The 70,836-nt window shown below is 36.6% G+C and overlaps 8 protein-coding genes and 1 pseudogene across 9 annotated transcripts; 6 read left to right on the plus strand and 3 right to left on the minus strand.

The window, feature by feature from the left end:
* Positions 1-7,040: 7,040 nt before the first annotated feature.
* On the plus strand, positions 7,041-10,269 carry LOC121998609 (annotated as a pseudogene).
* A 916-nt stretch (positions 10,270-11,185) lies between these two features.
* On the plus strand, positions 11,186-12,886 carry LOC121998610 (RHOMBOID-like protein 3). Its single transcript, XM_042553595.1, has 5 exons — positions 11,186-11,670; positions 11,743-11,906; positions 11,992-12,155; positions 12,242-12,492; positions 12,565-12,886. The coding sequence occupies exons 1-5, from the start codon at positions 11,375-11,377 to the stop codon at positions 12,674-12,676; spliced, it is 987 nt and encodes a 328-aa protein (XP_042409529.1). The 5' UTR covers positions 11,186-11,374; the 3' UTR covers positions 12,677-12,886.
* Positions 12,887-13,055: 169 nt separating this feature from the next.
* Positions 13,056-15,662, minus strand: LOC121998612 (60S ribosomal protein L24). The gene is made up of 5 exons (XM_042553597.1): positions 15,526-15,662; positions 14,675-14,750; positions 14,295-14,396; positions 14,067-14,215; positions 13,056-13,382 (listed from the first exon to the last, which is right to left on the minus strand). Exons 1-5 carry the CDS (start codon positions 15,534-15,536, stop codon positions 13,229-13,231), a joined length of 492 nt encoding a protein of 163 aa, XP_042409531.1. The 5' UTR covers positions 15,537-15,662; the 3' UTR covers positions 13,056-13,228.
* A 2,169-nt stretch (positions 15,663-17,831) lies between these two features.
* On the minus strand, positions 17,832-20,312 carry LOC121998611 (protein LEAD-SENSITIVE 1-like). The gene is made up of 2 exons (XM_042553596.1): positions 20,165-20,312; positions 17,832-18,785 (listed from the first exon to the last, which is right to left on the minus strand). Exons 1-2 carry the CDS (start codon positions 20,256-20,258, stop codon positions 18,067-18,069), a joined length of 813 nt encoding a protein of 270 aa, XP_042409530.1. The 5' UTR covers positions 20,259-20,312; the 3' UTR covers positions 17,832-18,066.
* Positions 20,313-30,220: 9,908 nt separating this feature from the next.
* On the plus strand, positions 30,221-31,880 carry LOC121998614 (protein CANDIDATE G-PROTEIN COUPLED RECEPTOR 7-like). Its single transcript, XM_042553598.1, has one exon. It carries the CDS (start codon positions 30,367-30,369, stop codon positions 31,720-31,722), a length of 1,356 nt encoding a protein of 451 aa, XP_042409532.1. The 5' UTR covers positions 30,221-30,366; the 3' UTR covers positions 31,723-31,880.
* A 4,242-nt stretch (positions 31,881-36,122) lies between these two features.
* On the plus strand, positions 36,123-36,839 carry LOC121995456. Its single transcript, XM_042549191.1, has one exon. The coding sequence runs from the start codon at positions 36,123-36,125 to the stop codon at positions 36,837-36,839; it is 717 nt and encodes a 238-aa protein (XP_042405125.1).
* Positions 36,840-37,217: 378 nt separating this feature from the next.
* LOC121998615 (molybdate-anion transporter-like) lies at positions 37,218-41,381 on the minus strand. 2 transcript variants are annotated; one of them, XM_042553600.1, is made up of 8 exons: positions 41,104-41,381; positions 40,810-40,954; positions 40,549-40,717; positions 39,130-39,400; positions 38,774-39,039; positions 38,463-38,678; positions 38,096-38,204; positions 37,218-37,570 (listed from the first exon to the last, which is right to left on the minus strand). In XM_042553600.1, the coding sequence occupies exons 1-8, from the start codon at positions 41,252-41,254 to the stop codon at positions 37,509-37,511; spliced, it is 1,389 nt and encodes a 462-aa protein (XP_042409534.1). In that variant the 5' UTR covers positions 41,255-41,381; the 3' UTR covers positions 37,218-37,508. The 2 variants fall into 2 exon arrangements, with proteins under 2 accessions (XP_042409534.1, XP_042409533.1); XM_042553599.1 differs by having other exon boundaries at positions 37,218-37,582.
* A 308-nt stretch (positions 41,382-41,689) lies between these two features.
* LOC121998616 (probable 6-phosphogluconolactonase 4, chloroplastic) lies at positions 41,690-43,471 on the plus strand. Its single transcript, XM_042553602.1, has 3 exons — positions 41,690-42,114; positions 42,196-42,331; positions 42,873-43,471. The coding sequence occupies exons 1-3, from the start codon at positions 41,738-41,740 to the stop codon at positions 43,353-43,355; spliced, it is 996 nt and encodes a 331-aa protein (XP_042409536.1). The 5' UTR covers positions 41,690-41,737; the 3' UTR covers positions 43,356-43,471.
* A 6,577-nt stretch (positions 43,472-50,048) lies between these two features.
* On the plus strand, positions 50,049-51,599 carry LOC121998617 (B-box zinc finger protein 20-like). Its single transcript, XM_042553603.1, has 3 exons — positions 50,049-50,348; positions 50,451-50,903; positions 50,988-51,599. Exons 1-3 carry the CDS (start codon positions 50,163-50,165, stop codon positions 51,282-51,284), a joined length of 936 nt encoding a protein of 311 aa, XP_042409537.1. The 5' UTR covers positions 50,049-50,162; the 3' UTR covers positions 51,285-51,599.
* The last annotated feature ends 19,237 nt before the right edge of the window (positions 51,600-70,836 follow it).

Raw genomic sequence — 70,836 nt, forward strand, 5'->3', positions numbered from 1 at the left:
TTGCCAATAAACAAAAGAAAAATTTAATTAAAAATTTTCTTTTATACTTTCTATACTTGGCCACCTCATTGAGCTCCAAATAAGGAAAGTTTTAAACATAATTAAAACTTCGTTATATTTCTTGCCAATAAACAAAAGAAAAATTTAATTAAAAATTTTCTTTTATACTTTCTATACTTGGCCACCTCATTGAGCTCCAAATAAGGAAAGTTTTAAACACAAAATTAAAACTTCATTATGTGTTTCTAGAAATTTTTAAAATAAAAATTTCTCTTTTAAAAATCCCTTCATGGTTGATTATAAAAGAAAACTTTTATAAATTAAAATCTCTTTTTTAAAACATGTAGATAGTTATAAAAAATGAAAGTTTTCTCCAAAATTAAAATATTCCTTTTCAACTGCAAATAAGGAAAAGTATCAAATATTTTTTCTTAATCTTTTGTAGAAAGCTATAAAAGGAAAGATTTAAATTTTAAACTTTCTTTTAAAACCATAACTTCCACATAAGGAAAGATTTTAAAATTAAACTCCTTTTAATTCATTGTGGCCTGTCACCTAAGCTTGGGCTTCAAGCTAGGGCCGACCACCACTTGAACCCATCTATCCTTGGTTTGGTCGGCCCTAGCTTAGGCTCCACGCTTAGCTTGGCCGGCCACCTTAAGGTGGGTAAGAAGTTGGGTTTGGTTGTATATAAGACTTTATAAATAAGAGACTACGACAGAGACCGAGAGGAGGAATTAGTTTTGGTCTCCCGATGAACTTGAGTTTCCCGTGTTCGCCCCGAACACCCAACTCGAGTTCATTAATAATATTTCGTTCCACTAAAGAGTTATTATTGCACTACCGCACAAATCTCATATTACTATATGGGCTTCTTCTTATCATGAATGTGTTAGTCTCTCTGTGTTTAAGATATTGAATGTCCACTAATTAAATGAGTTGCTGACAACTCATTTAATTAATATCTAGCTCCAAGAGTAGTACCACTCAACCTTATCGTCATGTCGACTAAGTCTACCTGCAGGGTTTACATGACAATCCTTATGAGCTCTTCAAAGGGATATCATCAACCTAGATTATTAGGACACAGTTTCATTCTATAATTAACAATACACCATATAAATAATATCATTTCCCAACTTATTGGGTCTATTGATTTAACAAGCTAAATCACATCCTTTGATAAATTAAAGAAATAAGTATTAAGTATATGTATTTTTATTATATCTTGATTAAGAGTACACACTTCCATAATAACAGAGGTATTGTTCTTTTATATAGTCAGTATAAAAAGAAACTACCTCAAATGGTCATGCTTAATACACTCAGAGTGTACTAGTGTAATTTTATAGTCAAGATAAACTAATACCAAATTACACTACGACTATTCCAATGGTTCGTTCCTATCCATCTTAGTCGTGAGCTATTATTTATAATTTATAAGAACTGATAACATGATCTTCTGTGTGTGACACCACACACCATGTTATTTACAATATAAATTAATTGTGCAACTACACTTAGCATATACACGTAGATATTTGACCAATGTAATTCTTTATTTTAAAATAAATTTTTACAAAAAGTTAGGCTTTTATTATACACTTTAAAATCTAGTTTGGTTTGTTTTACATAGAGAAGCGAGATCTTCATTCAGTCAGCAGAGTCGTCACATCTCCGACTTTCCAGTTTCATGGTTTTAGACAGGATCAACAAAAAATTTATGATTTAAAATTTTAATTCCCAAATTTTGGAATTCAAATCCTAAAACCCCTAATTTAAATCGAAATAAAAAAAATAATACTGTATTTCTAATAACCATGTATCTTAAATATTCAACTAACTAAATTGATTTTACGCACTGTGCGACGGTTGTTGGAGGCGCTTGGGCAGCAGATTGGTGGTGACAAAGGAAAGAGAGAGTCGAGAGGTGGAGAGGGAGAGGCGGAGAGCACTGAAGAATAGTTGGCGGTTCTGAAATTCGATTTTGGAATATGATAAATCGGTCCAATTTTGGAAGGAGAGTGAATTGTTGGCCTATTGGGCTGGACTGCAACTGATTGCAAAGTTAATAAGATGTTTTTTTTAAAAAAAAAGAAAATATATAAGGAGTTAATGGAAATGATCCACTAATTTCTTTATAATATAAAATAAAAAGGGATGAAGATAAATAGAAATTACTTGCTTTCTTCTTCCCCATTTAACCATTTCCTTGGATGCTCATAGCTCATCACTTGTTGGCTCATGGCTGAGACTCTGTCGTTCGGTGTGGGCTGAGTGCATCAGAACAGTTAGTCCCACCGCAACCTTCATAGCTTCTTCTTTTTCGACGGATCGTAGCGAGGGCTTTAACCCACTCCTGCCCTAGCCTAGATCCGCCCTTGGATAGTTGCCTATTTTTGTTGATTGTTCTTTTGTTTTGTTCTCTTGAGCTTATGTATCTTTTAGCTGCAATTGACATTTGAATTGTAGTTTTCTTTAGGTGCAAAAGTTGATTTTGATATATTATCATTAAACTTGAATGTGTTTTCTTGTACTGGTTCAATTGGCCGACAAGAACGTGGGAGTATTCTAAATGTTCGTCAATTAAGCTAAGTAATATTAAATAATTGGATAGGGCATTTGTTGTAGCCAACAAATGCCTTATCCATTTATATGCTTTATCAGCACTCTATTTGTCTCTATATCTTTATTACTACAAGAAATTAAATTAATAAATTTGTGTTCGGTTAACTCTCGTTACTTTTTAGTTCTTAAAATTATATTTTATATTATTTATAACACATGAGAAAGGTGAGTAAAATATACTTAATTTATTAATTTATATAACATGTAATGTTGGCTGTGCATTATATATGTTAATATAACAAATTGTATTGATAGATATGGATTCCATTTGTTAGTTAATTTTTCTCAAAATTATTTAGAAGCCCATTAAAATGTTAAAATATATAACACTCTTGGTCCACTAGAAATTAAGAAATGGGCTTTCATCATTGCATTAGTTATAATCCAAATTAATGTGCCATTTTCCCTACTAGAAATCAATCCTAGTTTTTATTTATCAATTAAGATTCATTTTTCCAAATATTCTAAAGATATATTTTTTTCATCTTTGGACACTTGTTGAGGCATCTATTGAATCATTGAAAAATAATAATAATTTTTCATACAAAATGCCTCTTCAATTAGCTTAACAATTATTTTATATAAGCTCCCATTTGATCGGGTTTATAATTCATTATTTTAGCATTTAATGACATTAATTACTGGTTATCATAAAGATTTATCAACTTATCACACTAATTTTTCTTTTTAATAAATGGTGCCTACAATCAAAGAATGTTGGATTGTTGGATCATTCGTCATTAATATTTTTTAATTTATTTTAATGGTGTTTGGAAAATATTTATGGAGTCAGATTAGTCGGGATGATTGTTTTAGGTTTGATCTAGTTAATTTTTTTAATAAAAAGAAAGGTAATGTTTTTTTTAAATTATAATGAGACTTGAGGGACGCAAATCATGGCCGACCCATGTGGCAGTGTCTCGGTCACCAAATAAATAATGGATGATTTTAGGAAAAGACATTTCCTACAAATTTTATTAAAAAACAAAAGAATGAAACGCGAATTTAAAATGTTTAGCATAATATTTAAGAATTTAGAAAAAATTAATGCTTTATCTTCTAAGAAATTCCAAATTTAACGACTCGTCATAATCTTTTCTTTATTCTTTCAAAGTACACGCACAGGTGCCAAACATTAAAAAAAGTCAATGGGAAGTTTAAGTTTGACTAACGCCATTGGACCAACCCCGAGTCTGATGATAACCATAATTTGCTTTCTTCTAGGGATTAACCAAAAAGAGTCTACTTACCGTTGTGAAATTTTTTCAAAGAGTTATTTAATTTTTAGTTTTAAAAGGATGTGTTTGTTTTTTATCTTACTCCTCCAGTTAATCATTATAATATTGTATTTAAAGAACATCATCATTTGTAGTGTTGTATTTTAAAAATTAGTATCACTATGATAATGATTTTCAAAATTCGATATTACAGTAGTGTTGCATTTTAAAAATCATTACCACTTGATACTACATAAACATTTTCAATGTATCTCGGAGTAATGGTGTAATAGTAGAGTACTTTCATAATTTTTAGGTATCTAAAAGTAATCTCAACTTTGATGAGTTAACATATGAGGGGGCGTTTGGTTTGGGGGAATACAAGTAGGGAATGGGAATAACAATCAATGTTAGTGTTTGGTTTACAAGAATGAGAATACAAATGGGGGAATGATTCCTTATTAGTGGGTAATGGTTCATTCCTGTGTCTCACCCCTTCAATCATCTATTCCTGTATTTGCAGTAATCAAAATATCCCCCTAATACCAAAAATACCCTTAACCTAATATTTCCCATCGCATCTCCTCTCCTCTCTTTGCAGCTGCTCTCGAAACGTCGCCGCCACCTCGATCAAATGGAAGAAATGTAGTACCTGTTCGATCAGAGGAAGAAATCCACCGACATTAGGGAAAATAATGGAGCCGTCGTCTGATATGCCACCGTCTCCTCCAACTCCCACAGCAATATCGTCTTTGTTCATCATGTATAGCAAATCGTATACGTGGTTCACTGTCCCCCATGCAGTTCTTCCGGCCGAGGAAGAAGCTCATCGCCATCACCAACGCTACCAAAAGCAGTGCACTCCCTTTCTCTGAATTCATTCCCATCTTCTCTGAATTACTGATCCCCCTCTCCCTCCCTCCCTCCCTCTTCGATCCTATCACGTACGGAACTCGCTGCATACCGGCAAATCGAAGCGATCCATGTCGAAGGGAAGGAGATGACTTAGGAAGAGAAGTAAGGATTGACGAGAGGAAGAAGAAACAGGGGTGGCCTGGAAAAATGGAGAAGCAGATGACCACTAATATATTTCTATTTCAAATTAAAATGAATCAAATTAAAATATATAAATAATTAAAATGAAAAAATTAAAATATCTTTTATAATAATTTTAACATATATGTTATTTTAAAAATAGAGATATTATTTTTTAAATAATTTTTAATGCATTAACTAATAAGGTTAAAATTGGAAATTTATTTGATTCCCATTACTAATGTTGATTGAAACAAACATTATCAATTATAATCATATCCATTTCGGATTTTGAACCAAACACTAATAATGCAATCGTGATTCCCATTCCTATTGACCCTATAATCAAACTCATTCCTATTCCAATTGATAAATTTGAACCAAACGCCCCCTGAATTTTTTATAATGAACAGTTGATTTAAAAATATAGAATTGATTTATGAAGTCGAACGAGCTTGGTACTTGATACAACATCACAGTAATGGATGGGAATGGTAAAATAAAAACAAGTGTTTTTTTTTTTTTTGAGAATTAAGTACGTCCTTTTAGAGGTGTAAATGAATCAAGTCGTTCGTGAGCTATTCGAAGCTCGATTCGATAAAAGTTTATTTAATGAGACTCATTAAGATAAACAAATCAAGCTCAAGCTTTGCAATACTTGACTAGTTCGTGAACACATTCGTTAAGTTCATGAATCATTTTTTAAATTAAAAAAATAGTTTTGATATTAAATTTATAGATTTTACACTCTATTTATGAAAAATATAAACAAATATATTAAATTTATTTATTAGAATAAAATTATAAATTTTAATAAGAATATTATATATTTTTTAAAATATATAATTTAATTTTTTTAATGAATATTTAAATTTATAACTTATATCGTTTAGGCTCGATAAAAGCTCGAATAAATTCGTGAGCCATGAATATATTCGTTAAATAAAATTTGAGTTCGGCTCGATTATAAATGAGTCAAACTCAAATATTCAAGAGTTCAGCTCGGCTCGATTACACTCTTACATCCTTTAATTGATTGTTGTTTTTTTACTTGATCACTTGATTATATGTTAAAGTCAATTTCCTTTCATTTTCAAATCTAAATCTTTATCCCATTTATTTTATTTTATAACTATTGATTCATCTCATTGTTTTTTTTTAAAATAATAATTAATAATATTGAGAAACAATATTTTGAATGGATGCAAATCAAACTTGATCCATAATTACATTTCAAATGCATAATTTGTATTTTACTAATCCCGAAAGAGACCACTAGGAAACAAACAAGAAGAGTGTAGTTTTGGAGAAATATTTAAGAACATCCTTTTCCTTGTGATTCAATCGCCCAGACAACAAACCTTAATAAAAATAATCTAATTGCTATTCTCTTTTTTAAACATTTTTTCTGAGTTTTCAAATCTATAATGTCAAATTTTGACAGTTAGATTGATATACTTTATATATTAAATTAATATATAATCATACTTATATATAAGGATGACAATTTGGATATATATTTTTTGAATCTGATTAATTAATTAAATAGTCAGATATGAGTATTTGGATAATTAATCAAGTATAAAGACTGGTTTAGTAGAATCTTATACATATTTTATTGGAAAATTTAATTAAATTATATATATATATATAACATTTCAAAAAAATTATTAACTATTTTTCATGTGTTTAATCTATTTTATTGAATATGATTAAATTAGAAGTTTAATTTATTTTTTTCACCTAATTCTAATATTTTGAATCATAATAGTTGAATGGGTATTGATAAAAGTTAAAAACTTGATAGATATGAAGTTTTCTAAATGAATATAATAAATAGGGATATGGACGAAGAATATAAAATCTGATCTAAATTCGACTAGTTATCCTCCCTATTTATATACTTATTCACTATCAATCATTTTAAAAAATTACTTATTAATTTAGGTAATTAATAATAAAAAAATTAAGTATTTAACTTAATGTCATATTATGGATAAATGTTATCCATAAATTTCAAAGAAACATCCAACGTTCGCATGTATAATTTTAAATTATTATTATTGTTGTTGTTTTTGACGAACAATATTTGTAAATTTTATGAAGAAATTATAATTTATTTATTTATTTAATTAATTAATATTAAGGTGAAGTGGAAGAACCGAACAAGGGAGTTCAAAAGACTTTTGCCCCCGGAAAAGAAGTGGCGTCTGCAGCCTCCCGTTCCTGGAGGCGACGGGGCGCGCTCCGTTTGGGCTCTTTCTGATCGCTTCTTCTCTCTGCTTTCTTCCTGCTCCCCGCGTGAGGTGACTGATTCTCCTCTCTTGTTTTTCCCTCCTTTGGCTTTTTTTTTTGTCCGGCGTCTCTCTCGTTGGCTTATTCGATGTCATCCGAAACTTTCTCGTGCCGGTGCTGTGAATCTGCAGCTGTCCCTTTCTTTTCCTTTGTGGTAGGCGTCGGTGGTTTCGCTGCAGTGCTTGTTGGTCTGGTTGATTTAGTTTTTCCATATCGATTTGGACTTTTTGCAAAGTTCTTGGTCTTCTAGGGTTTCCACGTTTTGTACGATTTGGAAATTTTGGTGCGATTAGTAGGTTCCCTTTGGTTTATAAAGCTGAAATTTGAGAGAAAAAACTGTGTTTTTGTTGTTTAAATCGGTAAAGACTGTATATTTCTCCGGTTCCCTGTTGGATTATGAACCTCAATTTTATATTCGTAGTTGCTGGAGTTGACCTTGAGCTTTACGATCTAGGTGGTTTTGGCGATACTCTTGAGAAAGTTGTATTTTTTTTCTCCTTTCTCAAAAGTTGGCAGTTTGTTTTGCACTTGTTCTTTCAGTTTTAAAACACTAAAGTCTTCTACTCCGCTACTAGTGAGTTTACGAGCATAATTGTGTCTTGTATATCAATTGGTATGTTGATAGCTTTATGAAGCTGACCCTTTTGCTCCTTGAATCTTCAGATCTCTCACACAGTGTTGGTGGTGGGGATAATAGGATTCTGATGCTAGATCAGCTATGGTAAACAATTAAGATGTTGTCGTTAATTGTAAGAGAAATTGAGCTTTAATAAATCAATCAAGGGAGCTTTGTGCTCCTTGTTATGGCTGTTGCCCAAGGCAACAGCAAAGATCTACTGTATTGTTGCTACAAGGTCCCTGGCCTTAGGAATCCCATCCTGGAAACCCCCCACATATCTTACCTAGAAGATAGATATGTGCTACAGGAAGAGTTGGGCTGGGGTCAATTTGGAGTTATCAGGGCATGCGCTGACATGCTTACTGGAGAGTCAGTCGCCTGTAAGTCAATCGCCAAGGATCGCCTTGTTACCACGGAGGATATTAAGAGCATCAAGCTTGAGATTGAGGTCATGGCACGTCTCTCAGGTCATCCCAACATTGTTGACCTCAAAGCTGTCTACGAGGATGATGACTATGTGCACCTTGTGATGGAGCTTTGTGCTGGTGGGGAGCTTTTTCACCGTCTTGAGAAGCATGGCTACTTCTCTGAAAATGAAGCTGCTGTTCTCTTCCGGCCTCTCATGGAAGTTGTTATGTACTGCCATGACAAGGGAGTTGTCCACAGGGATCTCAAACCAGAGAACATTCTGTTGGCTACCAAATCTTTATCTTCGCCAATTAAACTGGCTGACTTTGGCCTAGCGACTTACATACAACCAGGTAGTTTTTGTTGCTATTCATGGCCATCAAAATTTTGCCAGATCATTCTATCTCTTTCGTTGCTTATCAAGTTGGATCTTGCTTAACAGGGCAGACCTTGTCTGGGACTGTTGGAAGTCCGTTTTACATAGCACCCGAGGTATTGGCAGGGGGATACAATGAGGCAGCTGATGTATGGAGTGCCGGAGTGATTCTTTATATTCTTCTTAGCGGGATGCCACCATTTTGGGGAAAGACTAAATCAAGGATATTTGAATCAGTAAGGTCTGCTGAGCTACGATTTCCTTCTGATTCATGGCAAAGTGTCTCCAACACTGCAAAGGACTTAATTAGAAGAATGTTATGCAGAGATCCTTCTCAGAGACTCACATCTAAACAAGTTTTAGGTATGGTTTAAGCATTTCAGTAATTTACTAAGAATTGTCAATATGCAATAAGTAATTTGAAAAGTTCATATTTAGAGCAGTGCCTTTTTCAATCGCATATGAATATGCAAGTATTTGGTGAAATGTGAACAAAAAGACTAACAGGTGAGACTAATTCATGGAACATCAACTGTTTTTAATCTGTAATTACAATTCTAAGAACGATATGGATGCCATTAGAGCTGTTTGAAACTTGTTTATTATTATTCACGCTAGTTGCGAAAGTGGATTATCTGAATGGCATCCAACATTTGTTTTCTGTTACCAACTCTCAAGCTGCCTCCTTTGTAGATCATTCTTGGATAAAAGAGCATACGCAGCAACCGCAAGTGCTGAGCGGGCAGGGCCATGAAATTGGTTTCAGGCAAGATGATGTGGGAAGCTGTTCATTTCTACACCGCTCGTATCTGCAAGTCGGGATGTCAGCTTTAGCACTAGTTCCCTTATTGCCTACCATGAAGTCGACGATCATTCGTCCCCCGTATTCTCATGCAGATCATCATTTTCTTCTGTTGCTGTTGAAACACCTTTGTCTTGTACAATCAATTTTTCTTTTCAGAACAGCTTTGAGTCTGAGAGTCTGAGATTCTCCACACCGATAGAAGTGATGCCAAGCTTTGCATTCTTCACGACGGAGCAACAAAAACCATTCAGTTTTACTAATGACGAGCCGGAAAATAACACATTTCATATCAGTAGGTTTCTGCACTCAGTTCAATGTCGGTCTGTTCTTTTTATAATCTTTGTAGCTTGATTTGCATCTTTCTGGTGTGCTCAGATTCAAAATCCAGGAAGCACTCTGGTTTACCTGACTCAGTTGCATGTGCCGGTCGAGACTTCAGAGAACTGGAGCACAAAGGGGTTGAAGCCCGAAGAGGCATTTCGAGCAACTCCAAATCTAGCATCCACAGCAGAAGGAACCACACGATTGGTCTCGGAGAGCTCGATCAGCTCGACCTTGTGGTCTCGGAGTCAGTCATACGTTGGGCATCATGTGCACACCTCTCAAATGCCCCATCACTTAGGTCTTCTATGGTTTGTTGACATCCTCTTGCGTATTCAAGGAACATGGTTGAATCTATACTCGTTGAATCTATACTCGATATCGTGCTTACCCACTCGATTCGCTATGATGATGATGAACTTAATGCTTGTGGATAATTGAGAGAAGCTCTACATGCAAGTATGGAATGTGTTCTAGATGCATTTGTACTAGCCAACCAAAATTGTTATCGTTGGATTATGAATATCAACTAGCATAGAGCAATTTATTTCGAGTTGTTCTTCAAGATCCACTCACTAATTGTTGCTTAGTTTTATCTACTTCGATTTCTATTGTAGCACAATTAATAGATTTGATTCTAAATTATGTCACTCGTTAGTAAATGATGATTTCTCAGAGTCATAAATGTAATTAAGCCACGTGGCTCTGGAGCGTGTCGGAGCGCCGTCAGTCTGTCCGGAAAGTAAACTGCAGAATTTCCCTGTTCACCGTCAAGAGCCGCAGGAACATTTGACGGCGACGGTAAATTCTTGATCTCTGATTGAGGATTTGGGAGGTCAAATCGTGGAAGTCTTTTTCTGATTAAAATTTCAGGGCGAAAATGTTAGGACGGAGAGTGAGGAGGATGGCGACGAGCAGTTTAATTAGGACGGTAAATAAGTGGGGTCGAGTTTTAAGATATTTAAATTTATTTGATAAGATAATCAAGTCGTTCTTAAAATGAATTAAGCTTTTCAAATGAGTGTTCAAGTTTGGTTTAGTATTTTTTTTTTTTTGTCCTTGTTTGAACTTTAGCTTGAGCTTGATTCGTTTAGATGTTATCAAGCTCTCAATTTAAATTTATTTAATTATTTAGAATTTTTAATTATTTGATTGATTATTAAGATTAATAATTTAAATTTATTTATTTTATTTTATTATTTATTTAACATATTGAAAAGAGTTTTATTAATAAATATGATTCTTGAACATTGTTCACAAATGTTGTTCACAAACGTTAACGAGCTGAATATATATATGTTTAAATTTGTTTATTTAGCTTAACGAGCTGTTCAAGTTTATTTATTTAATTAATTTTATGTATATTGAACAAATATAAATAAACTTTTATCAAATTTGTTCACGCTTGATTCATTTAAGACTTTAAGTTTAACCATTTTTTTAATCCATTCCCCTTCTTCCCCACCACCTCCTCCACACTCCACCACCTCTCGACACGACCCAACCGCCGCCATCATCCTTCCTTGCCCCACGGCCCCACTCCTCCACCACCTCCACCAAACCCTCCTTCCACTCGCCGTCTCTTCCAAGCCAAGCAAGCAAGCAAGCAAACAAGCGACCTCCTTGATAAAGCTCGCTCCTTGAGATTGGTAGTAGGTAGCACAAGCGAGATGGAGGACGTGGAGCCTGGCACCGCTGCGAAGCGGCAAGCCGCCGGCGAAGCGTATTACTACCAGACGGCGGCGGCGGCAATGGAGGAGGAGGAGGAGGAGGAGGAGCGGACGTGGGCGCCGTGGCTGGTCCCGGTCTTCGTGCTCGCGTGCGTGGGCGTCTTCGTGGCGGAGATGTACGTCAACAACTGCCCCGCCCATTCTCATCCCCTCGGCTCCTGCGTCGCCGGCTTCCTCCATCGCTTCTCCTTCCAGCCCGTCCGGCAGAACCCTCTCCTCGGCCCCTCCTCCTCCACGTAATTTCTCCCACCCCCGTTCTCGCAATCTGCTCGAGAAGATTAAACATTTCTGTGTACTGGTTCTCTCAGCTTGGAGAAGATGGGAGCTCTCGAATGGAACAGAGTAGTCCGCCGGAATCAAGGTTGGAGGCTACTATCTTGTATCTGGTTGCACGCCGGCCTCGTCCATTTGATCGTAAACATGCTGAGTTTGATCTTCATCGGCATTCGTCTCGAACAGCAATTCGGATTCGGTGAGATTTCTTCCTATCTACTCTACATTCATCCAATCAAAACATGTGCAATTATTTCCAGCTTGACAAATCCTTTACCTTGCAGTCCGCATTGGAGCAATATACATACTGTCAGGCTTTGGTGGTGCTGTTCTTTCAGCTCTTCTATTAAGGAATAGCATTTCTGTGGGTGCTTCAGGAGCTTTGTTTGGGCTTCTTGGATCAATGCTTTCAGAGCTCATTATAAATTGGACTATCTACTCGAATAGGGTGAACTTATTGTTTTTCATCTTCGAATCGCGAAAAATTTTAGCTCAGCATGTTTGTTCTGATAAAATGTATCTCCTCTTTTACAGATTGCAGCTCTGTTAACTCTCATGATTGTTATCATAATCAACTTGGCCATTGGTTTATTTCCTAGTGTGGATAGCTTTGCCCATGTTGGAGGATTCTTATCGGGTTTCCTCCTCGGTTTTGTTCTGCTAATCCGGCCTCAGTTTGGATGGTTCGAACGCGATGAGCTTCCCCCTTCGGCTCAAGTTACATCCAAGTATAAAGCCTACCAATATGTCTTGTTGGTATTTGGACTCATTTTATTTGTAGCTGGGTAAGCATTCTTGATCACAAATTTCCATTCTCCAGTGTAATAGCCTTCAATGATCTTTTGTTCCCTTCGCAGATTTGTCGTTGGATTAGTTATGCTTTTTAGGGGAGTGAACGGGAACGACCACTGTCATTGGTGCCACTACCTAAATTGTGTACCGACATCGAGTTGGAGCTGCAATAACTGAGGAAGATAAAAAGTTGCTGCAACACCGCAAGAACACATTTTTCTTTCTTCTTTCTTGGGTTATTGTGTCCCAGATAAGAGTTTGTACAGCTTAAGAACTTGATTGTTATTTGATCCTGATCCTTTGAGTGAATTACCTACAGATTTTCATCAGAATTGTTCTACTGTAGTATTTGCCATTCTTAGATATGAATCTCATAATTTGATTGAAGTGTTCTAGTACTAAATGCTTGTTGTCGATGTCTCATCTGAATTATTCTAAAGATGGTATGTGTGATTGTTTGCCATGGATACCATAATTTGATTCAAGTGCAATATAAGAAACCAAACCCAATAGCAGTTAAATCTCAGCGATTCAATCTCAATTAATTTGCTGAGCCTTGGAAGCAAACACACATTCAAATTGAAAATTCAAAGCCTTTGTTATAACATCAATCCAAAACAGAAGCTGAATCCAAACCCATATTAAAAGTCAACTATCATGCCAGAATGTCTTCAAAGCAACACATGATCTATTAGCTTTGCATCGACAAAATAAGAAGTTGCTGCGATTTTAACGCTTTCCTCCGCCACCACCCAGCTTAGGGCCTTTGGGTCCAGCACCCTTTGGAGCACCTTTTGTCTGAGTTTTCTGAGACTTTGCAACCACTTCAGCCTTTTTTGCCTTCTTCTCATCTTTTGTTTTCTTGATTCTCTCTTTGATTTCACTGCAAAAGATTGAAGAAAACAGTTGCTCATTAATCATTAGCCAACAAAATTATAACAAAACTGTCTACTGATCGCACTGATACTATTGTGTGTGTGCGTGTGCAAATTCACAAGAATGGTAAAGGAGCCTGGCTACCTCACAGAGGTATAGCTTTTATTGAAAATTCTGGCACAAATATAAACTTTAGTTATCAATCGAGTTGCTAGATATCAATTTCATTGTTCATTCTGAAGGTAAAAGTGCTGATAATTTAGACCATGGTTGCACAAATGATATGCCAAATTGCCAACAATTAAACTTGCTTGGGAATGATTCTAGTGAGGCTATCACATTTCCCCTTAAGTTGTCCAAGAGTGATCACATCAATTTCTTAACAAGAACTTCCGATGACAGCCATATCAAGATAAGCCAAATCAATAGTGGCATAGTCAAAGGACAAACATGTCAACATTCCAGAACTATATGATAGCTACTGCAAGTGAAGCAAGAAAATTTTAAAATTACAGTCCGGCCACAGCTTCGGTGGATCAAAAGACAGTTGAATACATAACTAGTGGAACATTGACATGAACACAAACAGTTTGAGCAGGATGTCAAAAAGCAAGAAACATGGACATGAATTCAAACAGTTTAATTAGGATGTATAACAATGAAAAATAGAAAAGTGATAAGGTTGACATACCGAAGAGCAGCTTCCCTAGCAGCATCACGGACTTCTGGCTTTTCATTTCTCTTCTTCTGGATCACTTCTAATGTAGCACCAACAATTGACCGAGAATACGGCTTTTTAGTAGCCCGACGCTTCTTCTTTACAGCTTCAGCATGAATATCCTTATATGTAGGGGACAAAAAAAAACAGTCAACAAACGATCATCACCGATAGAGTGCGGTATTAAGAAAAATAAGTCACCTTCTTATGTTGTTTTCGGTACATTGCTGTCCAGGTAAGCTTTGCAGGCTTCAGCCGGTTGTGAAAGTACCTCTTGCATTTCGAATTGAAAAATAGGAAGACCTAAAAATAATTTGTAGGTGTTAATTAGTAAATAGCAATTCAACTTTCACATAACTATTTGGAAACCATAATTATCACAAAGTAAACTTCAAACAAAATAAATGAGGTAGTACTTAAACTAAGAATATCCAAAGAGGAAGAAAGATTTTCTTCCTATGGGAATTTATCCACCTAGAATACTGAACATGCCAAATTTAACATCTGAACAAGAGAATACTGAGAACGTGGATGATGATAGATGGCTCAACTGTGGAAGAATAGCACTAAAATTTCAGTACCTGAGAATCTGAACGCACAAATCGAATACCCCTTCCAGGATATATCTTGGTACCGCTGAAACGGCAGAGTTCAGTCCTGTGGATAAATCAGACAGAAAAATCTGAGGAACCCAGCAAATTTCACTTAATAGATCAACAAAGGTGCTACATCTTTCCAAGGAACATACAAGTAACACGGTAAAACAAAGTACCCAATCATATATATTATAAGGTATAGCTAGACCCTAGAAACAGCGAGTGCCATATTTTCTTGTACACTTGCAAATCCAAAGATTTCCCATAAAAAAGAGTAAGGTTTTGCAATTCGTGAATACAAAGTTGATCTTTCAACAACTATTATACGTGTCATAACTCATAATGTAGGTAGATCAAAGCGACAATAGTAAATCCTTCAATGCTAAAAAAAAAATGGTTCCTAAAACAAAAACTCATAAATAAATAAATACGAATAAGATCAAAGGGTAAAATAAAAAAAAGTCAGTAGACGAGCTCCTTGCTCTCTCAGCCAAAGGACGCTTACTTTTCTTGAGACTGATGATTTCAATTGGTTCCCAAACTTCCATACAAAACTGAATTATCATGAAACTCAATCCCAGAATCTCAGCAAGCACACGAAACACGACGCTACTCTATAGAAAAGCTGCGCGGTTTAATGCTTCCCTTGATCATCTAATCAAAACCAACTACCAATGCCACAAAGAAACCGAAAAAAGTGCCCTATTTCGATGTCTGAGAAAAACTCCTAAGAAATCACCGAAGAAAAAGTGAAGGAAAAAATAAAACCTTTTTTATGTCATCAAATGCGAAGGATTGGAAAATGAAGAATCAAAATTACTGGAAAGGAAACGTACTTGAGAACCATGGTCGCAGCCGCTGCGCCCGCACTCCTGAGGCGGAAACCCTAGCGAAGAGAATATGAACACCAGAATGGGGGATCAACTTTTAGGACCTCCGCTTCTCAGTAAATTACAAAGATACCATTCAACTCAGCTTCTGTCTCCCAACTTAAGAAAATTCAAAAGAAGCAATTTCTCGTGGAACTTTGGGCCTTAAATTGTATACGTCGGCCCGTTAACGACAATCCAAAAGTCGAATGCAATTAAATAAATATTATCTAATATCTTCAGAAAGCTGAACAAAATTTATCATTCATAAATTAATTTTGAAACGTAAAATTTATATTAATAATCAACGAGGAGAAATCGCAAGATCATTATTTTTTCATTCATATTTTAAATTTATTTAAAAATCATAAATCAGTTTAGAGTAGTTGGTGGAATTAAATTATTTTAATGAAAAATTAAACATGGAATTAAAATATTTAATTAAAAACTGATCATGATTTAATAAAGGTTATTAATTAAGCAAAAATTTCATTCATTTTGTGGGTGTAATTTTAGTGGGAGTTAGGGCCGGCTCTTACTTTCAGAGGCCCTTTGCACAAAGAGAAAAGGAATGTCTATGCCAATATTTTATATTAACATACAATTTGAATATAGTTTAATAGAAAATTTAAAAATTAATATATTTTATTTAAAATATGATAAATTTCATATAAAATATATTTCTCAAGATTCGAACACCATTTACACTTTTCTCAAGATTCTAACACCATATAAAATACGTTACCAAGTTTCTCCAAAAAGTACAATACTTACAAATATATATAAAAAAAACAAGTATAAAATAATCATTGGAAAAATATAGATCATTAGCATTTTGAGAAGTAAAATCAATAATAAGATTTCAAAATCAAGTTTTTCTAATACATAATTTTCGATGCATAAAATTGTCAAGTTATTTGCATTCAAATTATTATCATCATTTTCTCTCAATTCTTCGTGCTCATTCGTTGCATGATTATGATCATCGTTTTCTCTCAATTCTTTTGGCTCATTAATTGTATGATCATTTAGTTCTTCTTGATTACTCAAGTTACTCATTTGTTGTATGATCATTTAGTTCTTCTTGTTTTTTCTTCTTGTAATTTATCAACTAAATCTTCAATTAAAGAGCTACCTTTAAAAAACTTATGATGAACACCTTTGCGAGTTTTAATAATCTGTTCCACTCTTTTTTTTCTAACTCCCAAATTAATATTTCTTTGGAAACATATTTGTACTACAAATCTCAAATGTAAAAATAAAATACACAAAACTAGTAACAAAACTAACAATGAAACAAATACAAACAGTGAAAATAATAATGAACGAGCAATAAAGCTTGGTAGGTTCTTGAAGCAATCGATATAATCTATTTTATAATAATTGAAATTGGGATGCTTTATTTTAACTCTTTCAAATATGCAAGAAAAATCATAAAATATTGGACTCCAATACAATATTAAAAATTAATATTGAATATTGACAACAATACATAACTTATGTTGTACGCTTTATATATTGATGAAATTAAAATTTCAATTGGAGAATAGACTTTTTTATTTAATTAGAAAAAATTTAAAAGAAAAAAAGGGAGGAAATTAATGTTTATAATTCAAACTTTACTCTAAATTGTTTACATTCCCTTTTTTTTCATATTTTTGAATGAAAAATAATTTTTTAACCTTTATTAAAACAATCTAACAATATATATATTTTTCTGAATCTTTAATAAAATAGTTTTTAAAAGCTTTATTAAAACAATTCAACAAAATATATATATATATATATTTTGGATCTTTATTAAAATAATCTAATAAAATATATTTTTTTAAATTTTTATTAAAATAATCAAATTATATATAATATATATTGTATATGCATGTCAAATTTAGGGACACCTAAAAATCGAGAGCTCTAGGTCATCACCCCCGATGACATACCTCAAGGTTGGCCCTGGAGGGAGCCTTGCTGTAATAATAAAATCAGTATTATATAATTTAAAAGTCACGAATTTGAGTTTTGAAAATAACTTCTTACAAAAATAAAATAAAGAAATAAAAAATGATAATCTCTATTAGCCTTATTGATTATCCCTGGAGTGATCGGCCCGACTCCACGGAAGTTTCCCACTGACCACCAGAGTAAATCAGGAAGCGCATGCTGCGGTCAGCCCTGAAGCCTAATATCCTTTGGTTATGCTTCCTATTTGAAGAAAAAATTCCTGTAAATACGTTATAGCTAGAGTTGGTCCGAATTTATCTGATAATTTCAAATAGGTGGAGCATCGTGCACTTTGCAGATGTAATTTCTAACTCATCATAAAAAATTATACAGAATCATTAATCGCACTGGAAATTTAAAGACTTCAATTTATTGACATCGCATTTTCCTAATCCATGACTCCAATCTACATAAGTTGGTCCGAATTTATCCGATAATGTCAAATCTCTAATAAGCAAACAATATAACTTGAACTATGCCAGGAGGGATGCTAATTGTAGTCTATCCTCACCTTGCTTCTTCTTGGATAGATGCTACATTCATGGTGGCATTAGAAGACTGATCTGTAATTGTTCCCTCCGAACGCCAGAAACCGATGATTGAAGCCAAGTCTTCAACCGAAACCTTGACGACATCCTTTCTGACCCCAATGTCAGTGATGTATCTGTTTGCACAATACATGCCGGCAGTGACGGTGGCCATCCCCACAGGCCCAGCTGCCAACAGCTTGAACGGGGTAGAGAGCAAGGCTGCCAAAGGAACACCGAATAAGGATGATGCTTGTCCACTTGCCCCAATGCCAAGCTCTTCAACGGATAGAAGGCCAGTCTTGCAGTAGAGAGCAAAATCTTCGCAGTTGTGATCGAAGACATCATAATTGCCGAAACCATTCTGAAGCAGGTACATGGCTCGGTTGATCACGGTGTCCGGAGAATCAGATGCTGCGGTGGTGCATGTGCCACCGCGGACTTTGGCAAGAAAAACCGAGGCCGGGACTCCATATTCGAAGGAATAGAGGGAGCCGTTGCCAAGGAAGCAATCCAAGCAAGAGAGGATGACCTCGCTATTGGGTTGGTGGAATCCACAATCTGGAAAAGTCGGGCATACCTCAGGAACTCTTGAACTTGAACTAGAAGAAATGATTGAGGGGCCGGATGAATCAACAGCTTTCGAAGTGTCCTTTTTGCGGGTAAAATGAACCACTTTGTTTCCTCCAACATAAATACCTGCAGATATTGCACTCAACTAGTTTATTGACCCATCTATGATTAGTAGTAGGTGTCCTGATGAATGTTCTACATGAAAAATTCAAACAATCAGCAAACATGTGTAATGTGTTTACATACAAACCAAGATTTATACTGGTGCCACTGATAGATGAACAATCAGGAATTAAACATGTAATTCAATTAGATTTGTTTCCATCGATATGGTGAAAAAAAAAACACTATCATAAGCAGCAAAAGAAGCTGTTTACCATGAAGGAATCTTAGTAAAAGGAGTAATCATAGAAGCAGAAACCAGGACAGCTCAAAAAGAACATCACATGTGAAAAGCAAAAAATGCTTCCCCCAACAAAGAAGGCCCCAAAAGAAAACCATTTGTCCTGTGATTATGACTAGACTAGCCTCCTTGATTACTTCTATTAACAGCTCTATACATTGCTCGATATCGACTAATCTATGAAGTGTATGCACACTAACATACTTGAAGTGTAAGACTGAAGGAATAAAAAGTAAAAGATTATGCTAATGCAAATTAAAAAAGACAGGATCTGGAAGAAGAGTTACAGAAAATTAGTTTTCCAAAGGAAAATGGATTGACAGAAAAAGAATCTTAGTAAATACCATAGAGGAAATCATGTATAACCAAAGACAGTAGCCAATAACAAAAGGTAGATGTTCTGACAAATAATGCACAAGTACGACTTTAAGGTAGACTGTATATGACGCAACCAGAGAAGGTACTTTTTATCTACGCACTGATTTGCATATAGAATCTGAACTAAATGTGGAAGAGTCCAAACTTGCATACGGTACTTGGGTAGTTAACCAAATAGCAAGGCTGTAAGAACAAAGAAACATCATGATGTTCCAATTAAAATCTTCTAAGACACAACTATCTAATAAATTTAAAAGTCGAAGCATCAGCAAGACAGTTGGAAGCAGGTAATCTACTTCACATATATTGTCAGAAAATTAAAAGATTGATTACTGGAACAGGAATTTTGCTTATTCCAAGTGAACGATTCCAATGCATGGCCTGATAAATTAAATTTAATAAAACAAAGACGATGAAGAGACCACAGTACTAAGAAATTCAATTGGGGCTAGTTTGTGGGATTCCATCACAATTCTCTAGTTTTCCCCAGAAAATGCTGATAAAATATGGGTCGGCATTGAATTTCTAATCCAAAAAGATCGCTGAAAATCAAGCATGGATTGGGAGATCCCAAGCAAACCATGACGGATCAAAATTCCAGATGAAAAAAAAAACCCAAATTGAGCCACAGACAAACGGAAATGAAAGAATCGTCGACGGCGATTAACGGAGAGCACAACCCAGGTGTAAATTGCGAAGAACGGGAAGGAGATTGGAGGAGTACCGTGATGGGCGTAAGCGTAGACTGCTCTCCAGGTGTAAATGTGATCGCCTGCCTTAATCTCCGCCCTCTCCACCTTGTTCGACAGCAGACCCATCTTCGCTTCGCCTTCTTCTTCTACCCACTCTCTCTCAGGTCTTCCCCGGTCTTCAACTCTTCATTTTTTAATACCCGACACAAAGCATCGGATCACGAGCCGTTGAAGATCGATCAGACGTCACAAAGCGCTTCGTCGCGTAGCGGAGTCCTCGAGGCTTTTTCACTGGGCAAAAACGCAATTGCATTAAAAAAAATTAGAATTAAATAATGATTAAAGATAAAATCGCAAAATTTTAATTATTTTTTTAAAAATAATAATTTGTAACCGTTGATTGAGAATAAGGTTAAATCTGTAAACAGTTGAAGAAGGTTAATTATTAATTTTGACGTTGAGAGTAGGTGCAGGGCAAATGTCCTTCCGGATCTGCCGTCATTGTCTCCTGCTTACCGTCATTTTTTTCTTCCGACTCATGGAGCAGGTTCTGCTCCAGCTTTATGGAGCGCAGGCATATCATTTTCACACTTTTTTTTTTGTTTTTTTTTAAAGAAAATTCACCTAAAAAAGACTAGGCAAATAGAGTTGAATTGAAATTCATTGGTTCGAGCATCTCATTTTTGTTTGGGGCAAACAACAAATATGTTTGATACTGATGTGGCAGAACACTGAAGTCCTATGCATTTTGTATAGCTGTTAAGTAAAATTAAGGTGGATCAAACTTTACTTAACTCAACTCAGATGAGATCAAACCTACTCAGCATATTCATTCCAAAGAATATAATTTATCCGGAGATAATACAACTACTAAGACTTGGCATTAGTCGTCAACATCATTCCTGTCTCGATTTTAAAAATCCGACATCCTCTTTGTCTCGGTCTCGGATCTTGATATCCTTTATGTCTCAATCTTAATCGTCAACATACTATCTCAGATCCAAACATCCTTCCTCGGCTTCGGTTGTCAACATCCCTCGTGTCTCGACCTCAGATCCCAACATGATCCCTCAGTCTCAGTCGCTAACATCCTTCATGTCTCAATCTCAAATGCCAACATCGTGCCTCAAATCTTGACATATCTCTTGATCTCATTCATCGACATCCTCTACACCTCAATATCAGATATCGACATCGCATCTAGCTCGGTCCCCGTCGCCGACATCTTCTTGCAACCTTAGTCGTCGACACTATCTTGAATTTGGCCTCGAATGCCGACACCATCCCGAACTTGGTCCTAGCCATCGACTCCGTCTAGAACTCAGCCTCAATCCCGACATCCTTCTTGTCTCAACCTCAGTTGACGACTTGACGACTTCGTCTATCTTCAAGGCCACTCAACATCAACCTCATTTTTGTTGGTGCAGTTGGGGCCAATGATCAAACCTAAGTTTTGATGAGTGACAAATGGATTAAAGTTAGGTCTATTGTGATCTAACATTCCCACCAAATGTGTAGGACATGACAGATCTGACACTAAACTGAAATTCATCTAGATATGAAGGACTTGATAGCAGGTATAGAAGTCTAGATAGGCCAAGGAGTAACTCGATATCTGACGGAAAGTCCGATTGGGTCCGCGGGACCTAATAGCTGGCCGAAATCTAGTTGGGTCTGCGGACTTGATAACTGACAGGAAGATCTGGTGGACTATAAGGGAGTCAAGCGATTCTGCGTGATAAGTAAGGAAGTCACTGAAAGAGAATGTTTCAATGAGGACGAGTCCTAATTAGGGACTTTACATGTAAGTCCAATTTAGATCCATTTTAGAAACCTAGACCGAGACTTTGACTAGATTGTGGTCTTGGAGAGACATGATCTAACAAATAAACACTTATTTTATTATTGTCCTAACCTCGTTTTGCATGGTATACATTATTTTTAGACTAACACATTTTATAGGATGAAAGGAGAAAAAATATCCTTGGATGAACAGTGTCCAAAGAGCCTCTAAGGTGCTCTGAGGCACCTCGGATCGTAACTTGGAGGCACCTTGGACTAGCCGGAGGTGCCCTCAAGAAGATAAGTCTGCGGATAAGGCTTCGTGGCATGGAGGTGCCCTGGAGACGCCTTCGAATGCTTGGAAGCGCGCTTGTGCAGATAGAAGCCGCAGTTAGTGGAGTTTATCATCACCGAAGTCTTCAAGATCAGAATTGCTATTGGAGGTGTCCTCAATGGTCAATAAAAGAGCAGTTCCGGCAATAACTCATACACAACTCCTATAAGTGAACTTTTGAGCTTCCGGCTGCTTTGACTTCACCCCTTGCTGTGTTGCGACGTTGCTACGCTCGATTACTGCTGAGAAGCTGTCCAACATCGAGCTCGATCCAATTTCCTTCAAAATGTTGGGTAACGAAAGTTTTAATTAAAGTGCTTAATTACTACATAAAGGAAAGTATAGATTGTTACACTTGTTCTTATTTTACTATTGTAGTCGATTCCCTCTTCTAGCAGTTCCGGAAGAAGATTTTTAGTGGATTGTCCATCGATACGACCAGAGGGATTATGGGCCTTGGAGTAAGAGTCGCCGAAGGATCCGAACCAAGTAACTACTCGTATACTTATGCTTTTTTGATTTCTGCTTTATCATATTACACTGCATACTCATTTTAAAAAACCAAAAAAGATAAGTATTTTAAAACCGCGTGATTCACCCTCCTCTCACTTGCATAACGATCCTATAAGTGGTATCAAAGCCAGATCGCTTTGAATTGGTGAAACCACTAATCAAGCAGAGGCTTTTTCTTATTCGTTCTCCATTTTGTGATTTTTTATTATATCTGAATTGGTACGATTCCTTTTCTAGATAAATTTTCTTTTACTTAGGTTTTTGCTTGAAATTGGTGTAACATCACTTGAGCTTTATTTTCTTTCTTTCTCCCACACTATTAATCAAGACCATGTCTTGATACTTCTTTCTATTTTTTTGTTTATGCAAGAATCTTTTTTAATGGCACAAAACAAGGGCTACAACACTTCTCATCCACCGCTATACAACAAAGACGACTTCTCCTACCGGAAGAAGAGGATGGAGGTCTATTTAAAAATCGACATCTACCAATAGTTCTCTATTCTATAAGGGTACAAGGAGTCAATCGATGAAGCAACTAAAATACCTTTCAACTCGGAGAACTGTAACACAGAAATGAAGAAAAAAACTTAAATTGACAACAAGGCAGTAAAGACTCTTCAATGTGGACTGACGAGGAAAGAACTCAACCAAGTTGGACCATTCAAGAATGCATATAAACTTTGGGACAAGCTGATCGAGCTGCACGAAGGCACAAATGATGCAAAGGTAACCAAAAGAGATCTACTTTTTAATATTTTGTTTAATATTAAAATACAGGATAGAGAAACAACAACTCAACTATATACAAGAATCAAGGACATTCTAAATGGGCTCCACCTAATCGGCCACCAATTGGAGAATAGGAATGTGATAAGGTATGCCTTGAACTCTTTTCCTCGAAACACATAATAGGCATTTGTTGTAGATGCCTATAAAATTTTGAGGAATTTAAATAAATTAAATTTGATGAATTATTCTATGAGCTAGAGCTGCATGAATAGACTAACTCCCAAAAGACCGAAAAAGATGTAGCTTTCCTTGTAGATTCTACAAAGAAGACAAAGAACAGGACCAAGCAAAAGGTAGAATCTAAATTTGACTCAGAATCAGATGCAAAAAAGCAATTGGTGAACATGGTAAGGAGAATGGTCACCAAGAAGAAGAAGGACTTCAGCACAAAGGACCTTTAAAAGATGATCAAGTCTAATATCAGCAAGTCAAGCATCACCTGCTTTGGATGAAACAAAAAGGGCCACTACAAACACGAGTGCCTAAACATCAAGGAAGATAAACTCAAGGACTTCAAGAAAAAGAAGGGACTCAGAGCTACTTGGGACGAGTTATTATTTGAAGAATCAGACAACAACGAATCGAAGCAACACAACTATTGTGCACTGATGGCAACCGGAACAGAATTAGAAAGTGAGTTGGAACAAGACAACGAGTCAGAATACAGTCAAGACACGAGTCTGTATTCATTTCCGAAGGTTCCAATGAGGTACAATCTCTTTGAAGTAAAAACTTCTTTAAAATTATTTCATGCTTGCATAAAATGTTATCTGCTTCTAACCTTAAAAGCTTACTTGAAAAATTTACAACAAGATTCAAAAACCAAGATCTTATACTTGGATCACAAAGAGCTATCTATAACAAATCTAGACTTGAATATTTACCTCATTCTTTAATCCGAACAAACACCAAATAAAAGTTTAGATTCCAAAATCTTGTCTAACCAAGCAAGTAGGACAAAATCAATACTAGGTACCTAAAAATGAAATACATTATATAAGAACAAAATGAGAAAATATCTTAAATAAATCTCATAAACTAAATCCAAAATACAAATTCAAATTAGCTAAATCAAACTTGGGTTACCAATTCAAGTTAATACAAAAAGGTAAAACTCACAAATAAAACTATAATCCAGTATACTATAACTGTAAATCAAATCGACACAAATCCAACTCAAAATTTTATAATTTAGGGGGAGACTCCAAATTAGTTGGCACCTCAAGAATATGAATTTTACCCAGTAAGGGTAATTAGGACTAGATAGATTAGAGACTAATTTAACTTGGCAAATAGTACTAGAGAAGTTTAGGATGATAGTAGATTAGAGAAGCTTTGTCTTTGCATGTCTGGGAAAAATCATATGTGTTCGACTTGGTGCATTTGACTTAGTGAAACTAACTGAAACTATCCTTTACCAATCTAAATTGGTTAAACTAAAGTTTTATATTAAGTTCTTTGGACAGAATTATTTGAAAAATCTCGAAGCACGTGGTTACTCTAATGATATCCATGTGACCCACCACAACCTAAAAATTTATTCAAAGAATGCTTGCTTGATGGATCTAAAGATAAACTTGAATCTAATACAAGTTAAACCAACCCCTAAAAATTAACTTAACTCATCTCACAAAATAACAGGATACTTTTATCTGAAAACTTAGACTAGGTGTGATGATTAGATCAATAGAATTCAAATCTAACCTAAACCTAACTTGATCAAGAATTAAAATTAAAAAAAACTTAAACTTAAAATTAAAATTAAAATTAATTTAACTCTATGTTCATTTAAAAAATCAAAATTAATACAACTTAATTAAAATGAATCATACTTAACTCCCAAAAATAAACCAAAGACGCTTCCAATTGAGTCGGAGGCACCCCGTATTAAGGCGGCAAATCTCCCGCTAAAACACTTGAATGTGTCTTCATCGACATTGAAGGAGCCCTCCATAATGCATTGAAGATGCCTCCAATCTCTATTTTAACAGCGAACAAAGACGTTCTCTGTTCGCAAAAATAACTTTGGGAAGGTGCCCTCAGCTGACTTCTTCGCCTCATTTCTTCTCTTTTCACCTCCTAAACTACAAAAATGCCTCCTAGGTACCCTCTAAACCTAACCTTACAATGTAGTTTCTATTTATTTATTGTATGTGCTTAGATTTGTGTAAATCCGTTAATTATTTAGGAAAATATAGGTCGTTAAACCACCCATTACTACTCCATCTATAGATGCTAGGTTTCTCACTAAGCAACTTAGGTTGCATTTTTTTAGAGCATACATATGTACCCCTTAAGACTAGATATCTGAATAGGGTCTTTTTTTACCCATTATTGTTAAAACATAACAAAGGTAATAGATTACTATAACTTAATTAGGCCATCTAGTTTACTGTAACCAGGCAATGAATCTTGATTTATGTGCCCAATTTTACAATAATATAGTTAAGGTAGATGACCTAAACTACTCCTCCAAAGTAGCTAGTAGGGATATTAATTTTTTCCCTACTGTTATATTCAACTACTTAGATATACGTCAGTCAGTCTGCTCATTTTAGTACTACCCTAGTAGGGACTTACCATTTGGCGAGTTCTACTCCTATATTACATTGGATATTATCCATATGCATTTTTTTGGGGAGAGGATAGAGTACGCACCGTGACCAACTTTAGATGTCTCTCTATTAGGGTACAGGACTATACATTATATCGAGTCCTCACCACTTACATTTTGCTATTCTCATCCCGAGATGATGAGACAATCTCATTCATTTTTTTTCTTTACGCACTGTGCCAGTGATTAGACATTAGTATTACATTACACATCTTTCATAATGTCATCCACGCATCTAGTATGATCACTAGGGGACACATCCACATGCCCTATTGCCATGTATTGACCATTATCTTTTCAGCTATAAGGATTGATGTTACCCAGGCTGTACTCACTCCTCTGGGTGAGTACGATAGTTTTGGATAGCGTCAGTTAGCTCTAGCACATATAGAGGTCACTGCTCAGGAGGTTTAGTCTAGAGAGGAGGTATCCAGCCCCAACTAGTGGCACTCGTTGGGGTCGTTGAGGCAGTTGAGCTAGTCGAGGACTAGCGGAAGAGATGCCAAAGTTTACATTTGATGGCATATTTGCATCTAGGGATGACAATGGACCGAGCTTAAATCCGACCCCATATTAAACCTGCCCCATTGGGGGCGGGTTTAAACCTGGTCAAATGGGTTATGGGATGGGTTTAAGCCCGTTGACCGGGTTTAGAAGCGGGTTCGGGGTGGGCTATGAGTTTCAATGAACCCGCCCCGTATATATATATATATATATATATATATATATATATATATATAGAGAGAGAGAGAGAGAGAGAGAGAGAGAGAGAATTGATATCCTACGAACCTTTTTCTACGGAACTATACGGACCAACTCACGTGACATATTTATCCCGTTATTTTTTATCGCGGCTTCCTAGTTTTCCTTATTTTCTTTTCCTCTTGTCGCCGAAGCAAGCCGCGATCCTCTCCCTCGCTGAAGCCGCGATCCTCTCCTTCTCGCCGAAGCCCCGACCCTCCTCGACGCCACACGCAGCGCCTGCTCTCATCTTGCCGAGGCCTCGCGATCCTCTCCTGCTTCTCCTGCTCTCCTCTTGCCGAGGCCACATGCCGCGCCTGCTCTCCTCTTGCCGACGCCACAAGCTAACAGAGTCGCCGACGAAGCTAGGGATCGCAGCCATCTGCCCACCTCCGGCCGCCTGGACCCACCCACACTATAGCCCAAGGGGTGAACCCGTCGGGGATCGCGGCCGGACTCCGGACGCTATTGCGACTGGACGCTCGCGATTGGACCCGATCTTGCCAGATTCCGGCGAGATCACGGTCGAAATCCGGCGCGGCCGCGATTGCGACCGGAATCCGGCTGCGATCGCGCCGGAATCCGGCTGCGATCGCGCCAGAATCCGTCTGCGATCGCACGTCGGATTCCGGTCGCGATCGTGTCCGAAATCTGGCGCGATCGCGGCCGGATTCCGGACGTGTCACGACCGAACGTGAGGCTGCCGGGCCAGCGGCGGGGGCGGTCGGTCGGCGGCGGGGCGCGAGGCCAGCTGTGGGGCTGCCGGTCGGCGGTGGGCCGCGAGGGTGGAGGCACGGTGAGCACGTTTGTTTCGGCGAGAACGAAGAGAATAAAAAGAGAAGAAGTTGTATTTAAAAAATAAACAAAATATTAAAAAAAAAAATCAAATTATGTGGTTGCGGACGAATCCGCATGCCAAGTCCGCATTTTATCAAAACTATATATATATATATATATATATATATATATATATATATATAATAATAATAATAATAATAATAATAATAATAATATATATAGCGAGTTGGAGGGTCCAATCTGCCTCAAACCCGTCGAGTTTTTGAGTGGGGTCGGGGCGAGGCAGGTTGAAAAAGTAGGCGGGGCGGGTTCGAGTTTAGGTTCATTTTTTTTACTGGCGGACCAGGTTTTGGGATTAGCGCAATTTATTTTTGGACTAACACATTTTGCAGAACGAAAGAAAGAAAAATAGTCTCAGATGAACAGTGTCTGAGGCATAGGAGTCCCTGAAGGCTCCAAACCAAGTAACTCCTTGTGTACTTATATTTTTTCAGTTTCTGCTTTATCATATTTTACAACGTACTCGTTTTTAAAAACCAAAAGGATAATTTTTCTAAAAACCACATGATTCACCCCTCTTTCACGTACATAATGATCCCACAATTTCCTCATCCTCGGATCAGGCTCACACCCTATGTTGGTTCACTGACAATAACTATTGATATCGCAAATAAGATAGGGTCCTCAAAGTTGGGTTGAAGTCAAGAAAGCTGGTTGATATGATAGTTAAAGTTAAGGAAAGGTCAATACTTAGGGCCTACCATGGTTGCATGGCTTGGTCGAATGGTTCAGTCGATCGGATTTGTCCGATGGGATACTGAGTTCCCCCTGGCTTGATGGAATCCTGAACCGTTTCAGTTCAATTAAAATCCGAGTTCTCTCGATCTGATTGAATATACTAGATGTATAACTTGACCGAACTCCTTGTCCAAGTGGATGTCGAGTCCTCAGGGAGGTTGAGGTCTCAAGATGGTCAACATTCCTTAGCCGACCCAATCCCATCCATCAAAGCGTATTAATGGTCCATCAACCCAACGACCTAATATTCTTTTTTGACGTTTTCTATAACTGTTGTTAGAGAATCAAGAGAATATTCTCTATGCAATATATACGATGGAAGCTTCTACCTTGCTAAGAACATATATGACGGGTCAATAATTTTAGAAAAGTTGTGAAAATATCAAAATAGCCGACTCTTTTTTTGGAAATGCATTGAAGTCCGTGTACTCGGAGTTTACTATTCATTTCTAGTGTTCATCACATTTCATTTTCTCCTTACCACTTGCCTAACTTGAACATTGAAGTGCTTGTGCTAGCTAGGAATCCCTCCTTGACCAGGTTGCTGACCTTTTTTTCCCTTTACATTCCTTTTTGACACGCAAGATTGCTCAATGTCATATTCTTTTAGCTCAAAGTTTTCTCACAGTTAACATCGAAGCCACCAAGCCAGTGCGTTATCTTTCCCGATTTCAGACAGGACTAACTACCAAGTGAATGGAGAAATGATTTTATGGTTATTAGATCTGGTCTATTGGTTGCCCTACTTCAAATATATGACGTTTGGCGAATGAAGAGACAACTAACGACTATCGAATTTGGTCCCCTCACTGGCTCATACAAGGATGGTGAAGGAGAATGCAGTGTCTAACATGAAGATGTTGTTTTGACAACTACATAAATCCTAGAGGAGGTAAGTGCAAAAGGACTATTTCTCACTCTCTTCGACTACATCAAACTTTCGTATTTTCTTCTTCTTCCTTTTCATACCAAGTAAATTCCAACTTTAGGGTTGGAGTGACCTGCCAAGATCCGTCCTCAATGTTATTCTAACTCTATTAAAGTGTCTTTCAAGTCCTCTTTATGTTTTTCATGGACGATCTTCGTAGAACATGTATGTCAACCCGTTTGATGAATGGTGACTTGATAATCTATGATATTTGACTGGATGTACCATAGGTCTCCAATCCATATCAGATCAACAAGATATACTTATATGGTCTCATCTTGAGATAGGTCATACCGAGCCCTCATGTAGCCAAGCGCCCGAGTCATTGGAGGTCCAAGTGCTCGAGCACTGAGTGAATTGCACTTCCGAACGCCCAAACTCTAAGAAACCGAGCGATTCGTGAAGTCTTAACCTTCATGATTATGCAGTAGTTGCGGTTATTATATAATAGTTGCATCCATTAAAAGAAAATGACTGTTCCTACATATGAAAGAAATATCTCATCTGTTTGACGTATCATGTCAATCTAGGCAGGTCCAATAATATTGTTGTAGAAACCTCAAGCGAGATAAATCATAGGGAGTATTCAAGTGACTAGGGGCCAGGAGAACTTCATCAACAAACTGTATCAAGTGAGACTTTATTTCACTTTCACTAATTACTTCTTATAATCCGACACAGCGTTTTCGGGCTCAACCACATCAATGGTCGCGAAATTTGACGCCCAACGAACGGTCGAAAACAGTTTGGACGGCTCGCCATTTGTGTTCGCTTAATAGCGAAGTCGATGGGTGCCGATGGCGACTCTACCCACCGCCCCTTGCCGCCTCAGTCACCGTCTCTCCCCGCTCCGTAAAGTCCCTTTTTCGAGCCAAACAAACAAAAAATCTCCTCTCTCTCTCGCCGACGCTGTGAGACATCCGATCTCACCGCCATGGCGCGGTCTCCTCCCAGATCCCGCTTTGATCCACTACTCTTCGTCGTCGCCGCCCTCGCTTCGATCTTATCGTCCTCGGCGGAGATCAAGAACCTTAAGATCTCCTCGGACTCCCGGACGATCATCCTCTTCGAGAAGTTCGGCTTCACCCCCCGCGGCGAGGTGAACATCACCGTCTCCGACGTCTTTGTCTCTTCCACCCTCGCCACCCCCGATCCTGCCCTCCTCGGCTTCTTACTCCTCGCCGACGAGAGTCTCATCCAGGCCGCCTACGACTCGCAGCACGAGCGCAGCGCTAACTCCAACCCTAACCCTAACGGCGGATGCATCCTCGACAGCACCTACGTCATCCGCCTGTTCACCTTAGCCGAGATCTCCCGGCAGTCCGCCTCCTTGAACCGCTCGTTCCCTATCACACGCCCGGATGAGTACAGCCTCTTCTTCGCCAATTGCGCCCCTGAGGCCTCGGTCTCTATGTCCGTTCGCACCGAGATGTACAATGGCCGCTCCGACGGCTCTCGCGACTACCTATCAGTCGGTCAGTCCCCCGTCCCCTCCTTGTACGCCTTCTTCGCCATAGTCTATGTCGCTTTCTTCGCCTTCTGGATCTACGTCACCCTCTTCCAAAACCGCCTTGCTGCCCAAACGATCCACCATCTCATGGCCGGTCTCCTCCTCACCAAGGCCCTCAATCTTGTTTTCGCTGCTGAGGACCAGCACTACATCCGCCAAACCGGAACGCCCCATGGGTGGGACGTCCTCTTCTACATCTTCCAGTTCCTGAAAGGCGTGCTCTTGTTCACGGTCATTGTCCTCATTGGCACCGGATGGTCCTTCCTGAAGCCCTTCCTGCAGGAGCGAGAGAAGAAGGTGCTCATCATTGTGATTCCTCTCCAGGTGATAGCCAATATCGCCTCCATTGTGATCGGCGAGACTGGTCCTTTCATCCAGAATTGGGTCACCTGGAATCAGGTCTTCCTCCTCATCGACGTTGTTTGCTGCTGCGCCATCCTCTTCCCAATCATCTGGTCAATCAGATCTCTGCGTGAGACTTCAAAGACCGATGGGAAAGCTGCGAAAAACCTTGCCAAGCTCACTCTTTTCCGGCAGTTCTACATCGTGGTGATTGGGTATCTGTACTTCACCAGGATTGTGGTTTATGCGCTCAGGACAATAGCATCTTACAAGTATCAGTGGGTCAGCGTGGCAACTGAGGAGACAGCAAGCCTTGCCTTCTATGTGTTCATGTTTTACATGTTTAGGCCGGCAGAGAAGAACCAGTACTTCATGCTTGACGATGATCAAGAAGAGGCTGCAGAGATGGTGCTCCGTGAAGAAGAGTTTGAGCTTTGAGTGATCCTGAATCCAGTCATATGCTCTTTTCCCTGTGTTATTTCTATCCCAATCAAGTGCTTAATGTTGTTACTCTGGTAATTCTTGTGCCCTTTCTACAGTCTAATTAGAATTTTGCTGTTCTACTTATGATCTAATTATTTCTTGATTTTTCCTTCTGCATCAGAATTTACTTGTACTACTATCTCTTTAATGGTTATGTCTCTCATTTGTAGTAGTATGGATATCGATACTTATTCTTGCATATATAGATAGATCTTAGTGATTAAGTTTCAGTGTTTAGGTTATCTACTAATCAAAGTTTCAGTGCTTGGACTTTCTTCAGTCTCCTAATCTAAATCATCAAACTTTAACTCTTTCTTGTGTTACTATTGGTGAAGTATTAAGGGCTATTGAAAACACTTGTAGATGATGAGAAAAGGTATAGATGCTTAATTGCTTTCGCTAAGTTGTTGAATGGCAGAACTACATATTCATCTAGATTTCCTACCCAAATACACATACAAACATTGCTAGTTCCTAGACTATGTATGGAGTTGGTTTCTTGCACTGGTTTTCAATTACCCCTAAAATTATAAGTAGTTTAAGAAACATATCGGAATGGCTATCCAAGTCCTCGAATTATGCTCGACTCATTAGAACAGCAGCAACATATGATTTCGAAGTTCCAACTTATTTCTATTACCATTCCCAAATTGAAGGTTCCACTGCATTCAATTTTTGATTCAACAGAAACAAGAAACTGGAAGGGAAGGGCGTATCACTTCACATATCTAAATTGCAGGAGTATAATAGGAATGTGTGTTGCTGTCTTAGCTTGGAAATGAGCGTCTTAACAAACATATTTGCGTGCCTCTTAACGAACACGTTCACGATCATCTAAACGAACAAGTTCACAAGCTCATGAATCAAATATTATTAAGCTCGAGCTTGATTCAATAATGTTTTCGAACTCGAAATCAGGCTCGACCTCGGCTCGTTAACTTAATCGAATAAACTCGAACAAATTTTTTTTCGAGCTTGACTCGTTTACATCCCTATTTTTATTAACTTGAAGTTAAGCACTTCACTAGATATAATAGATAAGCTTTTTTTCTAATTGTAACACCAAACTAAGGGTAAATTATCCTAAACTCCCTGCATACAAACTCAACTTCCTTCTCGAAAAAATTTATTCTCACTCTTTTGTATGTAAACTTTTCTTTGCTCCAACTCTTAATTATTCTTATTTTTTTGGGTTAAAAAAGTCTGATATAATTCCTCTTAAATTTAATATATTTAAATTAGAATATAATATATTTTATATAATTCCTCTTAAATTTAATATATTTAAATTAGAATATAATATATTTTATAATAAATTGAGCACATTCTTTTTTTGCATGATTAATTAATATATACTTGATAATATATTATATTTTAATTTAAATATATTAAATTTAGGAGGAATTATATAAAATAAGACTTTTTTTAACAAGAAAAAAAAAACTAAGAATAAATTTAGGAAGAATTATACAACTCATGTTTATTAACCCGTGGTACATTTAATTCAAATCCAAATCTTACATTAATAAATAGATTAATTATAACTCGTACACAATCCATTTATATTAATTGATTGATCCATTTAATTAAATGAGTATCTATTTTAAATTTAATGTGTAAACTATATGGTAATAATTTATAATGCACAGTGAAATAATAATTTATATTATCTTAACTTATGGTTTATATATAATATTTGTAATTTACATATTTATAATTTATATAATTAATTAATATACTTAAATATAAGTGAGGTCAGCCCAACTCGCCGTCTTGAGTCCAACATAAATAAAGTCGAATATAGGCCACGTATGCAGTTCAACTTGAATATATATTAATAAATAACAGCTCGTAGGTAAAGGTTTAAATTATTAAATTATGTCGGATGATTTTAAAGTGATATCTATTTTTTATTTTATCCTTAATTGATTGATAAACAAATTAATAGAATAATTTTTTTAAAAAAAAAATTCTATTTATGCCGAGATTTTAAATAAATCAGTCGACTAATAATAAATTATTTTTATTTTTATATATTTTTATATTATATTTTTATATAATAGTTTACGCATTTATTTTTGTATCAATTGTCTAAAATTATTTGATGAATCAAAAAATCTCGGATTGATATGAAAATTAATTCGTATCTGTTTATCTAATTTTCCTGATTATATATATATATATATATATATATATATATATATATGCTCTCAAACCTAACTTTAACTCAATATATTTAGAGCAGTTATTTTTAACATGAATTAGATTTTTTGAACATATCTATTTTTAAAAAAATCATTGCTCTCAATATATTGTGTCAAATTAATGTTTGAAGGCATGAATATAAACAAACATATATGAACTAGTTTCGTAAAAATTCAAAGTTGTTTGATCTATTAATCGATTTGGGACAAAATAATTCTCCTAATTATATCTATGTCTGTAAACATCAATTGACTCAATCTATTGAGAACAATTATTTTTTGAACATAAATGTGTTCAAAAAATTATCACTCTAAATATATTTGATCAAATTGATGTTTGAGAACATGTATATATTTAGAAGAACTAGACAAACTTATAGAAACTAGTTTCATGTCAAAACTAGAACATTTGTATTTTATCCAAAATCGGTTGATGGACTAAACAATTTTGGATTGATATGAAACTAGTTCTTATGTGTCTGTCTAATTCTTTTGATTATATATATGATCTCAAATATCAATTTGAGCTAATATATTGAGAGTAATGATTTGTTGAACATGAATTAGATTTTTCGAACATATTCGTGTTTAAAAAATCATTGTTCTCAATATATTTGGTATTTGAAGGCATAAATATAATCAATCGATTGATTTTTATTATCAGTCGATTAATTTGCTCGAAATTTCAGCACGGATAGAAATCGGTTCAACTAGTTTTAAAAAACAAAATAGAAATCGATTCAATTAATTTTTTATCAGTCGACTAGAGGTAAAACGAAAAGTGGATACGTGATTAAGTCATTTTAAAATTACCTGATGTGATTTGACGATTGATCCATCCATTTAATAATTTTCGTAGTATCTGAAAATCTCTCTTTTTAAATTGATTACATAAATTTATACTCCGTGGTATCACTGTCGTATTAAAAATTAAAATCTCACTCTTTTTAAAAATCCCTCTCTACTATCATAAATCTTTCTAATAACTTTTTGTTTTATGTCTTGAGTTATAATACATTTCTATCTATAAATTTAGAGAGTCATGATATGATACAGTAGAAAGATGTCTAATTATCATTCAAATTATAACACATTTGTAAGGATTTTTCTCCAAATAAAAATGGCAACCAAGGGAGCAAGCTTCTAGGCCGCTCACTTTATAACATATTTCTCTCTTATCTTTATTTATAATTTCATTTATTATATATTACATTAATTAATATTTATAATTATATTAATATTTTAAATTTTATACATTTATTTATATAAAAATAATAATTAAACAAAACTAAATAAAAAGTTTATTGATAAAATTTTTATACATTTATTTATAAAATATTACATAAAATATAAAATATCAGATAATTAAGTGCTTTAAAATTAATAAATTATTCTTTATATATAATTTTATTTATAGAATAAATAAAAGAATATGTCGGCCCCATATTTTTATGTAAATTACTATAAAATATATATATATATATATATATATATATATGGATATTTTAGATATTTCATCCAGATTTCATATCTCATGTCAATTCAAAAGAATGTCTAACTTCTACGCACATTATTGCGAACTTTTCCGATTTATTCTAATAGTATATATAAAAAAAAATTTAGATCAGATCGGTTATCCCGAATTAGTGGGTTTCTCATTTTATCTCCTGAACTATGACGTAACAAATTTGTATAATTTTTTTTTTAAATGAGACATGCGAATAAAAAATATTGAACTTTTTAGCCGTCCGTCAGAAGTACTTTTCGATTAAATTGTATGGGACTTGACTAACACCTAGAGAACTGAGCACAAATTTTTTGGACCACTTTTTTATGATCCAGGAATGTGTTACTCGTATTTGTGGTCGGATCGTGATCGCGACCCGACCGTAAATTGTTGCGATCTCTTTTTGGGTTTATCGTCTCCACCAAATTATAGTTTTTGTTCGGAACGGGCGGCCGGAGGTCATCCGGAGGCCTCCAGTGGTGGATAAGTGGTCAGGTTACTGGGCGCCGAGCGAGGATGTCCTCCGGACGGCCTCCGGTCATCCGCTCCAAACAAAAACTATAACTTGATGGGGACGATGAACTCAAGAAGGGATCGCCACCATTTGTGACCAGATCACAACCACGATCCGACCGTAAATACGAATGACACATCCTTGGATCACAAAAAGTGGTCCAGAAGATCCTGCCTCGTTGCCCTTCTCGCTGCCATGTACCCCACTCAACTCCTCCACCCTCCACCCCATTCTGCTTTCCTCCCTGTCCTTTCTGGGCAGAGATCTTCTGGTCCAAGATCCCTGGACCACCACCGATCCCCTGTTTATTCATTGGTTGGATGAACTGGATCCCACCTATTTAACAGGTGAGGTCCAGTTCATCGAACCAATGAATGGACAGGGCCTCTTTTGGTCCAGAGGATCTGGCCTCGTCCTCTCCGCAGATGCTGTCAAACCCCAATCCACTTACCCCGCCAAACTCCCCCTCCGCCCCTCCTCCTCCTCGCTCAGCCACCTCTACCTGCCTCCTCGCTGCGCGGCCGCATCCACCGGCTACGCCGCCGCCCTCTTAGATGTTGCCTGCTGCGACGGAGTGCTCGACTTCATCGAGAGGGATGTGAGGCAGCTCCTCCGGGGCCTCCGGGCGATCCAGGCTTTGGGGGAGAGGGCGAAGGGGAAGGTGGTGAGGAGGGTGTCGGAGGGCGGGGGGTTCTACCGGAATCTAGTGGTGCTGGTGAGGATGCTGGTGGCAAAGGGGAAGACTCGGCTGGTGGAAGAGGTGATGGAGGAGATTGGGAGAATCTGCGAGGAGATGAGGGGCACCCACGCGGTGGTGATGCGGGCGAATGCGAAGATGGAGCAATGACGGCTGCAGAAGATCGCCGGAGAAGTGTAGGAAGCCAAAGGGGAACCACCGAGGTCATGCCAAGACATGTTCGTTTGGTTGTTGCCTGAACCCTATTTACTCTTTTCTTTATCACTGAACTCATGTGCACTTCACTCTTCAAATCCTATCTTCAATTATAATTTCTTGATTCACGAATGAATATTGCTCTTCATTAAAATATTATGGCGTCTTGTTTATGAAATAATTACTGGATGTAAACATGCAACTTTCTGAGATTGAGAATCTTGGATGGCAATATAAAGCCTTTTTAAAAAAATGTTTAGCTTGTAGAAAATATTGCAATCATCTTTAGTATCTCCTCAAGTAGAAAATCAAATATAGGAGTATCAATATGAATTACTGAATCTGAAGACTTACAATATTGATTAATTTCGGATGTTGATGAACTCTACAAACTAGAAACCGAAGTTTGAGTAAAGAAGATACAGAAGGAAGTAGCAAATTGATTGGTAATTAAAAAACACTAATCAGGAATCGACTAATTAGGCAGTACAGAGATACTAGTAAAACTTTGCAGTTTTAATAAGAATCTAGGGTGAACCTCAATATGAAGTCTTTGCGTATCTGTTGTTCTGATCACTGCAAATACATTGTTGCGTTTGTCTTTCAAACCCCACCTTGTCTTCATCAAGTGTTTAGTGGCTCAGCCTCACCGTCTCTTTCCTTCACGGAAGTCCAATCTGGAAATTCTGCACAGAATACTAGTGATGATTTGAATGAGGGAAACAAACATATTGCTAAAATAACATCTCAAATATTATTCTCTGATATGGGCTGAGGGGATGAAGTTCATAAGATAAGAACACAATAGAAAGGTAATTAACAACAAGTTAATTAGTTCTTCTAAGGTGGAGGTCACAAGTGTGTTAAAAACTTGTGCCAATTTGCTTGTGTCACCAGTTAGCAATGTTTATCAAACATTTAGGTGAATCCACACTAGGAATAAGATTGAGGTTGTTTATTTTTTATGATTATAGCCATGTTGCTTTTCTGGTCCATCTCAAAATATATACAGACAAGAAGTGAGCTGATAATCCTGATTTGTTGTATATATGATTCCACTGTTTTGCTGAAAACTTCAAATCTTAGTAAATACTAGTAATGTAAACTTCAATGTCAAGAACATTAGTTATATTTGGAGATTATGCTGAAAATTCAAATGTCTATAAATCCAATTCATTAAGAGAGGACAACTTGGAGATGTTTCATCTTACTTGATCTGTGGGCTTCAGCAACCTTCATCAACCTCCTTTGTAGAATTGCAGCGAGGAAAAGGAAAGCAGTGCACATGCCGAACATGACAGTCATAGGGAATGCACTAACCTGAAAATTGGCACTTAACAATCATTATGATGTGATTCCTCAATTTTACAGATGAAGACAATTACTACAAGTAATATAAGCATAGACGCTTTAGTTGACTTTTGAGTCAATGAACTTAGTAATCAATCAAGACTTTCGCAGTAATGATACCAGAAAATAAAAGGATCATAAACCCTGAATTATAATTTGAGTGCAAATACTAAATTTTTGTGGAGAATATGCTGAAATTGGGAGGAAAAAGGTTAATTGGAAGCTTACATTGTAAAGAATAATGCACACAAATATGTTCAGTGGAATGCGGAAAAAGTTCATGATTGTACTCCTAGCCTCCTCAGGAATGTACTGGGATCTCATTTTCATAATGGACGGCCAAAATATTCCAACACACGCTTCAAATGTACAGAATCCAAAGAGCTGAATACAACCCCCAAGAGAAATGCTCCCGCCTTTGACTGTTGACGGCGTTATTAAGGACTGTAGGAAAGCAAAGATCAAATCAAAACATCTGAATGCAAGTTGGAAAGAGAGTGGAAGAAAAAAACAGAAGTAGGCTAATAACAAGGACATACATTTGTAATAACTGGTAGGAGGAGAGTGACGGCAGATATAGCAAATACAAGCTGCATGTAAGATTCAACTTTTGGTACTGCACGGGCTAATAGACGAGATGCTATGGAGCTACCTAACATCGATGAGAGCATGAAAGTGGCAAAAATGAAACCATGAGGAATGTCCTCATCATTTGGACTCAAAGCAGGAGTCCAAAGGAAGACAAACGTATACATGGAACCCTCAAACAGGGACTGTATTGCACCCAGTAAAGCAATTTTCTCATCTGCAAGAACACAGCAGACCTCAACATCATACTTTTGAGGTGGTCATATTGATATTTCCTTTAAATACTGAATTGAACTACAATACTAACCAGAAGAAATAGCTGATGCAGCAACCTTAAACTGGGTCAATAAATCTTTGCTTTCAGAAGCATCCCCATAGTTCTCGGTCCATGTTGATAATATAATCGCCATGCCCATTGCGAGGAAGCAAGCAGCAGCATCAAAGGGAGCAACAGGTCCCAAACCCAAGTTATCTGTCAGTAAATTAGCAAAGAGACCAGATATAATGGCAACTAGGCCATTGCCAAGAAATATGGCCTTCGAGAATGTTATGGACAACCATTGTGGCTCAAAACCCCTCTGCATCATCATAATAAAAACATATGAGAAACTAAACAAGTTATGAAAGACACATGCTAACCAAATATAATACTTCTAACTTGTATAAATTCTACTTACCCGTTGATCAAGCACCAAGCAGAAGTTATCTTAGATAAACAGAGTGGAGTTTGTTAGGAAGAACACAACCAATTGAAATTTACAAAAGGAGGTTCAGGTTCTTAGATTCACTGCTCAGTTTCTTACTTATGGATGTGATACTGATACATGTTGCATAAGCCATCACTATTATCAAGTTGTGTTTATCCCAACTATTTGGAGTTAGCTACATGGATTTTATTTCTATGTTAAGTTCTATGCAGATTATATCATTAGTAATATTTGAATTAAATTTTATTCAATTGATTATTTTTTTATTGGAATTTGTTTGTAACCCTGACTTTTTCATTTTAAAAATTGATTTAACTCTTTTAACTATAAAACTTAGTGGTTGTAGTTTAACATATTCATATCATGCCAATTTTCCCTCTTATTTTGATATGCTGGAGGTACATGTCAGGGTCAGAATTTTTTGTGCACATATTAAATGATAAACATTATTTTAAAATATTGCATATATTTAAAAGTCTAAATGCCCGGATCAAGATAATGTTCCTCATTATATATTGTCCTAGTTGAGGTTGATCCTAAATTTCCTAAAGAAGTTCATAATTTACAATCCTAATTTTTTTTTTTGGACGGACTAAGCCCTAAGCAGATCCGTCTCTGTTTGAATTATTCCCATTTGATTTAAGTTTTCAATTAACTCTGACACGGTCTATACCTCTGAAACGCAATCATTCATAAAATTATCTTTGGATGTCTTGTTGTGTGTGCGCTAAGCAATGTCATTCGCGTCATGTTCCTTCCTTTCTTTTTTAGTCACTTTACTTCCTTTTTGCCTTATAGAATCAACAAATAAATTGACTGACTAGTAGAGCATAGACTGGATGATTCTGTTGTTAAGAGAAAACATTCTGACTGTAACAGGAGATCCAATCAAAGAACAGTCGCAAAGGGTTCATAGATGAATTCCAACTAGTAAATGCAAATCGCATCAGCTTACACGGGAAAAAATTGACAAAAAGGCAAACATTTTTATCGAAAAAAAAAGTAGTGACTTGAATAACCTTGTTGTGTTCTGCAACAAGCCATGACTCGAATGCAGAAAACAGGAGCGACGTGGCGATCCCTCCTAAAACTCGTCCCAGCATTAAGACCTTGTATTGCGGCGAATGCTTGGTGATGCAGCTAAGGATGTAGGTGATACAGTAGGTCACAGAAGCCCTCTTCCGACCCCTGTAATTTTAAACACAAAACGCTTAGAGATTAATTCGCATCGCAAACGGGAAAGAAACACTAGATCGGCCCCAATTTGGGAGAGCGCTCACTGTTTGTCAGCCAGGGAACCCACAATGGTACCGAACAGCATGGAAGATCCGAATCCGGCAATGAAGAGGCGGCCGATGTCACCCTTCCCGTAGCCATACGTAGTGTAAAGGTAGTAGACGTAGGGTCCCTGCAGCCAATCTCCAGCTGCCCCCAACAAAAGACAGAAATCATTGTGAAACAATCTAGCGCGTGGAATGAAGAGTGAGATCTGGTCCTAACCCGATGGGAACAGATCAGATCTGCACATTGCTGCAGGTGCGAAAAGATGCAGAGGAAGGGGAAGGAGGGCTCACCCATCATGAGGGAGTAGACGAGGAGATAGTTGTTCTTGAAGGAGTTGAAGGCGGAGGAGGTGGCGGCGCGATCGCGGGTGGTCTTGCTGAGCTCCAGGGAGGCCACCACCGCGGCGAGCCCGCCAAAGAGAAGCCAGTAGAAGACCTCCATTCTCGAGCGCCTACGCCGAAGAAGAAGAAGAAGAAGAAGAAGAAGAATGAGCGAAGGGGAAGTGGAGTGGGAGCGGAAGCGATGTGAGATCGGCTCCTAAATCGGCGTCGGTGATGCGACGGATAAATGAGTAGATAAATATAAAATAATAAATAATAAATAAAAATTAAATAAGAGAAGATTGCAAAAAAACAGGTGTATTTTTATTTTTATTATCATTAAAAAAAGTCTTAATTTTTTTAATATATATATATATATATATATATATATATATATATGTAATTTTTGGCTACGTTGTTTATGACGTCTTAAATTTTTAGAAAGTTCTAATTTATTTTAAATTCATCACGTGCCCAATTTTATTTATTATTTCTCGTAGAAAACGTAGTTTGATCTCCTTTTCTCCTACCGTCCATCTTCATCTCAACGGAGTTAAATGAATCGGCAACCTAAATCAGGCAATCTCAAGAGCTCCGCACTATAATGGCTGCCCCCGTCTCGTCTGCCGCACTTAGCTACGCCATCCTCCGCCGGCAGCCGTCGCCGATCTGTAGTTTTTCGGCGACTTTCTTGCTTCCTTTGTCATCGGCAACGCTAGATCAGTCGAGGAGGGTTTCTCTCTCCTCCGTCTGGCCGAGTCAACTCCGATCTCGTCGCAGGTCGTTGTCCTCGCTTCCTGCTATGGCTTCCGAAAAAGCTCTTGGTTCGAAGGGGAAGCAAGGCTTGATGGTCTTCGACACCGAGGAGGAGCTCTCCGCATCGCTTGCGAAATATACGGCGGAGCTGTCGGAGAAGTTCATCCGCGAGAGGGGTGCCTTCACTGTTGTCGTATCCGGTGGATCACTCATCAAATCCCTCAGGTATGATGTTCAAATTTTGATTGATTCGACTTCTAAGATCTTGGTTTGTCGGATTTGTTGAAAAAAAAGCCTCTTTCATAGGAAATTGACGGAATCTCCTTATTTGGAAACGATCGACTGGGCAAAATGGCACACTTTCTGGGTGGATGAGAGAGTGGTCCCAAAGGATCACGAAGATAGCAACTATAAACTTGCATTTGATGGATTTTTGTCTAAGGTACCAGAATTCTAACAAAAGTATCGCTATTGATTTATGCAAAACATAACTTCCACATTAGCCATTCTTATTGACCAATTACTCTCAGGGAGAAAATGTTTAACCTATAAGGTTCGCGTCTTCTTCTTCATGGTTATTGCTTGAATTCTTTGATTGAAGCTTGAAGATTATCCGCGTTTGGTAGTTTTATGTTTCCTACAAATGTGGGAATTAAATCAAGTAATAATAATTTGTACATTTACGTTGGTTAGTCCTTGGCATAAAGATACAAATAATAAAATTTATCTGTTTTCTTTGCTCACTTTCTTAAACATGGATTAATGATATACTTTCTATGACTATTTTCTTCATCTTCAATGTACAAGAAGTCTTTATTGATGTGAAGAACTTAAGTATTGCTCTTTCTCTTGTTTCTTCTAAAGTAGCTCATTTGTGATTATATCTTGTTATTGTTCTTGGAGCATCATGACTGTATAACAACTGAACCTATTGTTTTACCTGTAAGTATTGCACTGGAATCAGTTTATCTTACAAATGACAGGTCCCAATTCCACCTGATCAAGTCTGTGCTATCAATGATGCCTTATCAGCCCCAGGTGCAGCTGAAGACTATGAGACTGCTTTGAAGCATCTAGTCAACATTGGTGTGGTTGTCAAATCAGCATCTGGTTATCCAAGATTCGATCTCATGTTATTAGGAATGGGACCAGATGGTCATATTGCTTCTCTCTTTCCCAACCACCCTCTCCTTAATGTGACAGATAAGTGGGTTACCTTCATAAAGGACTCTCCAAAGCCACCACCAGAAAGGATTACATTCACTTTACCTGTAATCAATTCATCTTCTTATGTTGCAATGGTGGTTGCTGGAGCTGGGAAAGCTGGTGTTGTTGGTAAAGCTCTGGGCAATGAGAAAACCGCTGATTTGCTGCCTGTTGAGATGATTTCCCTTGAAGATGGAGAGTTGACATGGTTCGCTGATAATGCAGCAGTCTCAATGCTCCCAGATAAGCCAAGCCTGTAGACACTTAATGTATGCTTTTGATGTTCCATTTATCTGGATAATGATCTGGGAAATCATTTGTCTAGATAATTCCAGATACTTTTATTTTGAGAATCTAGTTATGATTTGTCTTTTCAGTGGTTTCTAAAACTATCTTACTTTCCTGGATATGGTTTGGTATTCTTATGAATAAGATAAAGGGACATACAACCCTACATAAATATCTACCAAAATATTTTTTTATCAGCGAACAACTTATGAACTCAGCTAAAATCAAGTTTCCTCACGGTGTTCAAGTTTCTTCTATATTCAAGTTCTACTTGCCTACTTGCTTTATAACTTAAGGAATAGATGTTTTTGAGGGTTCTTTGGTGGCTTAGTGCAGAAGTAAAATTGTTCAATTGCTAGGTTATCCCTGCTTGGTCATTGAAAACTACTCTGTTAGTGTGTGGGGAAGCCTGATTCTTTTGCATCTGCACCAACTCTATGATATCAAAGTCTCGTATTCCGACTGCCTTCTTTTTAAGAAATGGAAATTGTAAAACAAACTATTGAACTAGTTGATATGATGAATGTTCCTGGCAATGATTTGAACTGATAGGTAAAGGGTGTCGGCTTAAATATTACATATTTACTGTGCTGTTGAATTATTTCTTGAGTGTTTCTCTTACATCACCTTTTAAGATCAAATAATACGAAATCATTCTCACCAATTATCCTATCGGCTTTTCCACTGATAATCATATGGATCGCTAATTTTATGGCCCAATGTGCCTTGTCTCAATACTTCCTTCCTAGAGATACATTCATGAAACTATGCAATTTCTAGGGTACACTAGTAATTAGCTACTACATAAGCATGCTGCTGTCAACTTTGCAACTCACCTTTTTGCCACTGTCCCTTTCTTTCTTTCATATAAATTGACGGGCTGAACAGGAATTAACAAAAACTAATTGGTTTCTCTTAAAAATATAAATTAACCTTCTTCATGGTTAGTATTTGTTACTAAAGGAGGAAGAAAAAGGAATTTCTATTACTTACTGGTACGCATGAATATTTGCATTGAGGGAGGATACATCTTGATTAATTGTTCGCATGTGGAGGCATCCATGAAAATTTCCATCACCCTGTGCAATAGGTCAGACTGAGTTTATTTCCCCTTGAAGAGGTAGGATTCTCAGTTGAGAGTAAGAAGCTACTCTTCCATAATTGCAGAAGAGAAGAAAAGGGCTCCATTTTTACTGGACATTAGTAAAAGGGCTATAACAAACTGACAGTGCCCAAGGTTTAATGATTATATTCATTCAATAGTACATATCTGGAAGAGGCTTTGTGTTTGACTGAGTCTGATAAGAAGAGTTGTAATATTGTGCTACTTGAGTGCCAATATCTCAACATGTTTTGGTTTTTTCACTGTGGTGGTATCACACTATGCTGTTGACAATTCAAATTTTGAAATTACTAAACATTTAAAGTAAAGGTCTTTCGATTATATTGTAGCACCTGAGTTGAGCTTTCATAGTATTGTTGAACCAAGTAACATCGAACCTGGGGCGACTAGCCTAGCCCCACGGAAGTTTTCCACCGGCTGCTAGGATAAATCGGGAAACGCTCGCGGCGAGCTATTGTTGAACCAGCTTTCATAGTAGATAACATTAAAAGTGGCACTCATGATCCTTTCTTTTAGTTTAATGATAGTTGCTATGACATGAAACTAAGGATCACATTAGGGCTTTCTTCAAGGTGGTTTCTTCTATTATCTTATCATTTAAGCTTGCAAATTCTACATAATGATATTGATATTTGTATTTGTAGGCTTTGCACGCAGCAGAAAATTTGTTTTTCATTGGAAGAAACTTGGTGTGCAAGTTTTGTTAGGAGATCAAATCTTTTTTGCTTAAGTTGTTAGGTCTGTGTGATATATACTTAGTTTTGCTAATTTATCTTCTTTGAAGCCATCATTTTTTCCGGAAAACTGGAAAAGATGCATGGTGCCTTGTCATTCTTCAGTACCACAATAATCTAAATGAACTTTTGTGTGTGTGTCTTTTATCTTGTTGAGGACATGGGAAACACACTCAAACACAATGATGGCATCAGGCCAAACCCTTGTTCAAAAGGTTTGATTTTGATTCTTCCAGCTCCATCATGCTTCATATGAACTATTTTATTATGCCTTGTGTGTCGGCCAATCAATTGCACAGAACTTAAATAGTGAGCTTTCTTTAATTCCATGACCACTAATGCAATTCTTAAAGAAGTCCTACACTGCAATTTCTTGATTAAATGGAATATTTGGCATTGTATTTATCAAGAATTGACTCTGAAATTATTTCCTTTTGATTGGCACTCTCAAAATGTTCACCTAGAATATGTTACATACCATCTTTAAGTTCCAATCTTTTTTCTGTTTTACATAATCCAATCCATCAAGTAGATACATGATAGAGGAGAGATGAAAATGCTTCATGATGAATTATGGAGACCTTAGGCAACGAAACCTGTGATGCAGATCTTAGACACTAAAGCAATGTTCTGTTGTAATCCTTTCTGTATTTACTCTACCCTTATTAATTACTCAAATTCAATTGTGTTCTATAGGTCTTACTAGTTCAACTGCATTATATGTGTTTCGATAATCCTTAATTTCCATCATTTAATGCATGAGAATGTTATTAGTTATAGTAAAAAGGTGATTATGCTTATCTCAGGTGCCTCTCATAGTCCGTCTCCAGGTTATATGAAGGGAGGTAAATCACGGGGTAAGTTTATATCCGACCGCTTGAGAATATTATTGGTAAAACATTTTTAGGAGGAACAATAAAGGACCAGCTTTCTCACTAACATAGCTCACAAATTGGATGATCTAGGTTGTTTATGAGTATACAAATGAGCTTCCATGGCTAATACACATGTGATTGGATAGCAATCAGCATGAGGTCCAAGAATTGTCAGGTGATATATTTCTTCACTAGGCGACTACAGCGAGTACCTATGGCAATTGAAGCTATGCCAGTAAGGAGCATTCCCTCTCCAATTTCACTGAGGTTCATCGACACTTTTCCTATCGAATCATGAGGTTGGTGGATCCTCTCATCCTCAAAGTGGTCTCTATAACACTACAACTCGATATTTCTTATGTTTGCTCTTCCACTGTCACGAGATCAAACAAGTGTTTGATCCCTCACACTGAATAGCATTGAGCTTGCTCGATGTAGCAGTGTTAGTTAAATTGCTACTCCTGTTAAAAATATTACAAGACTTCTTTCCAAGCCAAGGCATGCCTCCCCAAAAGTTGCACTTGTTATTGTTTTCATAACTCATCCTCGCTTTCGATATTGATTTCTTTTGGAGTTCGCTAAAGAAACAAAAATTGAACACGAGGTGAGAATTTCGGGCATTCGTCGATGAGATGCCCATCCATGAGTACTTGTAACTATCAACATGTCCCCCCATCGCTACCTCAACCCATAAAGGAATCACATGTTTCATAATCCCTTCCGTCTCGCACACGATGTTTTGATTTTGATTCGATCCTCGCTTTAAAAATGTATTCCTATCTCATTTTAATGCCGGCCAAAACTCATGATTTTTTTTTTTATTCCTTTGTGTATCTTACTTCTATCAATACATATGTTCTTCCTTTCCCACCTTTTGTTCATACAAAAATATGTGAAATGTAATTAATTTTCTTTTCTAATAAAATTAACTAATCTTGCATTTTATTTAACTGCTTAAGTGACAAGATGGTTAGTTTAGTGTTATGGGCGCTGGCAACATCCGGCCTCGGTCGGCGGCGACATGCACCCCATTTTTATTAGTTTTTCTTGAAAACACCCCTGTAAATTATTGAATTGAGTAAATCCCAAGAAAAGTTTTGAGACTTTTCCGAGATTGCACCCTATTTATCATGAAAAGGGTCTCCACCGCTCCTTAACAAAAGTTATCTGATGCTCCTTATTTGATAGTCGATGGATTATAAATTATCCTTATGATTTATGTTTTTTTTCATATAATCTGAAAATAAATTATGAAAAATATTAGTATAATCATTTTTTCTAACCATTACATTAAAAATATTATACGTCCACTATCTATACTATATCCAGGAGGTGACATCCTACTAAAAATCAAAATATCCATGAACTATTGTTTATTTGGAGGGATAAGAAATATAAGAAGAAGGAACATGCACAAGTTCTTAGAATTAAGTCAGGTAGAATTTTTTTTCGAAATATTACGTAACTAAGGGATACTTGACTTTTAGATCATCTACTATGAGCACATTTTAATTTATTCTACCAATAGAAATTTATAAAATCGGACTAGGATTTAGTGTTGTCTACTCCATATTTTTTTTATTTTTTATTTTTTAAAATTAAGTTTTGATGGGTGCATTAAGTAAAACTTTGACTAAATCAAAATAATTGACCAAATCAAATTAATTTAATATTTAAGATTTTTTTATTAAATATAGTAAATTTTTATTGAAAAGTTTTAATTTTTTTAAAAATAATTTGAGTATCAATGATTCGATTAGATTTATTCAATTTTGCAATCCAAGATTTAAAAAACAATTAATTCTTGCGATTTCGAAATAATCGGTTTGCAGTCCTAGATCTAACGTTGGCTAACTGAATAAATAAATATCATTTCTTAATAATAATAAACAATTGAAAAGGATTGACTGATATCTTACGCTTTTGACTCTTGATTTTTTTGTGTTGGATATTTGGATGTGCCCATGCTGTGGGACAACAAATGCAGATGCCCATGCTTATTAAATGCAGTCAAAGTAGTCTAACAATATTACACACAACAACATCATAATTCAATTCAACTTATTAACTCAATATAAAAATATAAAAAAAAATAGTAATCGTGGGAAAAATATGATTATATCATATATTAATTTGTGATTTTTCTTTTTTGTTAATTTATGTATCTTGGATTCAATTAGTCACGAAGTGAACGAATCTGACTTCACAGATCAACCATAGAATAAATTTGAAAAGCATAGAGCATCTACATCAATTACCTTATCTAATAATTTTACCCTAAAATTTAAATAGGATAACTAAAAATTCTCTGCATTAGTTACCCTATCCATTTCCTAAATTTAGATTTGATGAATAGTGATTATCTAAATTTAGGGAATGAAACCTCTACCCTAAAAATAAAATAATATTTCTTTTTAATCTCTCTCCTTCTACTCATTCAATAAATATAATAATAAAAAATAGAAGAAAGAGAATAAAATAATAAAAAAAATAAGGATCATGAAAATTTTAAGGTATTTGATGTAGTGTGTAGTGAAAAGTGATTATCTAAATTTAATAAAGTGGAACATCTACCCTAAATTTTAGATATAGTAATAGAGAAACTGATGTGGATGCTCATCGTATGGTGATTTAAATTTTTTGAATGTTTAAAAATACCCAATGCAATCCGTTGTATGGGAATAAAAATGAAAATCTACCTAATTATATGGGTTTGGTTGATTCTTATAAATTTAGAAATTATTCCTAAATTATTATTTTTATGAGTTTAATTGATTCCCATAAATAGTAAAATTATTCCTAAATTGTCATTTTCAAATCCACAATTCAAACATTTTTTTTTTATTATCATTTTATTCCCTCATTCCCAAATACCAAACATTCCTTTAGAGCACACATCAATTTCTCTATTATTATATCTAAAATTTAGGATAAATGACTCATTTTATTAAATTTAAATAATCATTCTTCATTACACACTACATCAAATACCCTAAAATTTCTAATATCCTTAATTTTTTTTATTATTTTCTTCTCCTTCTTTTATTTTTTTATTATTATATTTATGGAATGAGTGGAAAGAGAGAAATTGAGTGGAAGGAGAGAGATTAAAAAGAAATTTTATTTTATTTTTAGGGTAGAAGTTTCATTCTCTAAATTTAGAGAATCACTATTCATCAAATCTAAATTTAGGGAATGAATAGGATAACTGAGGGAATGGATAGGGTAACTGATGCAGAAGGTTTTTAGTTATTCTATCTAAAATTTAAGGTAAAATCTTTGGATAGAGTAGCTGATGTAGATGCTCTTACTTATCTTGTAACACCGGGTTTAGGGTTTAATGTCATCCCTTCGGTGCTAATGGTGAATTTAAATTGGGTCAAGTGGAAAGGCCCAATAAAGGCCTTAAAAGCTTGTTAGGCCCACTTGCACCGTAACGTTGAGGGCTTAAATAATTTAGATATTATTTTTTTATTCACTTAAAAAAATTAATTTGTGATGGTTGACTTGCAAATTACTCTTACCAAATTTTAAGTATTTTTTCTTTATTAAAGATTTATTAATCTATGTTATTAAACAACATTAATTATAATAAAGACATACTTAATTGCAAATCCAAACTTAGACCAATTGGTAGGACAAGGTGTGAACCGCTAATGTGATGTCCAATCGCTTAATTGAACGAATAAAAAATATTAAAATATTAAAATTAATAATTAATAAATTCGTTTTAAATATGTAAAACTAATAATTTAATAAAGCTAAACTTTTGAATGCTGTTTTAGTTTTTTACTCCGCCCCTTTAAAATATCAAAAAGGGTTTCGAATACTTTTGGGAGTTTTTCATAAAGTAAGTTATTTCTAAAATATCAGGGGTGAAATTCGAATTGTTGCAACTTGTGATTTGCGAAGCTGGCAAATTCCGCCGCATAAATTCTAACAAAAGCCTTCTTCTTCGTTCCGATGCTTCCAAAACACAGCTGAAATCGCCGGTGGTAGCCCTCTGCTCTGGCTAACTCCTCCGCCACGGCCTCGAAGAGCCGCCCGATGAAGATACTGTGCGACGTGTGCGGCCAAGAGTCGGCCTCGGCGTTCTGTTGCGCCGACGAGGCCGCCCTTTGCGATGCCTGCGACCGCCGGGTCCACCGGGCGAACAAACTCGCCGGCAAGCACCGCCGCTTCTCCCTCTCCGCGCCCTCGGCCCAGTCGCATCCCCTCTGCGATATCTGCCGGGTCTGCCCAAGCTTCGATTTTGATGCTTCGTTGTGGATCTGCCACGAAAAAGTTTGGATTTTTATTTATTATTATTCAGTTCTTTGGATTCGGGAATTGCAGGGGAAGCGAGCGTTCTTGTTTTGCCAAGAGGATCGCGCGATTCTTTGCAAGGATTGCGACGAGTCTATCCACAGCGCCAACCATCTCACCATGAAGCACAATAGGTTCCTCCTCACCGGCGTCCGTCTTTCCCCGGCGCCGATATCCTCTTCTTCCTCTACCGAGCCGGAGTCGGAGGCGACGCCGGCTAAAGATAGTGCTAAAACCGCCGTTCCGGTGAGCGACCAAAACAAGATCTTGATGGCCAACTCTTCCTCCCCCACCACCGCCACCACCACCAGCTGCAGTACCACCAGAAGTAGCGCCGCCAGGCCCGCGACTGCATCCACCACCGTCTCCGCCGCTACTACCAGCAGCATCTCGGAGTACCTAACCAAGATGTGCCCTGGATGGTGCGTCGAGGACCTTCTCGTCGACGATGCAGGCGGCGTTTCGGTGGAGGATTTCGCGAAGGTCCGTGAACTCCCTTCCTCTCTCTTTCCTCTCCGTCTCCCGAGACACTAAAAATTGCGTCTTTTTCTTCCTATCGTCGCGCAGGGTAACGAGTTGCTCCCGTTCCTGGAGCCGGATCTGGACGGCGGCGCGCAGGAACCGACGGCGGATGACTTCCCAGTGTGGGCGGCGCAGGTGCCCCAGTTCCCTTCGCCGTACTTCTCCCCCGCCGGCCTCGGACACCGCCAGACGTGGCACGCGAACAAGGAGGCAGGTGCCACCTACCAGCGGGCCGCGGAGACCGTGTCAGAGCAGGGGAGCGAGGACATATTCATGGTGCCACAGATTTCCCCTGCGCCTACTCCCAACAAGAGGGCGAGACGCTCGCTCTGGCACTGCTGAACCGCCGCCCATTCGCCTCACCTCGTCGGCGCCTCTGTTCCCAGCACCTCCGAAAAGCTTTGATTTTCCAGAATAATTTAGTGTAATCTTTTGCAGCGAGAGGTTTCTAGTTGGCTGGAATTCCAGATTTCCAAGATCTTATCCAGTTCACGAATTGATATCTCAAGGCTGATGAACTTCTGATGTGATCGGTCAGCATCTGAATCCATCAAACAAGAAAAAAGCTTGTAAAAAAATTTCTTGTAAGATAGACCTTACGCAGGATCGACTAGAACATTTCTCGAGCTTCAATGATGATAACTTTGTTGTTGTTTTTTTTTTTTTTTTCAATTTCTCTGTCTCCCCAATTTTCATTTTCATAGGTCCGATAATTGTTATGCCATCCGGACATTGATGATAATAGTCACGATGATCAGTTTTTTTAATGACAAGCTAAAGGTCAACCCATAACGAACATTGATTGAGAAATGTGAAAAAAAGGTCAATAAGAATCTTACTTACAATCTAGTGGATGAGCTATTGAACTAGGCATTTAGTTGGTTTCGAGTTTGTTGGTTGATTCGAACTAGTCGAGACGCCTCAACTGAATCCTTTACTTCTTGCAATAGCATTTACAGCTCCAACAGAATGGTTGCCGTTGGATATGTTTTCACGTTTTAGTATCTATCTACCCAACTTCGCGCTATTTTACCATCAATTTGTTACCTCAAGCGGCCTCGCCAGGCTATCGTTATCACGGCGCCAAGTCATCGTCGGTTCCTTCCCGGAGATATCTCATTCATGTCTTGATGAAGGGACCTGGAAAGTTAGATGTGAACCTACGAAATTGCGTCCTTGAATCACCATCTTTGGGCATCAATGCTTAGATTCTGTCTGATGAACTACCTTCTAAGAGTGTCTTTTAGTAATGTTCTAGTTCTTAATTTGTTTGGAACATCTTTAGCCATGCTCATGTTCTTACATCTTCTAACACATTGTTAGATACCTTTCTATCAGGTCCATTTGCTGATCGACTGTCTTTTCCACAACCGACTACCTTGCGGGACTTGATTTTGCCAGCTATGTTCAGATAGGAGTGTCTAACGAAAGACTACTAATCGAATATAGTTTACAATGAAAATTAAGCAAAGTATTCTTTTGCTTTAACTTAAGCTAATTGGATCAAATTTCCATTCTCAATTCATTCCTTGAATCAAACATAGAATAATTATTTGAACACAAATTTGCATACAAATCCTCTGATGCTATACAAAGATCTGGTGTAAACATGTTGCGAGGCAAAACACACACAAAATGGGTCGGGTAGCTGCCACTGATACACGACATCAAGTGTGATCATAATAGAAGAGATGTGCACCACATAAAGGATGATCACTGTTCCAACTTTATGCTATTTCCAATAGGCCATCAGTCGTATTTTAGATAAACAATTTGTTAACAAATGGATGAACTTCAGTTTGTTACCTGTTTCATAGAAATATGATCTCCTGAATTGTCACAGCACTTGGTAAAAGCAATTTCACAAGCCCTCCAAAATGATGGTTGTTTTCTAATTAGTGCGGATCCAGTCAAAAACTGCATATTATAGTCAATTGCAGTACAAATTAGGTGATGTAGATAAATGGAAAAATATAGTGGGTCAAACTTAATAGAGGATTTGACAAAAAAAAAAAAAAATGGATAGACAACGAAATCAGAAAAAACAGGAGCCCAACTTGACAGAGAAAGCAAAAAATTTTGCACAGTTAGTTAGAGAAGGGATTGTTCTCGTGTTACTTGATGTAATAGCAAGATCCCTAATTTGATTTGGCTTGTTCTCCTTTTTTAGGTGTGTAAATTAGTATATCTAACTCTATTAAAATTACTTTTTTTTTAATTTATTTTTGCAATCCAAATATCCAACTCTTATGGTCCGACTAATCCTGAAAATAACTAGTCCAACCCCACGGAAGTTTCCTATCTGTCACTGAGATAAATCGAGAAGCACAGATGAATCTTAGCGGAAGGCTTAGCGTCACAAGTAATCCGAACTCAAGTATAATGTGCCCGGGATGAGAATCGAACCCTAGTTGCGCCTATCCCACCACTTAATATCATGCCATAGCCCTATGCGCTAAAATTATAAAGAGAGAATGCAACCCTAATTAATAGGTTTGCATTATTCTAATTAATTTCATGTCTTTTTTTTTTAGTTACTGCAAGATATTTAACTTGTCAAATCGAATAATCCTGGGATGATATGTTCGATCCCATGGAAGTTTTCTAGTAGCCACTAGGATAAATCGAGAAGCGTTCATGGAGGTCCATCAAAACGGCCAACATTCTTAGGTCCGTTTTTCACCGGAGGAAATATACCTACCGTGTGCCACAGTTGAGATTTAAATCTTAAATCTCTTGGTTATTTGTTGACAGACCTAACCATTGTACCATTACCTAGGGGCAATTTCATGTCTTTCTTGATGCTAGTGTCTATATCCATTCTATTATACTATTGAGTTTGATTTACTATAACATCATCGAATGCATTTCATCAATTTGTATGGCATCATCGCATTAATTGCAATATTCCCTGTTCAGGTGTTTCTTTTGGAAAATATAAAGTCCATGTCTACTTCCACTCTATGGGTTGATTTGTCAAATTCATGGAATAAGATATTAATTAAATCTACAAATTTGGCATCTAACGTCAAATATGTAGAAATAAAGGTCCATAAGAGTTGAGCACAAATTATGAGGTCAAAAGCAATCATGTGATACTTGCACCAGACATTTTTCCAAAGTTAGGTAAGGCATATATATGACAACTAGAAATTATAAGTTCCGTCTATTTGTAATAACCTTTGTACACTTGAGAACAAGAAAATAGCTATTTGTCATAGGATTGAAGGTTTCTTGGCAAAATATGAGCAGGCATTAAAACATCCATTTAATCCAATAGGAGCTCAGTGTTACAACTGCCTTTGCTTATATATATATCAGGTTCTAAAGAAATACAATTATTTGACTAACACACTTCCATATCGATAATTGGTACTTGGGCAAGTTTAGTGCATAGTTGATACTCTAATACCTAATCCAGTGAATTCATAGATATTTGAAATTTTTGTATACATAGATATTTGAAATTTTATATTCTACTTTTGATCAGTTATAATTGTATACATAGATATTTGAAATTTTTGTAAAAACAATAAGTTTTGCTTGTTATTTATGCATAAGTTTTTGTAAAAACAGAATTTAAGTTTTGCTTGTTATTTCTGAAAGCTGAAATACAAAAGCAGTCACATTGTGACCTAGGAACTACATCTTAGAATGCTGCAACAGAATGGATGTGTCTCATTGAACAAAATGGCATTTCCTCATACCACAATATCCTAAAGCATTGAATGTCTAGGTCTGGACAGCTATGTTAATCCTGTGAGCACATTAAGATTCATCGGAAAATCATTATAGTGTGCATTGTACATTCAGTTTGTTTTCAGTGAATTGTCTACTATTTATGATTTTGATGGACGAAGAACAGTCATGTCAACACTAATGGTTGTTGGTGTGGACCAATGTGAATTGTATTCTAAAGCTTTACTAATTCCAGAGAATTGATATCTATTTCCAAACTAGATGAAGCTGAATAAAATTGCAAATGAAGAACTCATAATGAATAAGCATTACAAGAATGAAAAAGTATACAAATCAACTTATTTTCACTTTAAGTGATAAGTGAAATTATTCCAAACAATGTTAGAACTTATCTATAATACTAAATAAAATCTTATATTGGGATGATTGTGATCATTCAGTACTCACATTTTCTATCCATGCCATCTCTACCATGTAGTTTGAGCATTTCTCCTGTGAATGAAAATTGAGGAATAAGATTGAATGACAAAACTTAGAAAGGTCAATGAGAAATTGAATAAGGAAACAAGAAATCATTATTTACATTTAATACATCAACTGCATACAAAACTTAGAAGCTATCTTATCGGATTCTGCACTTACAAGAATTAATTAGATAGCTGTATGGCCAAGAACTAACTAACAATCTGGCAAGTAGCCTAGTTGCTAGGGCCTTTGTAATTATTGATGGATCTTGGATTTCTACCTCAATGCCATGGCAAGCCTCTAGTATGTGTTCAAAAGACCATGCATATAAGAGCTATCTAATATTTTAAAAATAAAGCATTTTTAATTGTGCAAAAATATTTTTGGAAATCAAAGGGATATGAAATATTGCAAGGTGTATCAAGATGAAAAGGGAAAGAACAACTGAAGTTTGTAATTGAAAAAGTTAGCATGAATTAACATATACAATAAAAGATTTATCTGAAAGACTGACACAAATGAGGCTGTTAATAAATACGGAACAGATCTGTTAAGACAGATGGAATTGCTAAACTTAACTAATACATTGTTTTAGGTGACAAAACATGCAAGGAAATCAATATACAGAAAATAAAAGAAATAATAAATGGACAATTCTACCAATAACCAATACGTGACATTTTGGACAAAGAGATCACTAACCAAAATCAAAGGGTAGTATCATTAAGTGATAACCTATTCTTAATTCCTTTTTGTCAAGGTTCCTCTTCTCTTAATTCATAAACTATGCTTTTGTGCTTAAACTTATGGTACATCAAGCATGGCTTAGCCAGTTTGATATGTCCTAATGCTTTTATTTTACCTCATGATTATCAGATATCTTTAAACATGATAGCCCTATCAAAGAGAGTATCTTGTGTATGCAAGAATTTGATATTGCTATCATAATAAAAAAAATTATAATTTCCAGGCATAAAAGCCATTGTCTCATGCCTTTGGTGACTAATACATTCAAGAAATCAAGTAGATAAAATATCATAATCTAGTTCCTGCAAATGGTGAGAAGCTTAGTTGGGCTTAGATCAAGGAAATTTATACCTATATTTTCATTGAATGATATCAACCAGGTGATATGGAGAAGAAGAATAAAAAATATATAATATAAAATCTGAACCATTGGAACAAAGAGAAACAAACTACTGGCTTTGCTTGTAAAAGATACTGTAAATGGCTCAGGCATGTTTTTTCAGTATGTAGTATTACAATAAATAACTCAAATTACATTGAAACATCACCAAGAGTCTTGAGCTCTTCATTGATGTTATCCAAAGGCTAAAGACTGCTCCGTAGACATAAAAAGTTGATAGTTTACAGAGAAAAAGAGAAAGAAGGGGGAAAACCTATAAAACTTAAGAAAAGTCTCCAGACTCGACTCCCAGCATCACAAAGGTTAAAACAATTTTATTTCCCTCAGTAAGGAGTATATCAACTGATAGGCAAGGTGCCAGTCAATAAATCAACTGATAGGGTATTATGCCACCATTTAAGCACTAGAAAATAACTTGAGTGAGAAATGAACAATGAGGCATGCAGATTATATCATGATAACATGGTTTTAGAAAGTAAGACTAGACAAGTGTCACTTTCTGCAAAAGGTCATATACTAACCCCAGGCGCCCCCACCGGCCCCACAGCCATATGTAGAGAAGTAAATCAGGAAACCGAGCAGGCTAGTCTATGAAAGATTTGCACAAAAACAGATCAACTGTAGCCACTTCTAATTGATTACTGTAATTTTGAAATCCAATAAATGAATGTCTACCACTGAGATATACACCAACCACACAAAAATACAAAAAAGAATTTCACTAAATATTATGGACTAATAACACATTTAGAAGTTCAGCATTCAATGGAGAATAAAATAGCACATAATCATACTTATGGATTCAGTAGGAAGATTCTTAAAAGATATTGAGGCTATTGTGCAAAAGTAGCTGTGTGTATTCTCTAAGATTATGCAAATTGTAAACTGTAGTTGTTTGTGTTGGAGAAATCAGTTTTACTCCACAAAAAGAAAACAAGCAGAAGAAGCACAAGTACCTGATTGACCTATTTAAACCCAAGTAACATATAATTTCAGAATATCATCATCAAGTCATGTTTGTGTCGATGACTTGAGTCAGAATTCAGAAACATGGATCTTACTCTCCATTAAGTTCTACGTGAGACTATACATATCAACATAACATTCATATCAATTAAAACATTTTATTATATTAATCAGAATTTTCTTTGACTTCTCTCTGTCCATTACACCTTCACTCTCACTGATTTAAGCTGAAATCAACTTGTCCAACTGTATAATCTTCTACAGGTTCCTACAAATACCTACTGCAGTAATATCCAATAACAACAGACGAATGATTCACCAAAAAAAAATCAAAACATACATATGGATATCAAACAGGTTATGCAGCTCGAACTACAAACATGAAAAATTTATTTTGAATCAACTTATTTAAGACCATGGACACAGTTATACAAACTCAAAACTTCTATTTGTGTGCCAACTGTTAGCTACTGTGTAAACAAGATTCTGTCCAAAATTCATGTATGACCATAATTATGTCAAATACACATCTACTAATGTGTATGCAAATTGGTGACATATAAACGCCATGTTGAATTTTTCCAACCCTAAAGGAAAAAACACAGGCTGCGTGAAGGTTATAACAATGATATTAATCAGTGCTACTCCAAAAGCAAGTTCTGAATCAATTGAAATCTAGTCGACAACCTACAACATCTAGTTTACCAATTTACTCATTTTTTTCAAGATTTGATAGGTTATTGAAACCTGCTTCTTGTGTTTATCTTGTGAATAGTGACATAAAACACTTCAAAAGTTTGGATCAGTCCAACCGCTTATCCCTCGTAGATCTGAATGATGTCAATGAAACTACCTCGTGTGGATAGCTAGCTTGGCATGTTCTAGAAGAGACTGAATATTCTTGTAGCGAAGCATATCCAAACTAACTTTCAAGAGATGAAAAGAATATAATCTGTCTGAAGAAAGTTCTTATATTCTCCAATGATGATTTTGCAAACACATAGTAAATCAAAATTTCTAACTAAACCTAGAAATTGCTACAACAGAATATCCAACTATCCCTGAAATCACAAATTGAATATTTCATGCAATTTTAAGTCTTGTTCCAATCTAAGGTTTGGGTCCCAGCTGAAAGGAAACAGTTCATGTTGTTTAGCTCGAGTCAACAAGTGGTGGCAGTGGCACTGATGAGGGAGAAAAAGATTAAGGGGAGGCGGAGGAACAAGAAGAAGAAGAGGATGTGACTTACATGGAGAAGGCAAAAACACATCTTCTATCATTGGCACTGGAGAAAACTGTGCACAATGTGAATGAAGCCTAGTTGTCTCCAATCACCTTGCCTCTCACAGTTAACCAACACCCAAAATCACCCTACTCTCATCAATCCTCATCGAAAATAGGGTTTCAAGTACCATGTATCTTGAGTGGAGGACAGATTGCAACAACCCACGAGGAAGGATTATGAAGAATATTGTGTTATGTTTGCATATCGAAGAGGAAGAAATTTCACATTTGCTATTGTCCTTGTTATGCTAGAGCCTTTCTGTGTCTCGGTGTGGGAGGGAAACATAATTCTTGATAATGTTGGTCAGCATGGCACGAAATTATATGCCATGATTTAATGTTGAGAATAAATGCTACAAAGAAAAAAGATTACTCATCAAGTAATGTAAATATATATTGAAAGGTTTTGAGAATACATATTATTGATCACAATAATAAGATTATATACAATTATTTTGATGTCTAGCAAACCTAGATAAGCACGAGTAAAACTTCTAATTTAGACAACTATTACCAAGGAATGAGATCAACTAAAGATGATAACTAAATCAGTCAAATCTATACAAATCTTCACAGATATACACATATATAATCTAATATCCCCCTTCAATATGGAGGTTATGGAGAAACGTCAATCTTGAATATCAAACGACGAAGACAAGCACTAGACAATGACTCGGTGAGAGCACCAAGTTGATCTCCTGACGAGACATGAGAAACACGCAGGTTGACACCTTGGACAAGTTCGTGGACAAAATGGTAGTCCAAGGCAATATGCTTCATACGAGAGTAAAAAATTGGATTAGCACATAGATAGGTGGCTCCAATATTATCACTATAGATGACAGATATAAATGAAATAGGAATACGCAATCTCGAAGGAGAGAACAAATCCAAGAAATTTCAACAACACCCGATGCAATGGCTCAATATTTAGCTTCTATAGAGGACCGAGCAATGAATTTTTGTTTCTTAGAGCTACAAGAGATCAAATTGGAGCCAAGAAAGATAACATATGCTCTGGTAGAACAACAATCATCAGGATTGCCACCCCAATCAGCATCAATAAAGCCATGAAGGGATAGTATCTGGCGAATATGAAGACCACAAGCAAGAGTACCATTGACATAGAGAAATAGACATTTGATTGCACCCCAATGGTGTTCAGAAGGGGCATGCATGAATTGGGAGACGCGATTAACAGCAAAGGCGAGGTCATGGCGAGTGACAAGCAAGTATTGAAGACTGCACATGGCTTGCCTGTAGCAAGTGGCATCTATGGGCGCACCATCATCATAAAGAGATAACATAATAGTGGTGGCAAGGGGAGTTTGGATAGGCTTTGAATTGTGCATGTTGAACTGAGTAAGAACATCAAGTGCATAACGCCGTTGAGATAAAACTAGCCCACGAAAACAACGAAGAACTTCAACACCAAGACAATATGGCTGGCATCGCAAGTCTTTGATAGAAAATCGTGACGCAAGTTGCTTAACAATATCATCAATGAGAAGCGCATGACTACCTATAAGAATCAAATCATCAATATATATATATGAAAAATACACGGTATTCCCTTGGAAATGTAGAATAAAGAGAGAAGCATCATATTGAGAATTTGAAAACCCAAGGTGAAGGAGAAATCTTCCAAGGGGTGCCTGCTTAAGATCATAAATGGCCTTATTTAACTTGCAAACATGTGGGATAGTTGCGATCAAGGAATCCTGAGGTTGAACCATAAAAACCTCTTCATCCAAGGACCCATGAAGAAAAATATTATTTATATCAAGTTGTCGTAAAGGCCAACCATGCTGCACATCAAGGCTCAAGATAGTGTGAATGGTGATGGGCTTAACCACAGGGCTGAAAATGTTATGAAAACCTTTTACAACAAGAAGAGCTTTATAGCATTTAACAGACCCATCAGAATGATGTTTGATGCGAAACACCCACTTACAACCAATGAGATTCTGAGTAGGCTGAGGAGGAACAAGATGTCAGGTGTCATTGCAAAGAAGAGCATCAAATTCAGCTGACATGGCAGATCACCATTATGGGTCTCGAAGGGTAGTGGTGGCACATGTAGATTCATGGTTAGCACGGGTAGTAGTGATGATGAGGGAGTATTTGAGATTGGGCTTGATGACATGATTTTTGGATCAGGTGGTCATGGGGTGAGGGACAGAGGATGAGCAGCGGCTAGGGGTGGAGCGCGAGCCAAGATTAGCATGCCGGTGTTCAACCACAGGCGGGGATGGAATAGGGTAGTTCATACTAAAGGAGTCAAGATTGGGTAAGCATTCAAGTGATACGGTAGAGGGAGAACTAGCATAGGGAAAAACAGTTTCAATGAAACGAACATGACGAGAGACAAAGAGGACATATCAAGGAAGAGATGCACACTTTGAGTGACAGAGTACCCAAGAAAGACACATGCAATGGAATGAGGATATGCTTGGTGTAGGGACGTAACCAAGGATAACACAGACAACCAAATATCCAAAGCTTGTGAAAATTGGGAGAACGATGGAAGAGTTTTTCAAAAGACGAGAGCATGGAGAGATTGACTTTGGGCATACAGTTTATTAGATAGATTGCAGTGGCAAAGGCGTAAGACCAAAAGGTGGATGGGATAGATGCTTGGTGTAAAAGAGTGAGGCCCGTTTCGACAATGTGTTGATGGTGTCGTTCAATGTAACCATTGTGTTGGGGGGTATGAGGCGGGAGAGTAAGGTGGGAGATTCCAGATTGTAGCAAGAGTGATTTTAAGGCTAGAAATTCACCCCATTATCAGTATAAAGGGAGATGATTTTCTGATTGAAATATTTTTCAACAAGATTTTTATAGTTGGTGAAATCAAGCAGGACATCTGATTTGCATTTAAGTGGATAAAACCAAATATATTTGGAAAAGTGGTCAACAAAAATTAGATAATATTTGTAACCATCCAATAGGAGGACTGGAGAGGTCCATACATCGGAGAAAATTAATTCAACGGTGACGAGAAAGTAAGAGTAGAATTAGAAAATGGAAGCTTGTGACTTTTATTAAAATTGCAGGAATTGCAATGAAAATTCAAAAAAAAACACTAGACAGAATTGAAACAACATTATTAGAGACTAAGTGACGAACAATATCAAAAGAAGGATGACCCCAAGCGAGAGTGCCAAAGGGACAACAGTGTAGTGGTGGAGCCGAGGGCAGTGGGCATGGGTGAGAGGGGCTTGAAGGGTGGCCAAACATAGATCCCATTATTACACGGGCCCGTAAGCAAAAAATCCCCCGTTCACAAATCCTTAGGTAAAAAGGTAACAGATACATTGTTAGTGCAATGCAGTTGAGCAATAGAAATTAAAAATTTTGTCATGGAAAGAACACAGAGTATTGATAAGAGATAAGGGCGAAGAAGATGCAGGTAAAGTACGGGAGCCAGTGTGTGAGATAGACAAACCAGTGTCGTTGCCCACGACAATGGAATCTGAGCCCGTGTACAGAGAGTGGAGAGAGAGATTGGCTAAATCAGTGGTCACATGATGAGAGGCACCGGAGTCCATAAGACATTCGGTGGGTATGGGGTTAGCAAGCAGGTGAGAAGCCAAGTGAGGGCGAGGAGTTGTTGTTGTGGAGTTCATGGTAGATATTGGTAAGAAGTACAACACTTGGCAGAATGACCAATGACGCCATAGAGCTAGCGGCGGCCGAAGACCATGGTTGCTAAGGACCCGAAGGACAAGGGTCGCGACCACGTGAAGCACCAAAGGATCGAGTTTAACCTATGAATGAACCAGAAAGAGATGATTTACTAGAGTGGGAAGCAGCAAAGGTGGTGGTAGGAGTATGAGGAACATCGGCCTTTGTTGAGAGTTGGGCTTCAAAGTTGAGTAGTTTTTCATACAACTCATCAAACAAGATGGAGGTGTCACGAGCCTCAATAGTGTGAGTGAGTTCTTTGTAATTGTCATCAAGACCATTGAGGACCTTGAGATTGAGTCATTGAGGTCTTCATTGTCGATGGGATGTTCATGAGGGCAAGAGCATAGTGCACTTGCAGTGATAGATTTCGAACCTTGGAGATCTAAACTTTGAGTTGCAAAATCCAACCAAAACTAGGAGCAACGTAGGTCTTGGCAAGAGTGGTCCAAGCATCAAGAGATGTTTTGGAGGAAGCAATGAACGGAATCCGGGTTGGTGAGAGAGCACCAATGATAGCATTGATAGGTAATTGGTCTTGACATATCCAAAGCGAATGGTCAAGGTTAGAGACCATGGAATTACTTTGAGAGATGGTGGGAGGCGGGCATGGATTGGAGCCCTCAACGTAAGACATGAGATCATAACCAATAAGGAGACATTGAAACTAGAGCGACCGGGCTGGGTAATTAGTGGAGGTGAGTTTCAAAGGGGCTTGGGTTGCCACGTTAATGTCGATGAGATTGTGTGAAGGGGTGGTGCACTGGTTATCATGGTGGAGATGGTGGCGGCGGTCAAGGAGGTCAAGGAGCCCATTGGCATGGGTTTTGAAGGATTTAGGGGCATGAGCCAAAGTGCTCTGATACCATGAAAGGTTTTGAGAATAAATATTAGGCTAAATAATTTTAACCTCCTGTGTTTTCTATCAAATAGCAGTTTGCCCTTATATTTAAAAAACAACACTTAACCTCCTTTGACCTGAAGTCAAAAAGAAAAAAAAATAGTAAATAACCAAAATAGTTCATCACTTTGCTGACATAACTCTAATTCTAAACATTGAAATTATTCTGACTAAAACACCCTTATTGAAAAGTAAACTCATACTTCTAGAAAAAAAGAAAACCAAAAATAAAAAATCTCACATGATCGTTGAATGTTTACCCTTAACTTGAACTTTTTGAAAGGTGAAGTTGTTGAAGTCTTGTGTTTCTTCTTCTATTTCATCCATCCACCGAAAGTACCCGCATCCACCATTTTTATGGATGTAAATAGTAGTTGACATCCATTTTATGTTAATGATTTTGGTTTTATATGGTATATTAAGATGTTTGAGCACTAACCTTGTAGTTACAACAACCTATAAACTTCCTTCCTGGATTTTATAATGTCTTTGATGTGCGTAATGGTGCAATTTTGCCACACCAACACTTCACTCCTACTTCATTGTATGCCACATTTGATGATGATGAGAAGGAGATTTTTAATGATGAACTTTGTTCTATCTTCATGTGATTTTGATTCATCAATTTAAAATTCTGGCTCTTTTATAGTTTGGTGAGGGTGGTGGAATGAGGTTTTGGATGGTTATCCCTTTCAGAGTTACTGCTTTTCTGCTGTTTATGTTGGTGCATGTATGAATTTTGTAAGGGTTTTTTTTTTCTAGGAACAATTGAGAATTTTTGACCTATTTATAGATCAGGTTGTTAAGCTTTCAATGATCATGTGGAATTTTTTATTTTTATTTTTTATTTTTGTCTAGAAGTCTTGAGGTTACTTTTCAGTAAGGGGGTTGCAGAATAATTTCAAAGTTCAGAATTAAGTTTAGGTCAATAAAGTATTGGGTTCTTTTGGTCATTTACTCTTTTTTTTTCTTTTTGACTTTAGGTCAAAAAAAGGGTCAAGTGTTGTTTTTTAAATAGGGGGCAAATTGCTACTTCATAGAAAACAAGGGAGCTCAAAGTTATTTAGCCTAAATATTATTGATCACAATAATAAGATTATATACAATTGTTTTGATGTCTAGCAAACCTAGTTAAGCACTAATAAAACTTCTAATTTAGACAACTATTTACAAGGAATGAGATCAACTAAAGATGACAACTAAATCAATCAAATCTATACAAATCTTCACAGATAAACACATATCTAATCTAATATATATATATATATATATATATATATATATATATATATATATATATATATATATATATATATATATATATATATATATATATATATTTTTAAATATATTGCAAAACATGAAGCACGCATTAAAATTCATTGGGCATGCTTACCCTATCTGAAAACTTTACTATGTTTTGTTGTTCTCTCATCTGGAAAGACAACAGGAAGGTATTCCACCTGTCAAGTGAACAAAGGCATTCTTAGGGAGCAAATCTACAAATGAGGTAAACCCAACCTGTCAATCAGAGATCCAAGGCTATGAAAATATTTTTCTGATATTCTAAAGAATAGTTGTGTGCTAATAATAAGCTAATGTATTAATGTAATCATGCATAGACAATGGACAAATTCTACTTTTCAGAAAATTAAACTACAACATCTGTATAACAATAGCATCATAATATCTAATCCATGAGCAGAACAACCTGAAGATTAAGTTCAGAAATAAATCTTTTGTATTTGCATTTCATTATCATAGGGGTGTCAAGCTATCAGCAAATCAATAGCATTTCAATGATAAATACAAACAAGTTGAATTAACTACAGCAGTCTGACCCAAGGTTTAAAATTTCGACCCGTGCTGAGATTTCGGTTATGGACCGGAACGATACGGTTTCGGTACCGTATCGTGCCGTGCCGATATAGTTTCGATATTTTTTAAATATAAAATATATTAATTAAAAACTAAAATATTTAACATAAATATTTAAAAAAATAAACAAGATAAAAAATAATCTTTTAAAAAAGGAAAAGATATGAAAATAGATAAATAAATAAATAAAAATTTTAGTATAATTTTTAAATTAAAATAAATGAAATATAAAATTAATTAAATAATTTTATTAGGATTTAATAAAGTATCTTTAGATTATCTCTATAATAGCTAGGAGTTGATTAAAATAATTAACCTAAGTTTAATTAAAAAAAAATCTGAAATCCGACACCACTCGCGAGCCCGCACGACTTCGACGTTGTCGCGGGGTTGTGCGACCAGCCATGGCCGCGGGGATTGCGTGACTCCTTCGACGCGACCACGTTGGTCGTGCGACCCCTTTGTAGTGACCGCAAGGTCGCACGATGCCTCCGCGGCGACAATGGAAGGGTTATGCGACCCCTCCGCTACTGTTGCAGGATCGAGCGACCCCTCCGCTGTGACCACGAGGTCGCGCAACACGTCACACCTGTCGTGGGTCTGGTGCCGGGGTCGTGCCGATGCTGGTCATCAAGCGGAACGAGTCGTTTCGCCCGTTTCGACCATTTCGGCACGACACTTTAAACCATGGTCTGACCAACAGTGTAACAAACAGCATTTCATTGCTGTATCCAGCATTGCTCAGAATGCAGAGTTCCTTATGGATAGCTCTGAAAAAGTTGAATGTGTTATGGTAAGGTGAAGTATGATGGACAAGTGAAATTAGTTGAATGCATTTTTATACTTGATATTTAAGATACTCAAACAATCATAGGCTGCACAAAAACAAATGAACCATCTGAAAGTTTCACACTATTCAAGTGTTAACCTAATGTTGCCCTTGTAGGAGTAGGAGACCCAAGACTCATAAGACCAAGGACTGAAGTCAAAGTTCATGATTACAAACAAGACTTAGAAAGCAAGCAAACTACTTAATAGATGAAAACACAACTATGCCTGAAGCCTTGTGAAGAACAAAGTTATCTCAAAGATGGCAATCAAGATCTGTATACATATTTGCCCTTTATTCAATTATTTTTGTTCCCCTCCTATATCTATTTAATCTGAATGGAACATGTATCCTGGATATAAATAATAGTTGGCCCCTAAAAATGAATTTGTCGTTGCAGAAGTAGAAATGGAAATCATTAATGATACAAGGCAAGAAAATAGGAAAAATATAAGCAATCATACTTCAACAATTGAACTACCAATTTCAGAAAAATATGTGAATCTTGAAACTGAGACATGCAATTAATATGATACAAAAATTAGGAAATATCAGATAACACACCTCCATAAAGTTGTGAAACTGTGTCAACTTTCTAAACATGAGCCTCAGCAAATTAACATTTCCCCTAAATCAAGTGAAAAGTAATTCATTACAACAAGGGCAATGACTAAAAAATATATTGTGTAAAACCCTTACCAAGATTGATCAAAATGTATATAGGGATACCAAACAACCACAGGTTGTACTGGCAAGCCAGGCAGGAATGCACCAGGTCGTAATGAAAGGAGGAACCTCCCATTTGTAGTGGTCCCCTCAGGAAATAACATAACACGTGGAAATTCATTGGAAGAAGCCTTTCTCTGTTTTCATGTCCTAGAAAGCAAATTTCTGTATCAATAGCTAGTAAAAATATTTCATTTTATTTTTCCTTATCATTACTATTAAAAATATTTAGTTGTTATCCTCCTAAATATAAATTAGAGGGCATTCATCATCATCAAATCTAATGTAACACCACAATAAGTTACTTATGAAAAATCTTTAGGCAAAGAGGTAAAGTGAATTATGTTTTTAAAAATACCAATCAAACTCCCATAGTAAATACTGAGGCAACAATATTCAGATAAGCTAACTGATGTCGGAGGACTTTGGATCACTGATAACAGCATCTTAAATTGACTATTTGACCTTGAAATGAACACAAAGCAAGCCGATAAAGCTAGACTACAAAATATGAAAGATCCCAAGCTAATTTCTTCCTTGATTAACTAAATTTTTAAGTTGGCTAAGACCAATGTAACTTTAGGCACAATCAATTTATGTGACTCATGTTTAGTAGTTTTCTAGAAGAAAATTATCTGAATCTAGAATTCAGAATTTAATTTTTGAATTCTTTCATTGTCGTATTATTGTCTTACTGTTTTGTATTAAATATTTACAGGTGAGTAATGTGAAAAACTAGAAATAAAATGCTAATGGAGGTAAACTCAAGCAAGGAAATGATAAAAAAAATCCCTTGGGAGCGAAATGAAATTGTAAAATCACCAAACACCAACTGCATTTTGCCCTTAAAACAATGATATGCTGCCATATCATTGTTTGATATGATTAATAGTTAAATTAGCTATTGCCAACATGGTAGTAAGTGTGGTATTACCAACAATGTGACCTTATTCAAATGCTAAAGACCCAACAAACTAATTTAAATAAATGTAGCTGGCTCATTGCAGGAAAGAAAATTGATGAAACAGATAGTAGCATTGATCAAGAAGTTACAATCTTTATACCTTTATTTCATGAATAGCAATCTTTCTTGATTGTGGTGAGAACCTATCAACATATATAACCTACAAAATATAATTAACATGTCATTATAAAATCATTTGATAAGGAGAAAAAAACCACGGAGGATAAGAATAAAACAATTAGTAAAATGAAGAGCTGATTATGAAAGATTCCTAGACAAGAGCGATTACTTGCATTGCTCTAATAATAGTTCCAACAAAAGGCAATGCATCATGTGACTCAGAAGCAACCATAGTTGGAATTAGTTCAAAGAAAAAGAATATGGGCTCAATGTATGAGATATGATTGCAAACAACTATAGGTGCAATCTCCCGAGGTGCAGGCCTTCCTTTTCGATTAATCCACTGATAACTGTTAGAAAACAGCCATAGAAGCAACCATTCATAAGCTAAGTGAACAAACATCTACAACATGCTTCATAAGTTTGAAAATATCTACATTCCTGTAACTTGAGAAATAGTTTCAAAACAGGACAAATCTAAAGAATAAATACTTGGAGCCTTTAGTAAAATTGAGCAGAAAGCACAATAAATATACCACAAGAAAAAAACATCAATCATAGAATTTTGTAACAATAATATGGATTAATACTCTAAAGACAACTGAAGTTTCCCAGTTCTTGTTTTCAGTATAAATTATAAAATCAAATTTTAGCTAGTGTTTTCCTTGTATAGACACCAAAGGTGCATGTCAGAATTTTTCATTTAAGGTGGAACTGCAAGCAATGCAGAACTTAACAATGTGTAAGAAAACTACGAGACTTTAGCATGTCACCACTTGACAATAGATCTAACAGATATAATCATTTTTAAGGATAAAGATCTATTGATGTATTCATGGCATAAAGATTTTCATAAATCACATATCAAAACCAGGTTTGGTACATATGTCAGCCCAACTTTGAGTCATTGAGCTCATGGCTATTTTTTCAAACTTTTACTAAAACTCCACTTAGTTTGTGTGTGGCCGTTATATTATATGAAATAAAGTATGCTTGGTGTTACATTAGTGAACAGTTTGGTTGATCTCCTATAAGGGAAGAATTGAGTTATTGTTTGCAAATACCTGAGGTAGATAGTTGAGAAAATTTCACATAAATAAACATCCAAAAATCACTTAACCATGTTCCTGATAACCTTCATGCATTTTAAGGCAAAACAAATTGGCCCTAGAAGATCAAAGAATCCACATTTACCATTAAAATATCACATGTTTTTAACTGAAAATCAGGAGACACAAAAAGAAAAAAAATCTGACTTTGAAAATAGTCAAGTATAGGAATGAATGATCATAGATTATTATAGTTACTTAGGAATATCATGTGTTCTAATATGTATCTTTGCTGCTCCTCTGCATTCAAAACCTTCTCGCTAAAAATTGTTTTCCATCATGTACTCCAACATTTATGTTGGACAATCTGCTGGAGATTTTGGAGAAAAATTACTGAATTGAAATTACATAAAATCAATTCTAACTTATCTGTTACGATGACCTGAGCGGATAGTCTCAGGCTGTCAGCGGAGCTAGTTCTACCAAGCTTGCAGTGGTCTGAGTCGCAGAGTCGATACGGTGCGCAGCCGAATCGGGAAAGGAATTCACCAAGGAAGATGGCGAGACCTACACTCAACACAGTTTCCTTGAAACAGATTCACCCCACCTCTGGCTGTGCTTCGAGATTCTCTAGAGTCGTCTATTTCCAAGATACAATAGTAGAACTACGCACACAACCAAGCACTGCTGTTTGTGGCGAACTGAGAATGCACTCGAGTGCTATTACAAGTAGTTCAGCTGAACGAATGCATAACTAAGAAGAAAGAATTGGGGAGCGAAGATGGAGGAATTCTTTTGCTATTGCACTAGCTTTCGCTTTCACTTTCACTTATCTTCCGCTCCTCTTACCTTTGCTCAAGATCCAGCCTCGTTATACAGGAGCTCTCACCTTGCCTGCAATGAATGACCAATCATTTAATGTTGGGTTTAATGTCGTCATTAATGTTGAAATGTTACGAAATCATCATTAATGGGTTTAATATCGCCATTAATACTGAAAGGTTACGAAATCACTATTAATAAGGTTAATGTCGCCGGTAATATTGAGACGTTACAGAACCACCATTAATTTCATATTAATACTTCTGTTATACTCTTGAGCAAAAAGATATTCAAATGGCAAAGCGTTGGTTTATTCGCTTGGGCAAATTTTATCTCAACCGGTCCGACATTCGACGTGTGCAGATCATGCTCAGACACAAGTCAACTTGGTATAGTGCAATCCGGACCATGGATTTGCACCCCTAGCGTACCCACACGTGAAAGAGAGTTTCTCCCCGTGCATTTGTTCACATCATACATGCATGTAAATCAATATAAACCAACCAATATGCCTTGAAACTCCCAATGTGGAACTAAAATCTCATTCACAATGGAGCCTCTTTCCTTTCCATCTCTTTTCCATTTACATATATCCAATAATCGCTCACATGAATGGAGACAGGATATGTGATATCATTCAATAGTTGAGTCCAGTATAAGATAGGTAGGTTTTACCCTTTGAACTATTCCTTGTGAAGATCTATTTGCTGACAGTAGACACAATGTCCTTGAATTGTTCTGTCGTTGTGTAAGCATTAACATATCTCACTTAAGACTCTCTCTGATATAACTCAGTTCTCATGTGTTCATTCTTGGCCATGAACACATTGTGCCTCCAATTCTCTTCGAAGCGAGTATTCCACATTATTCTACTGGATCATTAAAAGTCGTGTGCTCAACCTCCATCCTTCACTGGTCCATTGGGTCATTCCCCCCACAATGAGCAACTTTGTCGATACAATTAGGTTGTCCCTTTGAACCTAGTTTTTGGGATCTCCAGTCTGCATAGGTTGGATTTCCTTTGCACCAACATTTCCCATCGGCATCAAGTACATCCCTCCGATGAGCTTACAACTAATTCTTTGTTTAGTTAAGGAATCTATCAGGTTATCCTTTGACTTCACATGGTCAATGATGATAACTTCCGAGAGTAGTTGTCTAACGGTATTATGTCTATCACGTATATGTCTAGACTTACCATTATACAGATGCCCAATTGTTGATTGACTATCGTAATATATGCAAATTGCTGACACCGATTTTGGCCATTTTGGAACATCTTTTAAGAATTATCGTAGCTATTTAGCCTCTTCACCTATTTGTCAAGAGCTGCAAACTCAGATTCCATCGTGGA

Source organism: Zingiber officinale, chromosome 6A, assembly GCF_018446385.1.
Source record: "Zingiber officinale cultivar Zhangliang chromosome 6A, Zo_v1.1, whole genome shotgun sequence".
NCBI classification, from domain to species: domain Eukaryota; kingdom Viridiplantae; phylum Streptophyta; class Magnoliopsida; order Zingiberales; family Zingiberaceae; genus Zingiber; species Zingiber officinale.

Excerpts from the sequence above, each read along its gene's own strand:
- LOC121998614 (XM_042553598.1), top strand. The coding sequence starts at position 30,367 with ATGGCGCGGTCTCCTCCCAGATCCCGCTTTGATCCACTACTCTTCGTC.
- LOC121995456 (XM_042549191.1), top strand. The coding sequence starts at position 36,123 with ATGACACATCCTTGGATCACAAAAAGTGGTCCAGAAGATCCTGCCTCG.
- LOC121998615 (XM_042553599.1), bottom strand. The coding sequence starts at position 41,254 with ATGGAGGTCTTCTACTGGCTTCTCTTTGGCGGGCTCGCCGCGGTGGTG. Across the intron at positions 40,955-41,103 it reads CGTCTACTCCCTCATGATGG|CTGGAGATTGGCTGCAGGGA; the intron begins GTGAGCCCTCCT and ends TGTTGGGGGCAG. Across the intron at positions 38,679-38,773 it reads TCCTACCAGTTATTACAAAT|TCCTTAATAACGCCGTCAAC; the intron begins GTATGTCCTTGT and ends GCTTTCCTACAG.
- LOC121998616 (XM_042553602.1), top strand. The coding sequence starts at position 41,738 with ATGGCTGCCCCCGTCTCGTCTGCCGCACTTAGCTACGCCATCCTCCGC. Across the intron at positions 42,115-42,195 it reads TCACTCATCAAATCCCTCAG|GAAATTGACGGAATCTCCTT; the intron begins GTATGATGTTCA and ends CCTCTTTCATAG. Across the intron at positions 42,332-42,872 it reads TTGATGGATTTTTGTCTAAG|GTCCCAATTCCACCTGATCA; the intron begins GTACCAGAATTC and ends TACAAATGACAG.
- LOC121998610 (XM_042553595.1), top strand. The coding sequence starts at position 11,375 with ATGGAGGACGTGGAGCCTGGCACCGCTGCGAAGCGGCAAGCCGCCGGC. Across the intron at positions 11,907-11,991 it reads CGAACAGCAATTCGGATTCG|TCCGCATTGGAGCAATATAC; the intron begins GTGAGATTTCTT and ends TTTACCTTGCAG. Across the intron at positions 12,156-12,241 it reads GGACTATCTACTCGAATAGG|ATTGCAGCTCTGTTAACTCT; the intron begins GTGAACTTATTG and ends CCTCTTTTACAG.
- LOC121998617 (XM_042553603.1), top strand. The coding sequence starts at position 50,163 with ATGAAGATACTGTGCGACGTGTGCGGCCAAGAGTCGGCCTCGGCGTTC. Across the intron at positions 50,349-50,450 it reads CCCTCTGCGATATCTGCCGG|GGGAAGCGAGCGTTCTTGTT; the intron begins GTCTGCCCAAGC and ends CGGGAATTGCAG. Across the intron at positions 50,904-50,987 it reads CGGTGGAGGATTTCGCGAAG|GGTAACGAGTTGCTCCCGTT; the intron begins GTCCGTGAACTC and ends ATCGTCGCGCAG.
- LOC121998612 (XM_042553597.1), bottom strand. Across the intron at positions 14,397-14,674 it reads TTGTGCGTTCAGATTCTCAG|GTCTTCCTATTTTTCAATTC; the intron begins GTACTGAAATTT and ends AATTATTTTTAG. Across the intron at positions 13,383-14,066 it reads GCTAGGGAAGCTGCTCTTCG|TGAAATCAAAGAGAGAATCA; the intron begins GTATGTCAACCT and ends AATCTTTTGCAG.
- LOC121998611 (XM_042553596.1), bottom strand. The coding sequence starts at position 20,258 with ATGGGTCTGCTGTCGAACAAGGTGGAGAGGGCGGAGATTAAGGCAGGC. Across the intron at positions 18,786-20,164 it reads CTACGCTTACGCCCATCACG|GTATTTATGTTGGAGGAAAC; the intron begins GTACTCCTCCAA and ends CAATATCTGCAG.